Source organism: Amblyomma mixtum, chromosome 6, assembly GCF_055824585.1.
Source record: "Amblyomma mixtum isolate Tamu chromosome 6, ASM5582458v1, whole genome shotgun sequence".
Classification (NCBI taxonomy): Eukaryota; Metazoa; Arthropoda; class Arachnida; order Ixodida; family Ixodidae; genus Amblyomma; species Amblyomma mixtum.
In genome coordinates, this window is record NC_143017.1 from 83,309,830 (window position 1) to 83,381,918 (window position 72,089).

At 45.7% G+C, this 72,089-nt stretch overlaps 1 protein-coding gene across 1 annotated transcript; it reads left to right on the plus strand.

Moving 5' to 3' along the window:
* The first annotated feature begins 16,711 nt into the window (after window positions 1–16,711).
* Window positions 16,712–36,269, plus strand: LOC149339572 (uncharacterized). The gene is made up of 11 exons (XM_089550947.1): window positions 16,712–16,765; window positions 17,654–18,078; window positions 20,410–20,677; window positions 20,764–21,037; window positions 23,750–23,919; window positions 27,852–28,017; window positions 29,971–30,220; window positions 31,030–31,255; window positions 32,622–32,694; window positions 33,982–34,304; window positions 36,093–36,269. The coding sequence occupies exons 1-11, from the start codon at window positions 16,712–16,714 to the stop codon at window positions 36,267–36,269; spliced, it is 2,406 nt and encodes an 801-aa protein (XP_089407073.1).
* Window positions 36,270–72,089: the final 35,820 nt, after the last annotated feature.

Consider the following 72,089-nt stretch of genomic DNA (forward strand, 5'->3'; position numbering starts at 1 on the left):
CGCGCGAACAAGATTATGCGTCTGCAGAGCCAGCATTGCGTGCCATCTAAGCGCGCGATTTCAAGTGAAGACTTTTGTGTCCTCACCAGAGAGTTCTCAGTAGCAATCGTGGTCAAAGAGCCGTTTTGTTATTAAAGAGGACAGTTTCTCTCTTTTTGCACGCAAATTTCGCACAAAACCCCGTAGGCAACAGGTCAGGTTATTCATAATGTTACGTAATGGCTATACGCAGCAGAGGTAATCTGCTAGGCAGAGCAGCGATGGCCTGGGACAGTCGAACAGAACCCAAGCGCGCACCACAGCGTCGCTGTCGTTCTAGCCACTTCGTCGTCGTCCCAGTGTCCGCAGCAGTATCAATTAGGGTGAGCTTGCGGCTTGTTGGAGAAAGGGACTGACCCAGCGGATGAAGAAGACAGCAATTTTCACGAATTGCGAGGCCTTCAGGGAACATTCGGAGGGAAGTTGTTTCAGCCGTAGTGCCCCAAAGTGATTTGTGCGTGATCTGGAGATTTGTCGGCCTTTTCTAGGAAATAAATAAACCACATCTCTGATTCACCACATGTATATGAGGCCAAGGGCATGGCGGCATGAAAAAATGCTCGATTATGCCGATTTATGTTTGTCGTATTCCGTATTCATTAAGAGATAAAATAGTATGCCCAGGTTTACAATCTTTGTTCTTTGCATTCGTACTAAAAACTACTGCTATCAAGCTGCAGAAAAATAAATTCTTTTGAAAACTAGTTGCATTTTCCTATTACAAAGCTTTTGCGCAGTCTTCCAGACTGTAGCGCCAGTGAGATGCAGCTGAGAACTGATTTATTTTTGTGCACGTAAAAAGACGCTGTCCTGGCGACGTGACCATCAGAGCGGGAACATCCCTTATGGACAAACGTCTGTATCTTATGTAAGTCGGCTAAGGGAGAAAAGTTGGTCACCTTCCTGTGTCGTTCAGCTAGTGATCTGAAAAGAAGGACATTCGCTGTAATGTAATGCAGGCAAAGGACTCTGTTTTCGAAATGCGAACATGTTTATTAGACGGTGGAAGAAGCGTGACAAGGCCGAGATGAGTTATATCCGGCGCTTCCCACATTGGTTTCAGTAAACTTTTGCTGCGCCCTCTCTCCGTTCCGGCTGACCTAATTAACAACAAAAATACTAAGTTCTCTCGTGACGCTCAATAAATTGAGCAAAGATTACTATTCAATAGTCACAATTTATTCTCCTGTTGAGACAAATTAGCTTTCTATATATTCAAATTATTCAATCGTAATAAAAACGCACGATCGAACGTCGTACGCAGTAAGGAAATGGCCGCCGACCTATCTCAGCCAAACTACAGTCATAAAAGCTGCCATGCAGATTACCCATCCCTGCAGTAAATGTTCAACTTGAGCCTTCACAAAGAACAAAACGTTCACTGCCATCGATCAAAATAGACGCCTCACAGGATAGGGGAGAAGGAAGTCGCTGAAGACACAGCGATGCTATCTCTCGAACGACCCATTCACGCCTGAGCTAATTAGGGTGATCAATAACGCCGTGACTGCCCCCAGTGCGTTTGCGCGTGCTGTCCAGGAGGCGATCATGCTTAACATCGAACGACAACTTCTCAAGAGCACATCATCGACGACGGTGCAAAGGCGTCCTCGCGGAAAACCTAAGGGGGAACAAAAAGGCCTGCGTGTTTCGTGACAGCAATCGTGTGGTTGATCGTGTGGTTTCAGGCGTAAGGAAGAGGGGGGGGGGGGGGGGGAGTTTTTCACTGTTTCTATAACGAACAAGCCAACAGGCAGCAGTGAATGTGCGAACGTGAGCTATTTAATCTGTTTCGATATGTTGACCAAAATTTTAGAAGTCGATATTGATTCCGTCATTTTAGTTTGTTGAGGAGAGTTAGCGCTCAAGTGAGCGTGGTAAGGTTTTGCTTTTAGTAATGAATACTGAAAACCTGCTTCATTCTCTTTGTGCAGAAAGGCAGTTGTGGAGTTCCAATTCAGGCTCTATTCTCGCCCACCGCAGGAAAAAAAGCTCAATTAAACTTTGGGATTCATGGGAGCAGAAAGCGATAGTATATTCACGAAATGCTTCAAATCCAGATTTATTCAAGCCAGGGCTGTCAATCTTCCGCGTGTATTGTCATGAAGTCTAGCCATCAGGCGCTATAAGAATCCAAACAAAATTATATTTCGAAAAAGAGACATGCTTCAAACCCACTCGATTATATTGCCACAGCTTACAACACGTAAAGCAATTTTTCCACTTCTAAAAACTGTATGGTCGCAAACGTGCTCCTGGAGCGTCCAGTACGGATCCGCATATCGTTTAGATGCGTGTGCTATATGATCACAGGAAGGTGCGATACGGCATTCTGTCTTTATAACACTCATAGGACTTGTCACGCATGTTTGAAATTTCATAAACTTAACTCTCGCACTCAAGTGTGTACAGCCGATATTAACTTTCTCAGCAGAGTGAATAGGAGGTGCCCGTGGCTAAAGCATCGATGAACGGCAGCCCAAACCGTGCCCGGCACTCGAAAGTGTGATTCTTTATTTCTGTCTAAAGTGCTGCGATATAATAAATGATGAGTTGCACTTTTCTGCCGGAAGGTACTAGTTTTAGACAAGGAAACACCGTGTTTCGGCACCCAAGGGCCGACTTATCAGCTCCAGCAATGTTTCTCAGGACCAGCGATTTAAATAAACCCCTGGTGATTTCTCTATATATCTATTTCACCCTGTCTCCTATCTTCCTCTCCGTCTTTCTGCAATAACCCGCCTCCATTTTATGTTTGGACGCACTTCCGTAAGCCAGGGCTCATGCTGCTCATTAAAACTTCCTGATTCTACCCCCTCTTCTACACAAAAAACTGGCGTCAGGCACGCAAGATTTTTAATAAGCGCGGAAAACACTCATCTCAAACTTTGTGGAGTGACATTGTGTGTGCTTTATTAGAAGTGAGTGATGTTGATTATATTTCTGACGAATAAATGTACGAGATCCATTTATTTTATCTTGTCTACAAAGCACTGCCTTCCTCGCATCCTGTGGTTGTTTTCGTTACTTTAGATCTGTTTTTTTTTTCAGGTTTCCGCTTCAAGACTTTGTGCGTCGAAAGCATTTGAATAAGGCTCCTGCCATCTTTTTCTTATCTTTCTTTTTGCGTCTATTCGAACTTGTACGTTGTAATTGCGATGTTGGCAATTCAGCGTTTTGTTTTTGTTGTTCTCTCTGCTCCCTTCACTTATTACGCAAAATTATACGAGAAATAGCCGGTGCTAAACGTTTGTACTGTGCTCTAAACGAAAGAGCCGTGAGATCAATTACTTGCTTTCTAGAGAAGAGTATGGCTATCTTGCGCAACATTAACTCAAGCCATACATCCAGGGTGCAAGCGACAACCATGAATTCGAAGGCGAAGGAAGGAAAGATAACTATGTAAAAAAAATTTGAGAAGGAAGCAAAGAAGAAATAGTCTGTATAAAGAACAGGTGGCAGAAATGAAAATTTGGAATGCATTGAGGTGAAAGATTAAAGCGATGGAAAGGAACAGCTGGGCGGCAGGAACAAGCAGTGTTGAGCAATTTCAAACTTTCTTCACCTAACGTAACTTCCTGCATGGTTCAGGTCCTGAACCACAAAAATCGAAAATAGGATGAAAACAAAAACAATCAGAAGTGTTCTCTTCTTACACCACTACGGGCGCTCTTCTTCGACATTTTAAACACGGCAGTGCACCCTCCTGCTTGCACTCCATCTTCTATATTGCTCAAACACTATTCCAGGCGCACCAACTCCGCACAGAATTGTTCTCTTGCGTACAGTCTTCTCCCGCCTCGAGCAAGAATCTTGTCTTGTGCTTTGAAATAACCTCGGGTTAGATTGGACTAAGCTAGGGTTGTTTCGGAGCAGCGTCGCGCAAGCTGCATCCAATGGAAGGAAGCTCAGGTAAGTTCGGAGGAGTGTTGCTTCAGCTGTAGTTAATGGAAGGGGGTCGTCACGCAATTTAGTCACATAACCTTGTGGCGTCATAGCAACCTGCCCACTGGATTTTGTGCAAACTTACCACCATGACAGGTGGCAGTTAAATTAATGGCTGGACTCGAGAGGTTGCTCCGGAAGGGCGACATGGGTCGTACAAGCCCCACCAGTGGCTGTGATAGAAACAGCCACCTGCCAGTGCAGTGGCGCATCTCTTAACCGCTGCGCCACTGCACTGGCAGGTGGCTGTGGTAGTGGTATATGAGGACTCGCCGCTATCTATGAAAGTTCAGTAGAGAATGACCAATTCTGCATACGTTGGCAATAGTCTAGTAAAGCCCATAAGGCGGAACTTAAGTGTAACATCCTTTCTTCCTTGCACTCAGTTTAACTATATTAAACCCCTAGCCCCTTTCTGCGCCGCATTACAAGCTGAAACAGTGTTCCTTCACCACACACCATTAACTCAAGGAGGAGGAGGATGAAAAGAAAGGAAACTCAAGACGTCTGCCTAGCTGTGATAAGACCGAGAATTTATCAGGTGCCTGACGTTTTTTATTTAATCTGAACACCTCCTCTGCTTGGCTCGAAACAGTTGGTTCTACGAGGATGGCTGGCTGCGGAAGCGACCACTTCGTTGCTTCCCGGAGATTATATCATGGTTACCTTCAGCTTCGCTTTCGTTGCTGCAGTTACGCCTGTTGAGTTGTGTTTCCAAATCAGAGGAAAACGCGGAGCCCCCCCGTTCGCCTTTATACGCAATTTTTTTTAGCTTTTTGTCTTTTCCTCTCTTCAACCTGCTTTATTGCTATTGAAGCAGTGGCCTTTAATGCTATGTCCCCATCAAACAACTTTGTGACCACTTCTTTTTTTCTTCCCAGCACCTACTCTTCCTTCCTGTTCATCCTTGCATACCCTCCTCTGTGAGCCCATTAACAACGGATGAAAACTTAAACAGAACGACCTCGGTCGACGCTAAGAGCCCGTGAGCACTACGAGAGAGTAATTCCTTTACATTCATTAAATGCTATCGCCAGGAAGCCGTCGGAAGTGTCACTGAGGCAATAAAGCGGCAAAACGCAAACTTTTCTACAAAACGAAGTGCAGACGAAACCGACGGGGAGAGCAGAAACCCTTCGTACGCCGCAAGTCGCAAATTTTTCCGCTCTTTTCTGTTTACATTCTCCTATCCTAAGCCCGTTATGTGATAATGACCGCCTCTTAACCCTACCCGCTCACTCCTTGCATGAAACGGCTAGCGTTCTGTTGCTTTTCTATTGGTAACAGCATGACGAAGAAAGCTACTCGCCTGGGGACATTTATCAAAAGGGTAATAATTACGCGGTAGTAGTTTGGGCCTCATTACCGTTTACTTTTCCTCGTGTATAAATCATGCGGTGTGGTAACGATGAACGCAATGGCCGGGGAATGGTAAAGAAATAGAATGGTTTTGGACGTGAGCCCAGATAGTGAACCCTTTCAGGCCCCGATTTTTATTTTACTATGAACGCCATAACTCACTGTATGGTTAAACGAGACGAATGCAGATACGGACCAGTGCTCGCCTTTGTGAGGCTACTTCCTTTTGTCGGTTGTCTTGATTGCGCGGTCCCATACACAATGAGAGCAACTGAAGCATCGTTGGAATTGATTAGTTTTGGATCAAGTTTAACGAGCCATCAGGAAGCAGACATTATATGTAAATCCTCCACAGAATATAAGTAACTTTTATTCCCTTCCCCAGTGCAGGGATGCCAACCGGAAACCTTTCTGGTTAACATCCCTGCCTTTCACCCTCTCTGTGTCTTTCTCTCTTTATTTTTCTGTTTTATTTCAAGGTGCACCGAAGAAAGCCCGCGCCAGTCGGAAAACCTTTTATGCAATGTCGAGTAGAAATAGTTAAAAGTAATTTTATTACTATGGACCTTCAAGCAAAGGAACTGTGGCAGGATCATATGACAAGAGTCTGTATAAATTTTACCGTGTACAGATTGAGGTAAACCGGTCATTCCTCTTTGGCATTATTATTATCAGCTGTAGGGTGACGGCCATATTTTCTAGGTGTCGGGCGATACTACGCTAAGTTGGGAATATTTTCGTTTACAGGCGATGTACAAGGTGACGGCCGCGCCACTGGTGATGGGTATGTTACGTACGCGCAAGCGGGTAGCCAGCTGGTCTCTCTTGCCGGGAAAAAAGTTGCCCTTTCATAGCTCTTGTGAAAAAGATCAGTGAGCGAAACGGGATGCTCCAAGCGCTCTATACGTCGGCTCAGCGCTGTCTGATATTTGTTGAAAGTGTTTTCACGTGATGTTCTAAAACGTCTACCAAAGCAATTACGTTTTATCTGCCATAGAATATACTGGAGGCGAAGAAGTCCCACAACTGTCATTCGATTGTTTACGACAGTAAATGCTGACGAATATGTACCCGGCTCAAAGCATTGGTTGTATGCAGAAACGGCTGATTATGTCGTGAAATCTTTGCAGAACTATGAATTTTAAAAGAAAACCTAAGCTAATTCTTTTTATGAAGCTGTGCAAGCCCACGACATCTAGACAAACGCTTGTAGCTTGCACGGATACAAACGCGTGCCGCATGACGCTGAGCACTCGAAATCGCCGCTGGAAGTTTGAATTTACGGTACATCCCATTGGTTTTATACGGCCATCAAGGAAGGAAGGGAAAACTTTACTCTAGTGCTTCTTTTTTCTGCGGTTTTGGGACATCTTCAGAGATGTTCTCTCCTTGGTTGTATCTCCAGGGGTCTTCTCTGTCGACGTCGTTCACTTGTAAACAACGGTCGGTTGCCGTTAATCCAGCCATCCGCTGGCCTCTGCCACCCGTTGAGCTCGCTGTACCGTACCTTGTTGGTCTTTTCAGTGGTCGCTTGACAGCAGACTGTCCCATTTTTCTGCTCTAGCGTTTTGTATTTTGTGGACCGCGTCTATGTTTGACAGGCCTATGTGATGTGATATAGAGTGGGTTTTTGTCGCACCAGGGAAATTTGTCCGCGTAAATCGTACGGTGCATTTTGTTTAGCATCTGCAGGTTTCGGTAGAAGTCTGTCTGTTATTGTCTCCAAGTGACAACTTCCTCTCTGTTGAGAGATTTGTGCTGCGGGGGATATCGCATTCTTCTGCCTCTATGGTTTTCTAGTTTGGCCGAATATTCCTTGGGCGATGGCGCGAGTAATGCGGCCTCGTAGGATGCTCGGAAAATGATGTATCCTCGAGCAATCCTCTCGGCTTGTTTCTTCCCTGCCACCCCCGTGTGTCCCGGTACCCACACAGTTTTGCGTGTGGTCTTGTCGTTTTCTTCTTCGTGCTTTTTAATTCTGTCGCTCGCTGCGAGGAGTATACGGAGCGCGTGACAACCTATCCTGCCATTCATGAAATTTGGGCAGACTGTCTGAGAGTCCGTGAGTATTGTTAGCAACTACCATAGTTTCTTGGTTTCATGCAGAGCACCACAGTATTCGGTGCTCCGTATTTATGCAAAAGAACATGAGCAGCCGAATATATACGTATTTTTATAATGAATTGACCATTAATTATTAACCAGTTTTAGGATACTGGCTGGTAGGCCAGCCGGGCCCAGCTAATCAGAACGAGAATAAAGCACGGACTTATGGACAGCCCACATCCCACGTGCATCAAGCGGCACTGCATGAAACAGTGACTGGATCAATTAACTCCAATTCGTTTTTCATTGCGCGGTAGCAACAAGAAAATTTTACCTTGATCAAAGTACTTTTACTTAATGCCGCGTTGTGACATCTGTAAAGGCCCATTCAATGAAGGCGAGGCTTTAAAAAGATACGTTCGCCTAAACGTCCATTTTTCGTAAACGACTGTATGGAGGTGTTCCAATCAATATGCTCGACTAATGTCCTTTTGCTCGCCCCCTGGCTAGCAAGAGGGTGGCACAAAAACCAACCAAGGAACCGATGAAATGAAATAAAGAATGAAGCGAAAGACCCCAGAAAAGATTATATAGGACCTTTCCGGATGACCCAATCTTTAGTACCTGTCATTTAGGATCACTGGTGAACATCGAAAACCACAGGACATTCTTGTGCTTTCATCTCTTACCAAGCGATTGATTCAACCTTGTTCGCTTTTACCTTGCTTGAAGGAAAAATCGGATATGGAGCTTTCTCTGAACTTTCGAAGCTTACAACTGCCGACACAGCGCAGCTGTGTCGGCAGTCACTCGCCCCTACATACACTAACGCACAGACGAACGCAGCTACGTAAGCACACTGATTCGCGCCGTCTCAAAAAGACCGGCGTAAAAGAAGGTTCCGAGAGCTGCTGATGGCATAGTCAATAGAGCTAACACACGAGCTAGAGCACGAGCTAGAGCAAGCACCAGGCTTGGACGACAAATTTCAAGCACTCCGAAGCTTTCCCTCCTCCACTCAGTGTTTGCCACAGTTAGAATGGTGCGTCAACGGCCCCTATGTGGGCTCTGCAGCGCCAATGCACAGGCAGTGGCCGGTGAAGGCCCAGAGAAGTGCAACTACATGGTTTAAGTCGTTAAGAAGGATCCGCGGATTGCGTCTTCGTTGTCGCCAAGGCACAGGTCACAGAAAGGGATCAAAACGTCAGCGTACCGCTTTCCCAAGAGGGAAACTGAATGCAGACGGTGAAACAAGGAGAGGTTGAGAGGGTGGTTCCAAAAAAAAAAAAGAAGTTTCTATAGGACGTCTTTGGGGACCACCAATTTCATACGAGCTTCACCGCCAATTCTCTTCAAGGCTCCCGAAACAAATTTTGGGGCGCGTTTCAGAAAATGAACAGCTTGAGCCCCTTTTTCGAACTGGTACGACAGAAGCACTATGTTCTAAGCTCGTGGCAAAGACACGTGTTAGGTGCGGGCTTGAAAATTATGACAAACAGCGAGCAAAACAACAAAACTAAATAAAATCGAAACACAGCCTTCACACAGGGCTAAATGCCGATAAGGTTAGGGTTATTCACCTCAGGCAAATAACATTCGGGAGAAACAATACAGTGAACAAAAGTCGGGCAGGCAAGACTTCAAAGGGACATAGTGGGGAGTTCTCCCTTTGTATAAGGAGACTTCCTCGGCGGCCCTTTAGGCTTTTGTTTTGCTCCTGCGGAGTGGCCTATTTTTTCGCTCTTCCGTATTTTCATTCCTGTCTTATTTTTCGATTGCTGCCGTACGGGATCCCACCCACAAAGACGGATGCACTTCGCTCGTCGTCTATGATGGCTCAGCGCAAGTGGCAAGGCGTGCTTTCATCTCAGCATCGGCCTGTCTAGCCCACGGAGCTTGTCGTAACTCGGTTACGCCTGATCCGGAGCTGGCATTCCCGGAGCCGCCAAGTGCTCTTATGTCGCCTTAGTTCGCGGGCCCAGAATCACGGGCCCACATGGCTGAAACAAAATGATCCCATCTTTCCTTTACGGCTATAAAATATAAACGCACTCCGCGTCACTAATGGGTGACCTCTCTCATCCACACGACAAAAATTCTGCTTTTGCTTGCCAGTAAGGCCGCTCAGGTTCTGACTGAATTAAAAAAGATGGAAGTAGCGATGTCCCGCTTTCCACGAAAGAGAGCACCGACGTTAATAAGTTTGATTTGTCCTTTTTGATTGTTTTTTTTTCTAGATTGGACTTTGTTTTAGGCTTTGGGACGAAAAGTATCGCAGAGAAGCGACGCGGTCGCTAGAGATGATATACGAGGTCATGCGGCGGGTGCTCGTAGGTGTCAGGTCAATAACCCCAACTTGTTTAATAGAAGATCACGATCTATTCATGGACCACGATATTTATTACACATAGTGCAGAGGCAGTGTGAATATCAGTTTGTAATTCCCAAGAAGGGGTAGAAACTGGCGAGCGAAACCGTTTTCGCGCATAAGCGTTCTTAGCTTTCTTTATATAACACGCCAGCATTATGCTTACAAAGTTACCGGTTATTAGATGTTTTTGAACCTAAATTGCTATATATTTCAATTGCTTCAGCATTTCTGCAGCCAAAATATTGTCACGTAGTCGTGACAGCTGTAACAATGATATTGGAAAGGGCTTCTGAAAGAAACTTTATTCGGCAGCCCTGCGCCAACAAAGAACTGAATGACATGGCGGTGGTGTAGCAACAAGCGCGCTCGGCAGTCCTCGAACAGATTACATGCTGTTCCTGGCCGTGCTCAATTTAGAGCAGGCAAAGAACCTTCGAGATCAGGAACCGAAGTCAACTAGAGGAAAAATGTGGACGCGTTGTGTGTGGCCGCCACCAATCTACATAAGCCTGGTCATAACTCGCGTCACAAACAAAATAATAAAGCAGCTTGCCTGCGGCTTTCAACAGAAACGAACAAACAGTACACAGATTGGCGGCAATATGAGAGCGAACAAAGACACAGAAAAAAGACCACTGTACAGGCGCCGCCTTTCTGTGTCCTTTCTGTGCCTTCGTAACGTTTGCTCACACTTATTAATCATAATCAGCATCGAACTAGCCCAACATTGCATTCTGCGTGTGACAACGAATAAACGAAATTCACGAATATTTAATTAAGAGTGCACATTCCATGGTTGTCGTTCTACACGAAATGACATACGATATGACATACGTATACGTATGTACGAAATGACATAGGTGTAAAGCGGGTGTTAGGCCTCGTCAGGAGACACTATAGTCTCCTTTAGCCTCTCCCCGCGTTCACCCTGTATTGTTGTCCGAAATAAAATGAATTGAAAAATTGAATTGAAAAAAATATGAGGCGTTCAGTACAGCTGTTAAGTCATGTGCTCGAATGTGAGCAGTAAAAACGCCTCGTATGAAAAGAAAGAATCGTGATGTAAAGTGGATATTGCACCCCGTGGGGCCTGCAGTGCACGCTGAGGAAAACGCGTTTTTGCTATTTACTAAGCCAAAAGCCTTTAATGCCTCATACTGTCGTAGCAGCCGTGTCGGCAGCCGTGTTCGCGTTTCGGTTATGTTCCTTATATGAGCATATGCCGATCATAACTTAATCGATACTTAATTGATGGTATTGGAATGATATCGAAACGCAATTTAAGGCATTCTATGATAATTGCATGATAATTAATAACTAACTGGGTAATAGTAGCTAAGCAATTAGCCTAATTAACCTTTCAAGACAGACCAGATAAGTAAATGAAACCGAGTAGGAAATTGGTCTAGTTGGGTAATCGAACCAGGGTCTCCGGAGTGCGAGACGAGCCCTAACCACATCGCCATGCAAGCTCGGCGCTTTGGAATGAACAAAAGCGCTAGTGAATACGGTGTCTTCGTTCGCTCCCATCTTCCCCCCTTCGCATTACGGCGAGATTCAGGCATCCACTGAGATATGCGAGGCAGATACATTTCCTTTCCTCAAAAACCAATACACCGACGAGCAAGGCGTACAGCCGAACGACCGTTGGCGTTCTGTGGACTCCCTGGCAGCGTTGCAAGACGCTGTCGCGTTCCACTCTTAGCGGCGAAGCTTAACATCTTAACCACACACCAGTGACACAAGCAGCAGCACCGCTCTTAAGGCTTTCGCCTCACCGCACTTTAGGTCATCAAGATGCCCCCCGGAATTTTTTATTTTCTCGGCAGAGCGATGACATGAAAATTGCGAGAGTGGGGGCAGGGGGGGGGGGGGGATGTGTCTGGGCCCCTGCGTTCGCACCCCAACCCTTTGACTGCATGGTGGCACGCCTGCCTGCCATGCCTGCCAAAGAGTTAAAGCTTATCGCTGCACCTTACAGGCATATAAGAGGCCCACACACTACAGGTAACCACTCTTCGAGGTGGCGCAGTGGCTAAGGCGTTACGCGACTGCGTTGGGCAGGTGCACGGGCTAGTAACCCGGCCTCGGAGACTGCACCCAGGTTGGAGAAATGGGTGCGAAAACGCCCGTGTACTATACGGGTACACGTACAAAGGGAAGTCTTCCGTAGATCTCCACTACGGAAATAGAACATTTGGCAACAAAAGAATAAAATAATATAATTAGGAACAACAAAACTTTAAGAAAACATATCTAATTGAAAATAAAAATTAATAGTGCTGCAACTGTAAAATAAAATATGTAATGTAAAATAAAAATTAATAATACTGAAACTGTGAAATAAAATATATAATGTAATTAATAATTTCAGATTAGGGTACAATTGGGATCGCTTACCGCGGCCGCTAGTGCGCATGCGCAGATGTGCGCGTGCGCATTGGCGGCTGGCGGCCGCGGTAAGCTGAGGGTGTCGGGCGGGTGGGGGTGGAAGCTCGCAGGTGTTATATAAATTTTTATCGGCGGCTCTCCGGAGGTGATCCTATATGTAGAGCGTCAGCACTATACTACCTTTATCAGCATAGCCACCTGGTACTGCTTAAACCGCTGTAAAGGGCCAAGGAAACCGCGGATCAAATATCCCGTGGACTTTCACATAATATGGAAACAGTCTGCGGGAGCAAAAGGAGCCGCTGCCGGGACCCATTAACGCTATGGCGTCACATCCTTAAAGGCGGAGCTTAAGTGTGCCCTAAATATGTGCTTCGTTTTGTTTCTATTACTGCGATAGTTAGTGCGTAGTAGGGCCATTTCACAAAATCACAGTGTCGGTGTATGAGACTAAAGGCTTCACGCCTCCGCCATCAGGCGCGTTTCCAAATGGAGGAGGGGAAGGGATGGGTCAGAGGGCCCTGCCCCGTAATCAAGCTCACCACGCCCTTTCCCACTTCTGTTATCTAGGCAAGCACTCTTTTCGTTTTTTTTTTGTTCTTGCCCAAATAAAGCAATTTCAAAAGATTTCCATCTGGAAGCCAAGGTATAGACAAACTACAGAGACTAACTAATCATTGCACATTCTGTCGGCGAGAAACAGCCCACACGGGAGTTCTGGACTTGAGTTTTTCTTTATTAGTATTCTTATTAGCCCTGGACATTAACGCAGAGTTAAAGGGACCCTGAAATGGTTTCTTCAATCATATTTTATTGCAACAACTCTGTAGAAGTGGTCTCTGAGTGTATTCTAGTCTGTATGGTCGCAAACATGCTCCTCGAGCGTCCAGCACGGATCCGCAAATCTTTTATACGTGCGTGGTATATGGTCACCGGAAGGTGCGATACGGCATTCTGTCTTTATAAAAATCATCGGACTTGTCACCCATATGTCAATTTCATAAACTTAACTCTCGTACTTAAGCGTAAGGAGCCGAAATTAGCTTGCTCAGCAGACTAAATAGGAGGGGGGGCGTGGATAAAGCATTGATGAACGGCAGCCGAAAACGTGCCCGGCACTCCAACGGGCAATTCATTTAGTTCTGGCTAAAGTGCACGATATAATAAATATTGTACTGCACTTTTCTGCCTGACGGCATCAGTTTCGGACGCGGAAACACAGTGTTTCGACGCCCAAGGGCCGACTTATTGGCTCCAGCTATATTCTTCAGGACCAGCGATTTCAATAATAACCCGGTGATTTCTCTATATATCTATTTCACTCTCTCTCCCACGGTTGTCGTTCTTCACGAAATGACTTACGATATGAGGCGTTCAGTAAAGCTGTTAAGTCATGTGCTTGAATGTGAGCAGTAAAAACGCCTGTTATGAAAAGAAAGCATCGTGATGTGAAGTGGATATTGCACCCGTGGGGACTGCAGTGCACGCTGTTGAAATAGCGTTTTTGCTGTTTATTAAGGCGAAAACCTTTAACGCCTCATACTGTCCTTAGCAGCCGTGTCGGCAGATGTGTCCGCGTTTCGGTTCTGTGCCTTATATGGGCATATGCCAATCATTACTTCATCGATATTCAATCGATGGCATTCTAATGATATCGGAATGCGATTTAAGGCATTCCATGATAATTGCATGAAAATTATTGACTAATTGAGTAATAATAATTAAGCAATTAGTCTAATTAACCTTTCAAGTCAGACCGAGTAATAAAACCGAGTAGGACATTGGTTGACTTGGGGAATCGAACTAGGGTATCCGGAGTGCGAGACGAGCACGCTAAATACTCCTCCATGCCAGCTCGGTGGTTTGGAATGAACAAAGGCGCGTCTCGTGAATATGGTGTCTTCGTTCACTCCCATCTTCCTGCCTTCCCGTTACGGCAAGATTCTGGTGTCCACCGAGATATGCGAGACGGATACATTTCCTTTCCTCAAAAACCAATTTACCGACGAGCAAGGCGTAGAACCGAACGGGCGATGGCGTTCTGTGGACTCCCTGGCAGTGTTGCAAGATGCTGTCGCGCACTCTTGGAGGCGAAGTTTAACATCTTAACCACACATCAGTGACACAAGCAGAGACACCGCGCTTATTAAGGGGGGGGGGGGGGGGGGGGAGGATGATGCATCTGGGCCCCTACGTACTTACCCCCACCGTTTGGCTACATGGAACCACGCCTGCCTGCTATGCCTGCCAAAGAGCTAAAGGAGCTTATCGCTGCACCTCACAGGCATATAAGGCACCCTCACACTACAGGTAACCACTCTTCGAGGTGGCGCAGTGGCTAAGGCGTTACGCGACTGCGTTGGGCAGGTGCACGGGCTAGTAACCCGGCTTCGGAGACTGCACCCAGGTTGGAGAAATGGGTGCGAAAACACCCGTGTACTATACAGGTACACGTACAAAGGGAAGGCTTCCGTAGGTCTCCACTACGGAAATAGAACATTTGGGAACAAAACAATAAAATAATATAATTAGAAACAACAAAACCTTAAGAAAATATATCTAATTGAAAATAAAAATAATAGTGCTGCAACTGTGAAATAAAATATGTAATGTAAAATAAAAATTAATAATACTGCACCTGTGAAATAAAATATATAATGTAATTAATAATTTCAGATTAGTTTATAATTCGGATCGCTTACCGCGGCCGCTAGTGCGCATTGGCGGCTGGCGGCCGCGGTAAGCTGAGGGTGGCGGGCGGGTGGGGGTGGAAGCTCGCAGGTGTTATATAAATTTTTATCGGCGGGTCCCCGGAGGTGATCCTATTTTTGGTGCGTCAGCAGTACACTCCCTTTATCATGCAGTATAGCCACCTGGTACAGCTGAAACTGCTGTGAAGCACAAAGGAAACCGTGGATCAAATATCCCAATGACTTTCACATAATATGGAAACTGTCTGCGGGAGCAAAAGGAGCCGCTGCCGAGACCCATTAACGCTATGGCGTCACACCCTTAAAGGCGGAGCTTAAGTGTTCCCCAAATAAATGCCTCGTTTTGTTTCTTTTGCTGCGATAGTTGTTGCGTAGTACGGCCATTTGACAAAATCCCGGCATGTGTATATGAGACCAAAGGCACCTCCGCCATCAGGCGCGTTTCCAAATGGAGGAGGGGAAGGTAGGGGCGAGAGGGCCCTGCCCCGTAATCAAGCTCACCACGCCCTTTCGCACTTCAGTTATCTTGGGAAGCATTCTTTTCGTTTTTTTTTGTGCTTACCAAAATAAAGCAATTTCAAAAGATTTCCATCTGGATGCCAAGGTATGGACAAACTACAGAGACTACCTATTCATTTCACATTCTGTCGGCGAGAAAACCCACACGCGAGTTCTTGACTGGAGTTTTTCTTTATTGGTATTTTTATTAGCCCTGGACATTAACGCACAGCTAAATGTAACGAGACACTAGCCTTCGTGCAGCTAGCTCGTTTCATCACTAAAGAACTCTCTTATTAGAGGACAGTCGAGCAGCTCCACAAAGCTCGAAGTAATTATTAGCGTTCGCGCGCAATTAGCGGTTTCTGGAAGGTTGCACAGACCGACTTCCTGCCACCTTTTGATTATGAAATCAGTGCCGCGATGAAATCGGCAAGAAAGACCTGAAATCAGTGCCGACATGAAAGGCAGTGCTGACGTGAAATCAGTGCCGACAGTTATTGAGAATTTTGATCATATCTGGTGGCTTTATGGGAGAATTACTGGAATTTAATCTATTGCAATTCTTGAAAATGAGAGGAGAGACCCAGGTGTCACATGTTTTTCATTGAATCCTTTTGTGAAATTTAAGGCGGTGTTTTGTTATTGAAGTGCTGAACAGAATGAGAATACCGTATGGTATTAACGCAAACAGCTTGAACTCAAAAAGAGCAATGTTTCCATTTTTCTGTTTTGATACAAATGTTTTCATGTGTAGCGTTTTTGCATTGATCTAATAGTTCGTTACTATCTGCCGGCACTCTTATTTCAATGTCCTGATGTGATGAGACCTGAAGAAGAGAGTATTAGGTATTAGCCAAGGCAGTGATAAAAAAGAGCTCATATTATTTTGCCGTGTTTTTCAAGAGGACACCATATGCACTGTGCACTTCGCATTCCTTCGTACTTAATGTCACTGTAGAAGCATTAATACGATCTGCAATACTTATCTATAAGAGAAATCTTCTTCGACGTTTTTCCCATGATCCATGAAATTAATATTTTGGACAAAAACACAGGATATTGTTTCCACTATTATAAATGTTTAGTTAATCACAGTGTACGATTTCAGCGACGACATGAAGTGATTTGTTCCTCGTTTGCACTCAACGTGCTCAGTGGCAGTGTTTAACCTTTCTTCCTTATATTTATCGGCCGATCATGCGAAGGAAAAGAATAAGAAGAAGAGGATCCTGCCTACTCGCGCGCACGTGCCACGGGGTAAAGCTCGAAGTGGAAGCCCTGCCTTCAAAGCAGATCTTCGGGCACTGTTGAAAAAACATCTACGAAGAGTCGGCAATACTGCACAGCAATGCGCCCGATTCTACCAGCATACGACGGTTCAGTGAACCGCGACGCCCACGCGGTGAGTATTGCAATGGCGCTCTATAGGTGCAGTTCTCTGACCACCGAATTGTCACTGTATTGCGCTTTTCCAGTGCCGAGGTAGGCCTAAGAACGCGATGTCCTTTTTCCGAGATTTTCCTTTTGTCGATTTCCGCGCTAGCCGAGAGCTCCAGTGCGGTAGTTGAAATTCTTGCGTTTCTGATGTTCCAGTAATGAACCGATATAAAGTGCACGAACGCTGACTACCCAAGGGTACCCGCGTAGTGAGAGCGTAGGCCAATGGGTAGGCAGACGTTGCAAACTAATATGCTTGAATCATGCGTATAAAATTTCTTCACGCTTTGTCTGCGCCCTCATTGAATGTGGTTGGTTTGGTTTGGTTTACTGGTGTTTAAGGTCTCAAAGCGAGTAAGGCTATGAGAGACGCCGTAGTAGAGGGCACCGGAAATTTCGACCACCTGGGGTCGTACTTATGCCTTCTGGATTCGCACCACCTGAGCAAATGAGAAGGACGCAGTAAGCTCAGTAGAGGTATTATAGTAGAAGCAGGCCTTCTCTGAAATGCCTCCGTGTACTCATCTACCCAAATTAAGGAGAAAACCCGCCGCGGTGGCTTCGGCTTTCGGCTTCTGAGCCCAAGTTCGCTGGATCAAATCCCGTTCGTGGCGGTCACTTTTCGTTGAAGACAATGCACAGAGCACCATTTTCTGTGGGATACGCAAGCACGTTAAAGAACCCTAGTTGGTTAAGATAAATCCACTAACCTCTACTATGAAGTCTCTTAAACCGTATGCGCATCTTCGGGATGTTCAACCTCACATACAATGCCAAGTTAAGAGGTGAGGGTGTCGTATAACCAGCGTCTGCAAAGTGGTTTTTATTTCCCGAGCATACGCGCTTTACGCAGCCCAACGTCCCAGTAGCTGGCGCTGACAGGCCGGACGGCGGCACGGACCACGCTGGCGGTGGCGTCCAGGGCGCTCCGGATGACGATGTCGTTGACGATGTCGAGATTGACCGGCTAGCCAGCTGTGTCAGCCTCTTCCGCATGCTCGTCATCTTCCTGCCTCTGTTCGCGCTGTGCTTGCCCACCTTGCTTGCCGACTGGGAGCGCGATCGTCGCAACGAAAGTATGACTAGGTCCAGGAGGCTCGTCGGCCAAGTCACCCCCCGTGGTTCCTCATTGCGTCACCAGGCTAGCCGCACCACCTGCCTCAGTGAGGCGTGTGTGGCGGCAGCCGCCAACGTCAGCCTCGATCCAGCGGCTAACCCCTGCGACGACCTGTTCGGATATGTCTGCAACAACTGGATCAAGAACCACCACGTCGATGAGTGCGTAGACTTCTAGCATATGCATCCTAAATTTAGTTACGCGAACTCAAATGAAAACTTGTTCTGACAGATGTAGAATAAATCCGATTTGGCACCGCTGACCGAAAGGGATAGTGAACAAACGCATGTGCCTTGACTGTGCCTTCTGAACGCAAATTCCGAAGGCTCCTACCAGAGAACTTGCAAGAACTAGAAGGAAAAGGCCGCCTTCCAGGGCACACGATAGCTTATGACAAACCCTAGCGAGTTAAGAGGAACCCATCTATTGAGAGACAAGTGTTAGTGCAGAGGAATCCATCTATTGAGAGTGAAGTGTTAGTGCCAGCATATATTTTCAGATATAATGAAATGACAGCATGTTTGAGATGCTTGACACGGAATTTTGGTTCGTTGGCCTAAAATAAAATGGGCAATACCCACTACGGGGAAGTGGCCAAGACACAGGTTGTGAACTGCTGAAAAGAGGACCATCTACAGAGGAAAGGGAGTAGTAATAGGGTTTAGGCTGACAGATTGGACGACGCAATGACAGGGGTCCTGTTAGCTGGGAGATCGAAGACGGGACGATGGCTTTATAGAATTTCCCCGAACATCGTTATCACTAAGAAGATAATCGTCTGCCTGCGCCCCTTCAGAGACAAACATGTATGTGAAATTCTCCTCAGTTCCCGAAACGTCAGCCCAGCCCCATTATAAGGGCGAAGCTGGCGCTTGCTTTTGTGAGTTCCAGAGTAGATATTTTGGCACTGGAATGGTTCGGAAGAGATTCCTTTTTCTGTAGGATTGGAATAGAATGAATTATGTGATGTCTATAGCTGGTAAATTTAACCTGGCGAGAAGGTCAAATAATTCTGGCTGGCCAAGGTAACTGAACTGGCTCGCAGATATGACAATAATATTTGCGGGCGTACCCTAAAGCTGGAATGGTAATCATGGAAACGTGATCAACGCAGATAGTTTTAACGTAATTGGGCATTGTGGGTTAGGGTACTTGTTTTCCCACACGTGGCGCATGATAAGCGACCTAGGCGCTGTACTTCGTTTCGTAGAAAAAAAAAATTGCTGCGAGAAATTGCACAATGGCAGAAAAAGCTTTGCCATATAGCCACCTCTTCTTCTGTGCGGTGTAGTGCTTGGCCACTCGGCTACGGCACATCGTATAGGTGTGTGTGTGTGTGCGTGTGAACGCATTGGCTTATATCCATGCAACTTGCGACGGGGTAACCGAGTTTTGAACATGTAAATTTAGTGAAATGTTTCTCTCTGTTTCAGCAGCAATTTATAATATTAGAAGCCCTAGTTCCTGTTCTACTGCAAGCTGCTCGAAAATAGCATTTAGAGTTGAGATTCTTCAAAAACCATATTTCTGTTACCCAAAAGGGCTTCACATTTTTGTTGCTTCCATAGAATGCCTTTGAGATCTATAAAAAAAGATTGGTAAAAAACGACACAAAAAGAGACTTAGACACGACGAGAGCTCAACCTGCCAAAGCGTCTTTCTTGCGCCGTTTTTCAGCCTAAATTCTCTTGGATTTAAAAGACAAAAACGAAGTGAGCCCAACAGCAACTATTAGCATTGGCTGCTATGGTTTCAACCTCTCATGTATTAACGCGATAGCTCTAAAGACGCCATTATTCAGAAAATCCAGCGTCGGCATTGCCGTTGCCGGCGTTCTGAGGGAAAAATCATGAGCATGATTGGGAGGTGGTGCCAAAAGGAAAGGGGGCCACCTAGGATACGTGACATTGCGGCATATGTTCAGTTAATGATTGGTCGCGCGGGAAGAACAATCTGGGTCGCACGGCTGAGAGCCCCTGCCATTGCAGGGCAGTGGCGCATTCCTTAACCGCTGCACCACTGCGCAAGGAGGGGTATGAGGACTCCCAGGGATCTATGAATGTAAAGTAGAGAATTACCTTTTTCATGTATAGAAATTTACCCGTTACGCTATCGCGTCATACCCTTAAGGCTATCGCCTGTCTCATCTATTTTTTAGCAAGAAAGATCAAACAAGGCATCGACGTGACCCTGAATTTCATGTGTGCAGAAGACCATCTATAACCTAAATCCCACGGGAAAATGAGATTTGTTATCTGTACATTTAGTACCATCAAAGAACGCGACTTAAAAGAGGCATGGGCCGCTAGTTTCAGAGTGTCATCTAACAGCTGTCCCAAGTTGCTGATAACTTGCCTTAGTCAGTGCGTTTAACCTGCATTATATCAGTCGGGTACGCATAAACTCATCTACTGGAGTCCTTCATGAGCTAAACCTTGTGGCCTTGAGTTTACCCAGATTCACTGAAAACGCAGTGCGCAATCGATTACTAGCAGGGCAGAGCCGTGGGAGGCGCGACGCGACCGTCGTACGGTGGACCACAAGCACCAGGCAGCGCTGTCTAGCGCCCTGCATAAGCTCTTGGCTGGCAGCGCCGGTAAACAGTGGTTGCCAGCGGCGATGCGGCGGCTCTACCGCAACTGCCTCAAGCCGGGCCCAAACGACGGTGCCAAGCTGCGCTCCAAGCTCTTGGACAGTGCCGGCATCTCGCCCTGGCCGTACGAGGCTTCGAACACGACCCAGACTGGAGACCTCTCCAAGGTACCCATACATCAGTACAAGACGGATTGTGATGCGCCACATAACAAAGACTGTAAACACGCATCTTCTCGCTTGACTATGCACAGGTACTGGGCAACGCGTACTACTTCACCAACGAGCCGGCTCTTCTAAGAATGGGCGTCGACTCCAACGGGCGCGTGTTCTTGGCCGAACCTTCACTGCTCCTCGACGCGCTCACGGTCGGCCCTTCCGAACTTGCGCAAGCAGCCGCGGCGGTCTTTGCATCGGCAGGAGGGAACCTTCCGCCGCCCGTCGACGTGAACTGGGTCGAAGGGCTACTAGACAAAGCACGAAGAGGTGACGACCCGCCGCCCTGGAATGCCACGCTGCTCCTGCCCGGTGAGCTGTGGTCACATGAAACTTAGGTGATTGCTCTTCATGCATCCGAAAGAGCGCGAACGAACCTGTGAATTCAGTGGCTACGTGGCCATCGGTTCTAAATTCGCTTTGAATTCATGATTCAGAAACGGCTACCTGATTTCTGAGCCTTGTATACCCAACAATTCTGGACTAAAGGACTTTATAACTGGAAAGCGATTATTAAAGCAAGTTTTCATAAATTGAAAGATTTCACTATAACAATTATCATATCCCCTGATCACTCCTCGGTAAGCATGCATTTTTTTTCCGATTAACGTTTTTGCTATCCTGAAATATGTTTAGTATTGATTTTCTATGGGAGTCTGAACTACTCGCGAGAGCGAAGGAACTACTTAAAAAAAAAGAAAGATTTTGCCGCGAGTCGAAAGAATGGATCTTTATTTTCAATACTGCCATAACAGTAACTCACGATATTCATGTATTCAAAATTTTTGTCCAGGAAGGTTGGACATGGAGGGATCGAAATCCGAACCCCAAAACTGTAGCTTTTAGTTTACTGTCACTGACTGCGATATCCAGCCAGGGGTGAGTTGTATCGCAGCGCTCTGTCAACAGCAGGCGACCGGAGCGGACCAGTAGTTATTGTTTGCTGCGAGATGTAGCCAATGATGACGTGTGATCACCAACTACACAATGGGTGGTTCACTTCCCGCAGACGCTTGAAAAACGCGGGTTTATTTTAGTGACCAATGTAAAAAACCAAATGGACCGGAAAGTGACAATGGAAATCGGACAGCTTATAGAATACGGCTCCAGTGTCGCTACACCTCCAAAGCTAAGGTGTAATCAGTCAGCGGCTTGGAGGGAGCCTTTTTAGCCGACGATCCAGATAGAAGACGGCTTGAACAGCGAAAAAACTCGTAGCATGCTGTTGAAAAGGATGGCTCGCCAGATGCAGTGATAGACCAGATTGTGGTTGCAGGTGATTTGATGGCGGTTGCTGCTTCTTGGTAGTATTAGGATGGCATGGATTCGGTTAACCTCTGGCCGTTCTTTCTAGATGAATTTGATTAAGCTAGGGTACCCTGCAAAGTTGCGTGACTTGAGCTTGAGGTAAGGTCATGAGTCCAAACATACCCAGCAATTCTGTAAAAAGCATTTGATAGCGGGAAACTGTTTGTGAAAGTAAGTTTTTCGTATAATGTAAGATTTCACTATAAAGATCAGTATATCCACAGATCACTCAACGGCAGTTTTGCATTTTTTTTCTGTTGGTGTTTTCGCTATCGTCAAAAGCGTACACCATCTGTTCTCTATGGTGGTCTTAACTCTTCGATGAGATCGATAGAAACATTTTAAAAGAAAGATTTTGTAACCTATCTAAAGAATAGATCATTACCCCCAATATTTCCAAATAGTATCTTACAATTTTCTAGTTCTCAAAGTTTTTGTCCGAAGATGTTGCACCTGTGGTGGCACGAAGTTTATCAGGACTGTGATGTTGTTCATGTGAGCGCCCGAATGGGACACGTATGTCTATGTTTCGACTTGCTAAGGGTCAAAATGCTCATGTAAATACATTATTTGGGAATCACCTAGGACTACGGCGGTAGCGGCAGCACTGGGAAACTTCAGGCCGATGTACTGCACAAAGGTCTTTTCGGAGCCCATCGTAACAGCATGTAGGAAAGTCTTACTTGGGCTCCATTAACGATATACACAAGAGCATGCATTGCATAAATTGTTCTGAACATTTTACAATGCGTCAACGGGCAATTACCACCAAAGTCTGAGATCACTTTCTTCTCTGATTGCACCCTAAATCCACTTGATACCGATATTACCACGCATATATATGACACTGCGAGCCCTTTCTCACTTTTTTCTGAGGAAGACAGGTCCCTTGCCCCAATTGTCGATTAAACTATTTTCGAACTTCTGAAGCATTGTTGTTGTATATATCGCTAACCAAGCCCAAGAAAGACTTTTGTTGCTTTACTTGAGGAAAACAAGGGGCTATATACGAAGGAAGTCAACAGTTAGCAAAACTACAGAGGGAAGGAAAACCACAGGGAAATGTTTTTAACTTTTTGTTTTTAATTTGAGGTGTTGATCAATGATAAATTTAGTTGACTTGATTATCGCTGACAGATAATTGATAAGAAAGCAGAAGAAAAAACAACCACATGCTACCGATGAGATCCGAACTCTCGACCTCCGTGTTTCGCGTCGGGGCTCTATCAACCCAGCTACCGTGAAGGCTGTTGAATCTTCTATTTTCGGGGGTATTTATGTTGCGTGTAGCTTAACCTTGAGAGTTCTCACGAACGCTACCCTCGTCCATATCGGCAGACGAAGTACGTCCTGTATTACCGCGAGCGTCACAGGGGACGTTATCAAACAGGGAGGGGTGAATCTGTTTGAGAAGCCTCTTATGCCACCTGTGATATTAAGACTGCTTACGTCTGTGTCTATTTGTCATAAGTGTTATTATTATGTCAGTTTTCTGTTTTTCGTCTTCTGTCATTTCCGCACTTATGCAGTAGACATCTTTGCGCTTAACATCTCACCGGTAGGAAAGCTGGCACATCTGTTGTGAACTACTTAATTTAAGCGCATCTCTTGGTGTCACGTACTTAAGGTTACACAGCAAATAAGATCCAAACTTTAAAGTGCCAGTTTTGGTGGAGCTTGCTAGATGACAACATATTCTGCTCACTTGCGTTTCAGAGGCGGAGAACAACACAGTGCCACAGAACGCCTCGGACGTTGCGCAGGATGCGTGGGCTTCCTGGAACCTTCGCAAGATCATCGAGGAAGCGTTCGAATCTCGGCAGGAACTCGACGAAGTCCATATTCGGGCACCCAGCTACATGAACGCGCTGCCGGACGTGCTTAAGGTGTGCGCTTATGCAGTAAAATTTAGAGCTAGGGAAAGAAAACTTCAGCCAAGTGCAGAAACGTTCAGTACTCGGAATGAAACCGAACGGTTCGAAATAAGCTCGACCTCAAGGTGTGGCAACTAGATGCGGGCCACGTTTAAAATGCGAGAAAAATGGCACTCTTTAATAGCCAATTACTCGTCTTAAATCCGGAGGGTGCATACTAAAAGAATAAATGACCGTCCGAGTTGATTTATTAGGTTTGCCAGGAATCAGAGTAGTCTGCTGTCGGTGTTCAGCTCAATGTCAAACACAGTTATCCCGCCTTTGAGCTGGGTTCTTTTCTGGCATTTTTGATTTGGTTTCTGGTTCTCTTCGTTTTTCCCTTTATTCAATTCAAACCATTCAGGAAGTTGCTGCGGAGTAGCGCGCAGCGACGACAGACGAGAAAGGAGAGGACACACAAAGCGCTTTGTTATGTGTCCTCTCCTTTCTTGTCTACAGTCATTGTGCGCTGCTCCATAGCAATGAATCGACACCGCGACTTGCCCAATAAGCCGTTATATTCAGGAGGATTCCCGTATAAAGCATTATTTTGAAATCTGGACTTAACAGCGATCTTTCAACAGCTTCCTATACCCTTATTCCCTCTACAGGCAAGGTGGCTGAGAAGAAACGAATGGTTTATTTATCCCTTATGCAAGAAGAACATGCATTGGCCGATTAGCAGTTTCTCGTAACTGTGATTACAGGGATTTGTGGGGTCATTAGCTCTGCTACTGCAATTTCTTTCTTTGTTAGCCGATCAGCTAAGAAGAAATGGAAGTGGCGAGATTTTTCAGCAACAAACTTGCTTCACTTTCTCGACTTCTGTGACTGCCCTCCCCTTTTTCATAGTTTGTTATGAAATGTACTACACTGAGTTGTAAATCATGTCCCAGATATTGTGCACGTCTGTTTATTGTACGGAATATGCTGGACTACATTTATAAATAACAGACACGATTGCAGCAAGTGCACTCATAACAATAAGTATTAGAGAAAAGAACATTACTTATGACTTCTTTTCACTGCAACATTATGCACGTTACTTCCCAAAATAAGAACCTTCACCTACCTGTTTTTAGTGACGGAAAATATACCATTTAAACTAATTAAGCCTTAAATTGAGCCTAAACTAATTAAGCATTGAAAGCTAATTAAGCCAGCCATATTATAACTATGTCACTGTTGGGATGCACGGTAGCTGACGCTTACAGAGTCACGAACTTGCATTGGTCTGGACAAGATGCAGCCTCTACAAACATTTTTAGGCAGCCCTTAGATTGACCATATACTTTTGTCTCTGAGGTTTATAGACATATTGTAAAAAAATCCTGTAGACTAGCCTATTGCCAATCTGTAAATTTTTGGCCATTAAATTTAGTAGACTTTTGTCTATAGGCAGTCAATACACAAACCTCCGCTGAAAGGAGGCTTATAAAAAACAAATTGGAAGGCAAGCTAAACTTTGAATGCAAATTAAAAGCATTTAAATGCCAACTTAGGGAGCTAATTTTATGTTGTCAAATTAAGTATAGTCATAATTGAACACTGTTTTTCATGTTTTCCTGTCGTCTGATAAAATAAACACAAAATTCGGTATAACTCCAAATGACTTTATCGATTTCTTTTATCTTGCTTTTGTGTCGTTTCAAACCGTATTATGAAGTTTTCGCTGACAATTTAAAAAGTGCATTATGTATTTCTGTATTATTTTGTACAGCAGCTATTTGTGCTAATTTATTCATGTTATTTGTGTAACGTCCTATTATATGTGACTTGTTCTTTGTGTGTACACCTGTATATTCAATACGTTTATGTACAGGTGTCAAATGTTGCGCTTTTTTTAACTTTTGTGATTACAGCTGGGAGGCACAATTTATTCTTTTGTTTCTAAGATGCGTGTTGTATCTGTACCGCTGTGAGCTGTGTAGGGTCAGAGGCCTCGTCAGGCACCATTAGCCTTTAGCTTCTGTCCCTGCATCAGGCTCTGTGTTTCGTCCGATGCTGAAATAAAGTCTGTAAAGTCTGAAAAAAAAGAGCCTGATTGATAACGGTCAATAGACAGTATATCAAGAATCTTTTTTTCTTAAAAAAAGCACCGCAAAAAAAAAACACTGACCAAAAGAAAACACGGCGCTGTCTCGCAAGTGAAAGGTTTAACAGATGACAGTAGCAGATTGGCAAAATCAAGCAATGCGCATGCGGGCAAAGGGGGCGTAAACCAAAGGTTACATCCGAACCGACGGTCATCACGTAACTCAGTTTTCCATGCTAAGTGATTTCCAACAACCAAAGATTTAGGGCCAAAAATTGTTGTAGACCACACTGCTTAGAAAGTATATAGACAGAAGTTTACCGGGCTAGCCCATGCAGCTCTGTAGACTGGCTGTAGGCATTCCACAGATTTATGTAATGCCTCAACAGAGGCCTTTAAAGGTAAAATAATTGATGATGATGATGATGCCACTGCATGCATAGCAGACTTTCGAGGCGGACTTGACTACGGGATTTCACTACGGGACTTCACACTTGCTTCACTACAGGACGTCATGCTTCGATCGCCGGGGGCCTAGTTTTGAACTTCAGCTCAGTTAGAGGTCAAACCATGGAAAAGAGAAAAAGAAATTGAATCAATATCCATGACTGGGAGCCGAGCCCGCGGCTGCGCAACACATCTTCCGTAAGGGCCGCTCAGCGAGACTACTAGGCTATCGCTACTGGTGTTGGTTGGTTGGTTGGTTGACCTCAAATAAAATGGCACATACCCACTACAGGGGAGTGGCGAAGACACAGACGGTGAACTGCTGTAAACAGGAGCGTTTATAGAGGAGGAAAAGTACAGATAACGACTGGTTAGCGCCCGATGTTAAACTGCACCACACTCTCGCGCTGAGCATTCGAGAGCGTCGTCTTCATTAACTTCCATCTGCCTCGTCCCGCGGCACTGCCTGCTCAACGTCGTCTTCTACGTAGCAAAAATCCGTGCTTTTGCTCCGATTAGAATGTAGTAAACGTTATCTGTACTTTTTGTCTATAGACTGTTGAGACCTCTGCCCACTAGACCATCAGCAGACGATTGTCTATAGACTGCCAATAGAAACTGTGTTTGACCATTCAAAAATGTCATTCCATAGCATCTAAAATGTTACATGATGACCAGTGTACTTACAAATGTAGTTTATTTGTAACGTCGTCGCGTGAAATGCCTACCGGGGCCATCGCATTCTAATTTAAGCGAATGCAGACATACTCTTGTGGGGTTCGACGATAGTGCGTGTTGAAGAACGTCCAGATTGTCGAAATGAATTCGGGGCCCTCCGCTGCAGTGTCTCTTAAAGCTCATGTGCAGCTTTGGAGTGTTTAGTCAACTAGCCATCGAACCAGCAATTCAACTGAACCTTTGGATCGATGGCTTCGGTGTCCGGTTGCTGATCTAAGGTCGGGGGTTCCATCTCACCGGTGACAGCCATATTTTCACGTAGGCCAAAAAAGAAACACCCACTTGGAGCAAATGACAGCGCAAGTTAAAGAATCTCAGGTAGTCAACATTATTCCCGAGTCCTACAATCCGGAAGACAGGGTTAATTAGAGAGACATGGGAGAGGCCTTTGCTCTGCAGTGGGTGTAGTCAGGCTGATGATGTTGGTGACGATGACACTACGGCGTTCCTGATAGGCCATCTGTCACTTCAAAATTTTTACACCTTACAATATACAGTTTTTGTTTTCCCAAAGACTAACAAATTTGGTGTTCTCAACAGCAGAATCCAGGAAAAGGCGGTTCCAGTTGAGAGAACTACCACGTGTCGCTGCTCTCTTGACACACAGTTGAGAAAACTGCATTTGCGCAGAATAAAGCAGTGTTCCGACTTTCCATCTAACTGGAACGTCATTTAACCAATGCAGCAAGTGAAGGAACACGAGTTGCTCAACTACGTGGGCCTGCGTACCGCACTTCTGGCGTCAAGGCTCCTGCCTGCCGGCGCGGAGAAACAGCTTCTGTGCCGGCTACTGGACGTCGACGACGTAACGCCCGCCCGAACTGCTGCTGAACACTGCGTCCGCATGATAGGTGAACGCGGAGTGCAATAAGACAACGCGGGGTGTTATTCCAGAATACGTGACCCCTATGAGTGCATGTCGTTTTTATTTATATTTCACAGAATTTAGGATATGAATGGGAGAAAGGCAAGGTGGAACTTTTTGTGAACCAGAAGTGCTGTTAGTCATATATGGAGGGAGGCAAATCACATAGATAGGATTCCTGCTCAGATTACTGCGTTGTGTCAATGTGCTAACATCAGTATTTTATACATTGCATATACTCGTACTGTATACATACACCACTTACGACCACCGCCGTCCGCCAGTTCGCATACACAGCTGCCACCAAGAGGCCAGGCGTGGGGGCTGCTGGTGTACCTGGCGTTTCGTGGCCATTTGCGCATGCACACTGGCAGTAAGGTGGCGGCTATGCTGACACTGCCTTGAAATGACAGACCTGCAGCTGCCGCGAAACGTGTGCTTGGCGGTCGATCGCTGTCATGCAGGGAGTTTTATTCGAATAATGGGAGACAAGGTGATAGAGGCGTCGTCATGACGATGAGGTGGAAACTATTATTTGACGCCGCCGAATCTGGGGCCCAGCCATCGAACCTGTTCACGCTTTAGAACTGTGCCATGTCGACATGTTTGCCGAACTCACGGACGCATTCTGTTCGCAAGCGGTTCTTTAATGCTTGAGCTAAGTTAGCATATTTTAGGTTCTGACTTTCTGGTACTAGTTAGAGCTCACCCTTCGATGTCGAAAAACTGCAAAATATGATTTGGTTTGTTTCGTTTGTTGGGGTTTTACGTGCCAAAGCAACTGAGGCTATGAGAGACGCCGTAGTGAAGGGCTCCGGAAATTTCGACCACCTGTGGTTCTTTAACGTGCACTGACATCGCACAGTACACGGGCCTCTAGAATTTCGCCTTCATCGAAATTCGGCCGCCGCGGCCGGGATCGAACCCGCGTCTTTCGGGTCAGCAGCCGAGCGCCGTAACCACTGAGCCACCGCGCCGGGGTGAAAACTGCAAAATAAATGTATCGTTATTATTCATAGAAATAACTGAACTGAAGTAAGCTGAATTGATAAACTGCAGCTCGTGCACCTATAGAGTAAACAGAAAACGCAGTTGAGTACAGTATACAATTACAGCGACGGGATTCAAAAGTTTGCAGGTATGCACAGCTAAAAATACTAAAAAAGGTATCTCATACTGAAAATAAAACTTAAATTGATGCCTCAGCACATCTGCAAGGAAATAATTTGCTTTATTCCTATGTACTCTTTGATGAATACGTAATGTCGTATAGGTTCAAATACATCTAAAAATGACGTGGTTGTTAAATTTTATGTCAAAACAGGAGGAACTGTAATCAGCTGCGTTTTCTGTTTTCTCTATAGCTGCAAGGTGCTCCATTTATCAATTCAGCTTATTTTCCTTCAGTGCTCTGTGTGAATGCCGCGATCATGAACGCAAAAATCAACTCGTCGTGGTGGCTGAATAGTTAAGCCTCGCTTCTATCGAGCCGGAGTTCCCGGGTTCGAATCCCATTACGGCGGCCACATTGAATTCAATCGAGGCGAAATGCAAAAGGCGGTCATGTGCTGTGCGATGTCAGTGCACTTTTAAGATCCCTAGGAGGTCGAAATTATTCCGAAAATCTCTACGACACCCCTTTCTTGCTTTCTTCTTTCAGTCCCTTTTTCCCCTTCTTATGGCGTGGTTCGGGTGTCCACCGAGATATGTGAGACAGTGCGTCACTTTCTGTCCTAAAAAAAAATTCATTTTTTTTTTCAGCTTTAAATGCTAAAAATTGTCTGTTATAGCGCTGTGCATTCACTCCGCTTACAATAAAACCTAAAGAATCGAAAACTTTTAGTAAAGACTCAGCTAGGTGTCCCTACCAAGGCTGCTTGTTATAGACTAATAAAGGACATAGAGTGATGCATCAAGCATTGTGCCTTCTACCAATCAGGGAAGTACGAGCCGGCACTGGCGCTCTACGCGCTTGCAACGAGAACTCCGCTGGTGAAAGGCCTGGACGTCGAGGAACTGCTCAGCTTCCTCAAGGGCCAGCTATCGAGTCTGGTGCGTGGAGGGGCCTTGGACACCAGCGATGAGTCGCTCGCTGCCCAGATGGGTGACCTCGTGGACACCCTGCCCTGGGTTGGACCCGCGCCTCACTGGCTGAGCAACGCCACACTCAGAGAGGCATACGTCAATAGGTGTGTCAAATTTACCCACAATAAATATTTTTCGCTCGGGTTCTTTACAAAATCAGTTTCAGATCGTTTGTCGTTTTCTGTAGATTCCATCATTCCATAAAGATATTTTATATTTAAGGGATGCTCAACGAATTGTATGTGTCACCATCACCGCTTGATTTCGCTAGAAACTAAAGTGCGTCAAGATGATACCATCATCCCGTAAAGACATTGTACATTTAAGGGGCACTCAACGAATTGTATGTGTCGCCATCACCGACTGATTTCGCTAGAAAATAAGGTGCGTCAAAGTATTTTGCGCACAGATACCAAGGATAAGGCCATACCATAGCTCACCTCAAAACATCTATAAGGTTTTCATTATCATTGTTCAGGTCAGGAGTTTCAATCGATCGGCGTGAAAAGTATTAATCCTCTTTTCATATCAACAAATGCCTCTTTTGCTGACGCACAAATGTGAATACAAACATAAACAGCCATATAATAAATTTTTAATCTGCACATATATCCAGTAGGGATCTCCACCATGCCCGTTTAAAGAGTGTGTTTGGAAGAGGAAGGCCACAGCCATTTTCCACGGGTGAACCTCCCTAGCTTCTCCGTAACGGCTGAACGTGTCATATTAAAAATATTTTATTTCAAAATTTTCTGTTCCTCTTCCTGCGCTAAATACATGGCATCGTGCGATGGTTACATACAAATCTCGTTATATTTTAGATTCGCTTTGCTCAAACTTTCACTGTACATGCAAACAAGATTAAATTCGTCAGCATAATACACAACTGCTACATCTATACTGTCTGGCGCAGATTCTACAACGGGAGCAAGGCGCCTGTATCCTCGCGGACGTCGCAGGCCGTTTTCGCATGGATGCAGGAGAAAATGGTGAACGAACACTTGGCCGTACACGACCCTGTGCAGACTGCGGAAGCGCGCTGGGCGCCGGGTCTGCTCTCGACACGCTGTCGGCTCGTACTGCGTGCGGAGGAGGGCACTGTCAGCGACGATGATTATCTCCCCGAAGCCACTCTCCAGGTTTGTACTTAGAAGCGAAGTGTTACCCTCAAATTGCGCGCAGGGGACCGGTGCGCATAAAAGAGAATAGAGATCCCTGCGCAGATAAAATCTACGGAGAAGTTTCTCGTGAAACAATGGTAGTGGCGACATCTAGGAGGGGTGGCAAGAACCACAGAGGTGAACATGTTGCAAAAAAAGTAATAAGAATTATGTCATGAAGTGAACGTTATTGGTGTTCGAAAGGAAGCAGGCGCAGTTTCAGAATCTAGCAGTGGAAATCAACATGTTTTAAATGGATGCAGTATTTGCCAAAAAATGTTGAGCACACAGCTTTTGCTGTTAGGTCAAGCAGTGTGACTAGTTTTCAGTTGGGGACTTTTAAGTCCCTCAAATGTGGAATTAACTCCGGTAGGCACCTCTCCGAAGCCTAGGACTACACTTATTATTCAAAAAGGTTGCACTGGAGTACATAGAAGCTGACCGTTTTGGCTGTGTAAGTTTGACAAAGGCTATGCGAGATCGTGGAGGCTTTAGATGGCGCTAGTTTAGGCAGGCGGTTAATGTAACGCTCTCGACGCTGAGACGGCATTCATTCGATCGGTCGCAAATGGTTGGAGGCTTTTGCGCTATGACTTAGCTCTCGCTTAGCTTTCTGTTTCAAAAATCTTCAGAGAGAGTACTTGAGAAACGCACCCATTCGAGAGAGGGAGAAAAGTAATTTGGTGTGGTTTAGTTGGTTCAAAGTCCGAGTGCTGCGTGACGAAGGGGAGCAGACCAGATGTATTGAGCTGGCAGTCAAAGCTGTTTTTCCTGCATTCTTTTGTATCATTGTTCCCGCCGCGCTCAAACTTTTTCGTTAAAAAGAGGCAGATAATGCAAAATGCTGGATGGCGAAAAAAATGGCGGATCCACTTTGTGCGAAATTCATGGCACATGACCGAGGTAGAAGCCACAGCGTCACCGCTTTGGGGATTGGTCGCTGCAAGCCATCCGACTATTTTCTAGTTTTTATCACGACGACTTTATGGAGCGTGCACACTGTTGAATTTCTTGTTAACAGAGAAGATACAGGAGCGCATTATCAAAGCTGACTAAAGTTTCAAGGTGCGAATCTGTTTAACTTGGACTGAACAACCTTTAGATGGGGATTCTGAAATAAGAACGGGCGTTGAGCCCGTCCCTCTTGTTCTTGTGCACTGTCACTGTGCTGTTTCCTGACATCTAACACGAATTGATTAGCCAAGCGATATGTTGTGATATATTGCATTGGCTTGTATAGGGCACCTGCGTCCGAGTTTCATGCATTTTTATCTAGTTCGGGACATTTTTGTACGAGCCGAGAGCGGAATAGAAAACCCGTTTCTGAATCTAACACATGGCACAGGTGCCACCGGCGGCTTTGGACCTGCTCTGGGGCGTCCATCCCTCGACGGCGATGTTGCAGGTGGCGCGTGTTGGTGAGTTTTTCTGGCTCTTAGCATCCCTTTCGCTTAGACTAAGGAGCCAGTCAAAGTGCGACGGTTTCTATCTGCACGCCAACTTAAGAAACACAAGCTCAATGACGTTGCTATATTTTTGGCTTCTGGGCTCTCCATCGAGGTTACACAAAAAAAAGGACAATCACGAAAGTCTTATGGGCTGCCCAGCCCATCCTAGCCTTTTAAAACACTTTTTTATCCTACATGGCGAATAGATAATCACACCTGCATGAAATTAAAGTAAGAAACACTTTAATTACTTAGCATGAGTAATATCTCAACATTTGCCGGGACGAACTCTTGATGCAATTTTGCTGAGTGCGCATTTAGCTTATGCACGGTGGCAAAGCTCTGCTTCCAATCCTCTCTTAGAGGATTGAACAGATGGTGGCAGTCATGATAGGTAGTATCTGGCGCCAGAATAGAATCTTGTAAGAACATTGTTGTCTGTCGCTCACTAGCCTCGGATATTATAAATATTCGTGATTTAGTGCATACGTAATTGATCAACGGCACGAGTTTTAAACAGCGCCAAAACTCAGCCTTCGAGCCTACTTTAACTAGCGTTCACGGTTTTCTAGTGTAAACGAGTTAGAAGAAACATTAAGATGTGTTCTAGGTTCATTTCGCATGCATGACACCCACGGCCGCAGAAACTAGACGACAAAGAGTCATTCCAGCTCTTTTTGCGTTAAAAGTGGCCTTTAATAACCTAGCTTCAGTACAAAAGAATCAGAAAAACAACACGACCGCTAAGACCGTGTGGGTTGATTACTTCGCCGAACAAAAGAAGCCACGCCCTCTGGTTTAGATCATGAAATACATCAAGAATGGTGGTCTCTTCTTATTTGCGAGAGCAAGAGTTACGAAGCTCTAAGCTGTAGGCTGCAACTAAGAAAAATAAGGGAGTAATTTTCACTGGCATCCACCCGAGCGCAGCCATATGGTTGCAAAAAAAAGCTACATAGCTTTCTCAGAAACTTCGTAATCTAACAAAATTCGTACTGGTATGAGCAGCTCATGATCATGCTTAGTTTTAGGACGCTACTACGTGCTATCTCAGATCTTTGTGACGCCGCTTTTTTTCCAGTGAGGGTTTATTCCCATAGCAATAACATATTCTAACAAGACATTGTGAATGTATCGCGCACGTTCAAAAGAGAGCTGCCATGATCGTGTAGCCGTTGGTCGTATGTATGTGCTACAAATGGGTGTAAAGGATGATATCAAGGACCACGTTGAAATACGACGCTCGTCTGCTCGCAGGGATCCGCGCGTTCGAACCAGTACTACGGCACCTGTTCCGGTGGCAATTGGGGTTGCTGCAGCAAGCCGAAGCCACGAAACCATCGGGCTACAGCCGCTGCTCTTACTGGCGCGCTTCTCCCGACCACCTGGACGCGGCGCTGGAGACGCGGGCGCTATCACTGGCGTTGCGCGCCTATCTCGCATGGCCGGGAGCCCTCGAACTGTCACTGCCGGGCCTCGAGCACCTCGAGTCCGAGCAGCTCTTTTTCATTTTCTACGTGCTCAACCAGTGCGAGTCCAACGGTCCTGATGTGCAGAAGACCCTGGCCGCAAGGCGCAGGGTGGGTGCAAAATGCTGATATTGAGATGTGGCAGGCGTATACTAAGAACCGGGTGCGTTGTTTTGCTTTTGGTGCCCGAGCTCTAGAGTTCAAGCATCCGCCTTTTATGCTGGAGGTGCAAGGCTTGAAGCCCAGTACTAACGAGAACCAACCGCTTTTATTGTGGATGGTAGCCTGCCCCGACCTGATGCTCTCTTTCTCTGGGGTAAAGGGATAAGAGATAAGGGGCTGCCTGGCCTCTTAACCACCTGCTGGCCGAGCCACGCAAAAATTTGGTTGTTAGAAGAAAAAGAAAGCAATGGTTCCGCTTTAGAGTTTTTTTGCAGCATTGCACGCGTTCTGATTTCTTGAAGAGGGTAACGGCGCTTAGTGACAGCTGGTGGCGATGCGAATCCATTGTGATAGCGTGTGTATTAGTATAGTTAGAGACAAGAAGGTGCTTTCTGTACTGCATCTGAAGGAACCACTGTCAGCTTAGATGGTGACCCCTTTCCGACCGGTTTTTTCCGGATAGATAAAATAGCCTGCCTTATCGGCCTCGGCCTCGTAATTTCGCATGCATGTATCCACTCGTGGCTTCGTAAGCCTCATCCTCGGATAACGCATGTGCTAAAAAAAAGACGGCCTCGTACTAAAGGCGGCTTTGTAGCCCCTGTAATAAACGTTTGAAGGCAGGGATTAAGGTATAGGCGTGTTGACACGAGCTAATCGACAGCCGAAGTCAAACATTTACCGCTCTTCTACGTTATAAAATCCTTGTCGGAAATTCCTGGCCACTACAGCCTCGCTTGACAAGTGTCAAGGCTCTTGGAGGCTGTCATAGAAACTGGGATGCATTGCACACGGAGGGAGTTTTTCTGATGGCCACCACTAGGGTGCAGTCGGAGCAGCCAATTATTTACCCGGTATAGTTTCTCGAGACCGCGGATATTTTTGTATCTGTTAGCTATCCCAGCGTTTATAGAAAGTTAATTACCAGTAGGTGCTGTTGCTGCGCAAGAACACTTCAGTACGCGGCTTCTTTGTATTTGCAAATCACTACACAAGCTCTCCCAGCTGGTGTGAGCCAACGACTTCAAGAAACTACTGCAGTTTCCTGTAACTAAGTCATAATTTTTAGCAATTCTGAAGAGAGCAGGAATGCCAATTTAAGTTATGGTATTTTAATTCACAAATAATCAATGATTTAATATATTAGGAAGCCTCTGGTGGTGCCAGAAAAAAAAGCTTTCCTTGCAGTGGCTAATTGCCTTTGTTCTGAAAGTCATTTGGCACTCTGAAGAAAGCGCGTGAAGTGAAATGTTCGCTTCAACACATGTCATTCCATTCCATATGTGTGTGTGTGTGTGTTTTTGTTTGTGAACGCGGGCGTGGGTGCGCGCGCACGCGCGCGTGTGCGTGTGTGTGTGTGCACGCGCGCGTGCGTGCGTGCGTGCGTGCGTGCGTGTGTGCGTGTGTGTGCGTGTGTGTGTGCGTGTGTGTGTGCGTGTGTGTGTGTGTGTGTGTGTGCGCGCACGCACACATATGTGTTCACGTTCGCGAGTTCACATATGTGTTCACACATTAAGTCATCATACGAAAGTTCGAACATTGGTTTCGCTTTCAGTTTTCGTCACTGTGTGGCACCTGTAGATTTCTGTAATAGGGTAGCTCTATCTTCTGACAGCCTATCACAATTCGATTCATTCACAGACGAAATTCATAATTCACCGACCTGTTTATTGTTGCCCTGCATTGCATTTTCCTGCATGCTGACACCTGCTTGTGCGTTGACCTTGCCTCTTGGAGCAGCGCGACGATGGCGTCCGTCCGGACCGAGCCGGCTGGGTCAATCGAGTGACGTCGGCCAACGAGGACTTCGCCAGGGTATTCAGGTGCACTCCGCCACTCAGGTCACCGAACCCTTACCGCGACTGCACCATAGCCTCCACTGCTGCTGATGGTGATCGAACCGTAGACGACTAAGGAAGCGGGCGCTGCAGCGGCGGCGCTCCAAATTACGGGCTACCTTGCCTCTGCATAAATATTTCACACGTTCGTCAAGCAACTACTGCTCTCTGTCCTTTGCACATGAAGGTGGTACCTCAACAGTTACAATGTCCTGCTGCTGAGCACTAGGAAGCGAGTTCAAATCTTGGCCGCCGTGGTCATATTTCGATGCAGACGCAATAGAAAACACACCTTTACGTGTGTGCTGCGTCAGTTGCACATTAGTTAACACCAGCCGACCGAAATTCATCCGTTACCTTCTACTACGACTACCCTTTCTCTCTTGGTTCTTTCACCTCTTCTTTTATTACCTCACGGCAGGGTTCATGTGTCCACCGAAAATGACGTAGCTACTGCGCATTTATTTTCCTTATAAACCATTTCAGCTACATTTTCGCTAGATTTGCTCTTTCTTTCTTGAGGGATCACAAGTGACCGACAATGTTCAGTGTTTTCTGGGCTTTGGAGACACTATGCTAAACATCTTTGTGTTAACACATAAATCCGACGGCAAAAATTTTCGCTGGTTCGTTACAGTACTCAAGAACCTGTATGCTCTATTGCGGAAGTATGAATGATAAGCTATTGTCGCCTTTGTCCTTAAAAAATGTCAGGGCTTTTTGGGTACGCCACTAAATCGCAGTCAAATGCAGAAATAGTTCTGGCGATCAGGGGCCAGTTTTTGATATAGAAAGTGTGTCTCCGAACACGAAGAGCGAGATTAGAGCGTTTAATTTTTTAAACCACCTAACGACTAAGGCTATCAGATCTCTGGATGAAGTCCTCTTGTTGTCGCACATGTTCAGCTTTGGGGTGTAAATTTAGACGACGGGACTCCTGGTAAAAAGCCGCCGCGGTGGCTCAGCGGTTATGGTGCTCGGCTGCTGACCCAAAAGACGTGGGTTCGATCCCGGCCGCGGCGGCTAGAATTTCTTTGGAGGAGAAATTCCAGAGGCCCGTGTACTGTGCGATGTCAGTGCACGTTAAAGAACCCCAGGTGGTCGAAATTTCCGGAGCCCTCCACTACGGCGTCTCTCACAGCCTTAGTCGCTTTGGGACGTTAAACCCCATAAACCAAACCAAACCAAATCCTGGTAAAAAGAAAATCGGATCTTTGAAGGTTCGGAGGTCCTCATGAGTATAAATAAATGCGCAGGTTATTTCCAAAAGAGCATGGGGGCTATCACTGATGACGTTGATCCGCTGAGAGAGACAGTGTGCGCTTGACGTGCAACCAATATGTGAACTAGAATACGTGAATAAGTGTGAACGAGATCAAAGCACGTTCGACGGTGCACTGTGCCGCATGCAGACAAGTTCCTTAACTGCTAAAAAAGGGTGTTGTATAATGTTCTATTGTCACGCGGAAAGATATATTACGGTCAAACTGATGTATAAAGACAGGCTGAAACAGCAAAAAAATTTCCTTCACAGAGAAAAATCCCCTCCTTCTAATCTCGTGACGCACTGCTGCGAATGCAAAGGATATTAAGATAACCCCTGCCTGCCGGACTTGCATAACGTGACGATTGCATACAACAATAGTAACCAGATAGGCAAGGAAATTTTCAAAGCCTATTTGATTGCTAAGAACTTGGACACGTGTGTGGCAAAACCATTCGTTGCTTTACAGTGAAACGACTGAGCATTGTTCGATAAGTGCCTTTCTTTTGTAGTGTAATCCTTGATGTTTTTCTAAGTTTGGTAAGTTTCGCGCGTTTTCACCTTATGTTTCCTGGGTTTTTCATTAAACCTACATTTGTTAGACAGCACCCGTGTCGTCTTCTCTTTCGTTGCACTTCTGTCTGTTTTTCGCTGGTTCTCACCCTCGAGTTGAAAATAAAGGAATTGACAAATGAGTGAACTACTTCCAACTCGCCCAATACTCCGAGCTGTTAAATTATGTCACAGCGTTGACACCCCGCCATTTCGTCGATGAAATTCTTTTCGATTATTACTAGGGCCGTATTCCATAAGCTGTCCATTTTAAAATGGCCATTTCGCTACCATCTGGTGCTATGTCATTAGTCACTGAAATATACCCACGGCTTTCAAGTGTCTATGAAAAGCAACCCAGCCATTGGGTACAAGGGGACCGGAACTCGCCGCTGGCTGCATATTGCTGCCCATGGCCACCAGTGAGCAGGTGCGGTCACCTGCTGTTAACTGAGCCCTGCGATGCACCTCACCAGTGGCTGTATACCGCAGTCAACGTCGGCCAATGGTGAGGTCGGTCGCCAATCACGCATTGACCGGGTAGCATTCCACAGACGCTTGAAAGCCGCAGTTATATCTTAGGGACCAATAACAGATGACCAGAAGGACGCGACATGTTCATTTTAAAATGGACAGCTTTTAGAATACGGTCTCTGGTGAGCAAAGGATCGAAGACCTGCGGGTATTTCCCGGCGTGGTAGGGCCCTTTTCCTGTGTTATCAAGTTCTTACGCAGCATAGATAGTTTTGCGAAGTGCGGAATGTGAAGTGCTTTTGTCCTCGCCGGAGGTAACCCACCACGACGCATATTTAATTCAGTTTCTTCTCTTACATTGCCACTTGCTCGCATACTATGCAATACTGTCTTCACTAGTTGTGTAATATGCCTACTAACTGATCATTGCCAATCGGCTCCCCATGAGAGGTTAAACTCCAAAATATAGGAGGGGACTCAGAAAGGCACACGGCGCACTCATTCGTCGTTAACCACAAGCAAAGTGTCACTTAGACAAGACTTCCGACCCAGAAACATTGAATAAGGGAGCATGCGTGATTTTCACGTAAAAAACACGACAGCCTGACACTGCCAAACCGGTTTCATTGTAGGTTTAGGAGTTGCGATGTGCAGTTGAGGCTCGCGTCAGCCCCATGATTTTTGGCTTCTTTTTTGTCCGAGAACGAAAGTCACAGTATTTGCAGCACTTATCGGTAGCAGCCAAACCTCACCGTGAGGAGAAAAAAGGAAAAAGAGGGGCCAAGCGCAGGGCTCCGAAATAATATCGACAACCTGCGGTCTTTCACGTGCGCTCGAATCGCAGAGGACATGAACGTTTTGCATTTCCTGTAAAGAGGAATGCTGCCGCCACGGCCGGGTTTGAACCCGCGTCCTCTGGCCAAGTACACGCTACGTAAACGAATGCCCAGTGCTCACATGTGCGATCAGGCGCAAGGTGAGCAAGAGCCGTCGCGTCCACCTAAGTGCTCGCATCGGCAGTTATGGCCCGAGGCGAAACATAAGTCTCGTGTGAACCTCTAGTTTGGGGCACACGAGCCCCAAGCTACCCGTGAAAGACGGCACGGTCCTCGCCATAGCCCCAGCGGAAATCTTGCCAGCACGCATCATCTGTGTTACAACGAATGCATATATCGTGATATAATTTCTTGTTACACATTTTCGTCTCTGCATTCCAAGCACATTTCATGAGCGCGTAATGTCGCGCCTTTAGTCGATGCTGCGGCAGGCACCACCACAGCGCAGAGATCGGTCAATTATGTCCTGCTTCATAAATTGAATTCGGCAAACTTTTCTTTTGGAATCCGCATTTCTGCCGAAAAATGGTGTCCGAAACAGCAGCTTCGGCATATGACAAGACGCATTCATGTACAATGCGGTGCGCAATACGTGGAGTCGTTTTCGAATGATAGGCGGTAATGGTATTGATTGGTCTCACGTATAATCTATGCTTGACAAAGCGCAGTAGCTTGACAGACTACCAGAAATATTTAGTGAACACGCTCTGTCTACCAAGGTTGCCAAGAGCTCTGTTGGGAAATACAAGGTGTTCTGCTTTTCACTCATACTCTCAACGAGCGTCACATAGCACTTAGTAGCCGTATACCTTGCGCCAAGAGCCATACATGCTCCTTCGTTTCATTGACCCTTTTAACTTCCGCCGATATGGCACACTTTGACTCTTCAATAGACACTAATTAAAAGTGCCTCGGAAGGCGCAAAAAGACGGAGTATTGCACAACACAAGGCAAGTGACAGCAGCGGTACATACTAACCAACGAGGTTACTTACCAGCGCAAGTTCGCGTTACACCGAACGTGTGGCAATTAATGACGGCCCGATCACTGCTTCATTAGAAGTGTGGCATAAAAATAAAAAGCGGGAGATTAAAAGCGAAGTAGAATATCCAAATGTGATCAAATAGCGTTCCTCTTCATTGTTTCGGCCTAGGCGGGAATACCTGACATTGTCTCTGGTGCACTTAGTGAAATTGTGAACACCCAACTAGAAAATTTCGTCTGCGTGCAATGACATCAGATGTTGCTTATATTACGACGAAGTGGCTGAAAAAAAATATGAATTGCGATACCAGCGTTTAAACGTACGGCCAGTGGCTGGTGCGGCCGACTCCCATCCCGAGTGCTCTTAAGAAACTTGCCACCAGTGGTGCGGACGTCGCTCTGCAATCCCCATTAGACTCAGGTTTTATTAAATTTTCTGCCTCGTTCTTTTCCTAATTCGTTTTACCTCTTTTAGCTTAAGCTACTCACAGTTATCTGTCGCAATAACTTACTTCCGTCAAATTTCGATGGAGGCAAAATTCTAGAGGCCCGTGCACTGTGCGATGTTAGTGCACGTTAAAGAATCCCAGGTGGTCGAAATTTTCGGAGCTCGTCCCTGATAGCCTGAGTCTCTTAAGGACGTTAAAAGCCCGTAAACCATAAGCCATAGATTGCGAGCGCTAGTTAAATTCCACTTAAAAAAGCGGGCCAGGTCATCGGTGGGCTGTCCCGTATCTTCCCCACAGTGTACTGAAATTTCATTTTAGCTCTCTGTTTCAGAATAAAATATTGTACCCAAGAGCGAATGTCGTAATGACAAAGATCTTCGCTTCTACCCGGCGACTACCCGGGTCAGCAGTAATGGCAAGCACCATCCTTCCAGGGAGACCCACGCTTCCCGCAGCGCTGAAGTGGCAACTGCAGTGATGTTTTCTTAATGACCCGGTCCTCGGCTTGGCCCAGGCAACACTGGGAGCCAGATTGAAAACCACCGCCCCAGGAAATAACACTCCGAAATCATTGGTTCCGAATGCTTAGATAGCTGGCGGCTGCAAAGTAGCAGAGCAGTTTGCCGAGACGGGAGCCGAGAGTATCGGTGGGAAAGGTTGAGGGGGACAAACTTGAGACCAGTGGGGCTTTGCGGCATGGAGAGTAGGTCGTCCAAAGAAATGAAATAAAATACATCTGGGCTGGTTGGTATGGTGAGATAATGAATAAACAGCGCTAAAGACGAGCACGTAGAGCAGACGCGAAGAGCACTGACTCGCAACAAACGTTTATTGAGGAAAACGCAGAATATATCCAAGCGGAGCAGCACCAAAAGCACACAATCATCAAAAACCAAAAAACATGTCAAGACAGCCCCCTACACATTCACAGTTCAAGAAATCTAAGGTCATTATCTGTTAAAGCAACCGAAGGGTCAGTGACACATTCTTCCCCTAACGTCATGGCACGTCGGGCCTGAATGATTTTCCGGTTGGTCTTGGCCAAATGGGCATCTAGAATAACTGCCTGTGATAGAAAACGATGACAACCTTTACACCCCTTACAATGCGAAACCAGATTTGATCCCCTATAAATCTCTAGCGATCTCTCGTGTTCCCGTAATCGAACATTGATACATCTGCCGGTTTGACCCACATACGCTTTGTCACAAGATAACGGAATTCCGTATATCACACCCATTTTACAAGAAACATAAGCATACTCATGCTTCACCCGACAAAGGTGGTGCTGCTTGGCTAGTATATATTCTGTGTTTTCCTCAATAAACGTTAGTTTCGAGTCAGCGCTCGTCCGGTCTGCTCTTCGTCCTCGTCTTTAGCACTGTTTATTCATTATGCCAACAAATTAAAGGGGAGCCATCGCGTCAGGACCCGATGATTTTGAAGCACGCCGCCTGTCGTGACCGAGTTGGCTTCTCGGAGAGTGGAATGCATAATTACGATTTTAAGAACCCTAGAACGACAGCGCACGCAACGTTTCACGGCTGATGACTGCTACCTCTGTATCCAAGCGCCTAACTCTCCAGAGAGGCTCCTACTTGCGGTGAAGATACCCTTGTTTCACCCAGCGTCTTTTGACTCAACAAGAGAGACCGCGCTAGGATTCGTTTGCTCTACAGTCAGACAGCAACATGCCAGAGCAAAAAAAAGAGCGATGGGAGAGAATGTCGCAATCTATACAGTGCATCGGGGACAAGAGGTATTATGTAAATGTATGTCACTCCTCTCTAGCAGCACTCCCCATTACGTTACGTTTCTTGGTTGTCAATTCTCATTCTCTTGCCTCTGGACCTTCGCATAACATTGTTTCCGCCCAAGAACGCTGCGCACGTTCTTCAGCTCGCTGTTTTTTTAACTGTATGCGTTGGCTTCTCTGACGTACTCCTTTGACGTAAAAATAGTACCGTTTATGCAAAGCACAGGTAAGATATACAATGAAGCAAGCGATGGTCTGTGAGATAAAAAAAAAAAACTCCAACTGCTTGCCATGGCGTTATTGCGGAAATCATACTTCGGTCAGCCTGTATTTTGCGCATTTATCACACAATATATGATAACTCGCTGCATGCTATGAGTGCCTGGTGTATTTTCATTTTAATGCACAACGATCATGTGGAGAGAGCAAAAAATATTTTGCGCTGATTCGTACGCACCTCTTTTATAACAAGCTTACTCCGCAGATACGAGAGCTGACAGCTTTCTTCTTCTAGAGGGCTGACGGGGAGGAGTGAATATATTCTTAGGAAATTTTCTTTTTAGGGTTCAGTGCCACAAGAAAATGATTCTGCGTTGTGTTGCAACATGAGAAAACTAATTAACGTTCATAGTAATAAAAGAAAGCAAAAGAGAGAAGAGAGTGATGACTTGAAGTAATGTCAGTGCTCGGGAACAAAAGGAGTGCATAAATTTTGTGGAATATTCAAGTGTTGGGATGGTCTGGTTAAGAAAAATAATTCAGTAGAACAGGTACGAGAGTGGGCTGTGCGACTGAAGAACAAGGAGGAAATAATTAGAAATAGCAGGCACGTAAAATGCTCTATTTGGCTTTCCGTTACTAGTTTCCATTAGAGGTGTACATTTTATGTTTTCCTGCCATCAGATTTTTCATAAAGTGAATGTGTTCACATGGGTGCAGATGGAGAAGAAAAAATGCAATAATGAGTGTCTGTATACGCGAGGCAATACATGTGCGCCGTCCATAAACCCACGTCCCGCCCATGATGAGAACTGCGCAAACCATTTAAACTCACGCGATGCCACAGTAGCAGTTTTCTTGCTCACTGCCGAAATGAATAGTTTACAACTTTACTGTCCGATGCAGCATTGCGTGATATGAAGATACGCCACATGACGACTAACACAAAACAGCGCACCTCAGTAGTCTCTGAATGGTGCGCCTGGCACTCTCCCATTGAGAGTGTCTTTGTTTGCTGTATGCACTGGCGCTGACAACGACTAGGTAAAATAGAGGAGGTGCGTGTCGTATAATGCAAAAGTACGCTTCGCCGTTTTGTGGGAATAGTTTTTCTTTTCCACAAACACAAAAATATCATGACCACTGCTGCACAGAGGCTTTTACATAATAGCATACAAAAAAATGCTTTTATATTGACACTGAAAGATTGGAATAGCTTAGAAGTGAGATTTTTATTTTTTCCTCGAACAGAATAAAAAGAAAGAGAAAAAACCTGTTCGCTGCGCCTGTACTTAACCCGGAAACCTCTCATAAATCTTTCGGAAACTATCAAAACAAGGGATACGCCTGCCAATTATTCTCTCGTTGGGGTAATTGGTGGATGTTAAATCGGAGGGCGAATGGTCGAATAATATTGGTTTCGGCTGTAGTCGTAAAATAAAGCCCATGGAAATTAAGACCGGCAATGAAAAAATAGTAATGGGAACGGAAGCACCCAGCTCGAGATTGATGGTTCCACTCTCGTTGATTATGCCGCATCTTTTATGAGGAATTGGTGAATAGGTGCAGCCAATCATTAGGCGCTTCCAATCGAAAGTGCTGGCTTCTTTTCTTTTTTATTGTGCCGTAGAAAATGTGCCGAAAGGCGCATTTTGTAAGTGAGGATAAATTGTTGCGTTGGCTGACCCTCAGTTCTGCCGCTGTAGCCACACGCTAGTCGAGCACCCGAAAGAAAAGTAAGTTCTATGCAGGCTTTCCTATCCAATCGTCTTAGTCTAGCTCAGTAAGTGATAGCCCGCTGTGCAAGTGCTTGGCGCATGACTCCGCTTCATGTGTACTTGCAAGCCGTTAAACAAAGGGTGGTTGTGGGTATCCATCTCCTGGAAACCCCTCAACAAGTGTTCAGTAGACAAAAACAACAGCAGAAAAACAACAACAAAGATTAATAGACACAACTTCAAACGCACCAAAATATCATGATCTCCCGGTGTTGCTCATTGTCTCAGTTTATGCGTTGTCCGGCGAGTTAACAAATGTATTACCAGCTGAATTTTGTGCCGATACCACTGGAATAAAGTGATCTTTTTTTTTTTTGTAAAATGAAGCCGGGGTAACCATATACTCTAGCTGAGGGTATAAGCTGATTATTCCCTTTGGATAATGGTCTCCGCATTACCGTTCCTAGAAATGCAGTCTTGTTAGGGCATTTTACGATCGCAGTTTGAGAAAAAAATAGTCCGGTGTTGTTGGCAGGCTTGCAGGGCAGTTCGCGATTTGCTTCTCTAGTACGAGCTAGATATACATACTGTAAATGCACTGCACACCCTGTGTATTTGTTTGTATTGTTACTGAGAGCAAAAGTATCGTCCCGTGAGCGACTGCATGGAATTCCACTCCTCTTTTGATTGGAATTCCTCATTAGAAGAAAACCATTTTTTTTCTAGCCAAATTACAATCAACAAAAACTCGAATTTCAAAGGACAATGATAAACGAAAAAATGTTCCAGGACCCTCGACTAGCAGCCTGCTGTCAAGTAAGTTGCCGAAATTTTCATTCGAGAAAGAAAACTAGGCCTGACTGGACTGTCTTGATGATTGCGCCACTGGAATCCGCCAGTAAGTAACGTATAACTCATAAACGTGGTGTGTGCGTAGGGCCAGACAGTTTTCCCTAAAGACTCCGGAGATAAGAGAAGACTTCGCCTTGCGCAAACTGTTTGCGACACAACGAAATTCAATTAGCTTTCATTCAAAGTCCAGCAAGACTACTTAGGACTCCCGGAGAATGACCAGTGTAAGAAAGAGCGTTTGCTGAGCACATTAGCGCCACGGATAAGGACGGAGGAAGAAAGAGGGTAAGGGAGGAGGGGAGCGGAAGGGCTCTAAGAAAAGTTCTTTCGATAAAACTGTCTTTCATTCGTTATTCGGTTCGCGTTAGCCGGCTATAGCACCGATTTGTAAGCTCGGCGGGACGATCGAAAGCAAACAAAAAATAAAACGAAGACATTGCCGACGACATCGTTACGAAGTCTACCAAAAATATAAGAGAAACGGTGAGGGAAAACTTTACCAAAAACGAACCGTTCCAAGGAGGGAAACGCAAAGCAGACAGGACAGGAAGCACTGGTGTCGCAACCAAAGACAAATGGTCGCCAGCGGTGAAAGAGACGCATCCGACAGACGGACACCAACTTTCCCCTACCCTTCTCCTTCTCAACACGGTCTCTCTCTATCTTCCTCTCTCCTTCCGCAAAAGTCCTAATTTCTTCTAACCATGACAAAGACCTGACGTGAGGAGTTATCTACCACGACTGCGCAGCGTGGGTGCTCCGTTGAGCGTGCGAACGTGCTCTCTTTTCGCCTTCCCCTCCCTCGTGGACCACAGAGGCCGTTTAGCCACTTTTGGACAGTCGCAACCCTTCGCTGCCATCGCCTCCACACTGAAGCTCCCATCATGGTTGGTGTCACGGGCAAAATGGATGCGTTCTACACAACCTTTTGAGGAAACTTTTCATTTCGAAATAGTTGAAGAAAAAGAAACAAGTATGAGAATAAAACGGAGACAGATCTGTCTCCTTTCCCTCATCACCGCCTGACAGTGACCCGCGTTAAGCCCCTCAGTAGTTTAGGATCGGGGCGCTACCGCCACAGCGTGACTTAGAAAGACAAAGCCCTAAATGATGAAATGATGAGGGGCTGAAGAAAGAGAGGGGAAAAAGGGAGACCCTTGCTGCAAGGTGACGTTGTTTTCGAATGAGCCGTTTGCAGTTCAAAGCTCACGGAACGCGTTTGGGAGGCTTTTCAAACTGCAGAGGATACCATTTTCCTGTGCGGGCCGCTATGCCTACATTGTTACACCTAGTAATCAAGAACCCTTGTTCCGTTTAACTTATGCATTCCATTTCACTTACTTGCCGCGCGATTGCCTGTCGGTCTGGAGGTTGTCCACTTCCTTGGCTTCCGAGTCACGGTGAGAAAGTGAACCCTGAGTGCTCACGCCGCACCCGTTTGTTGATCATAGATCAATGGAAGCATCACTGCTCTCTCTTCTCATTACATCATCAGGGTCCGATCACTTGGAAAAGATTTTACCCTCTCGTCCCGACACCTTCGCATTCAAATAGAACGCACTGCTTCATTCAGACTACGCTTGATGCGCGTCTCTTCTCCAGGTTGAGTGACTGGTGAGTGCAGAATGGCACGTCAGTGAGTGTTATTGCAATCGCACCTCTAATGTTGTGGTGACAGTTTCATTGCTTTTGTACCTTAAAAACGAGCATAATTAAATTACAGTAACAGTACAATTTATGAAGATCATTAAAAATTCTCTTTTCAAAGTGTTTCATGTGTCCAACCTTCCTTTCCGCGCGAAAGCCATCCCTGTTACGTCCTCACCAAGTATGCGGCAGCCTAGGGTTCCTCCCAGCTATTCCCATTCAAGAGCCCAAAAATTGGCTCAATCAAAGAAGCAGTGAATGGCGTGGCCAGTATAGTTCAATAACCTTCGCACCCTTTCTCGCGGTGCATCTGGGTTTGATAATATCGTGCGTAGCTGCGTTTAAAATTTATGAAGCATGCTGATGCGTTGTCGATCTCGTAATGAAAGATAAGGCGGACCCTGCTCTCTAGAGCATTGCAATTTGCCTCTGAGGTCACGGAGATAAAATTTGCTTGTGAGGTCAGGGAGAATATTTGTGGATCAACATCTGCGCCACTTGTGATCTCGCAGGGTGAAAACTTTTTTCTATTGTGGCTTCATTGAACCAAAGCTGCTGCGGAGCCTTTTTTTTTTAAGTATCCGAAGTTTGTCTCACAACGGCCATGGCAATGAGTTTGCTGAAAGGGCTATATCGAAGGTCCTAATTCTTGGAAAAAAAAAAAACAGTGCTCTATTGGAGACTAACACGATTAAAAGAAAGACTACAGACAACACAAACGCGATTTTTGAGTAACTTTTCTCTGAACCTTAATTCGTTGTAATTGTTTACCACAAACATGCGCCGGAAATACTAGGTTCCTTGGTTCTGAAGTACAGACGCAGACCAATGAGTATACGGACCACTCATAGGCAGTCAAAGTTTTATTACGCATTGCCTAGCCAAAAAGGAATTTTCCATGCGTGTGCGAGTGATATTTACGTTTGCCTTTGCAAATCAAGGAAGAAAACAGTTCTATTTCCTTTAGGCAACGCGACGGAAGAGTTTGCACGCGAATGCGTGGTCCATGTTATTCTGAGCAAGAATGTACGTATTCTGGCTTCATTTCAGAAATTATTTACATATCTGCTTACAAGTTGGAATAACTGTTATGAGAGTTATTGATACTCTAAAAATTTTGGCAGTCGAACATCAGCCAAAAAAAAAAAGGTGTTTCCTATCCAGGAATAGCCCGTTTCTTGACGCATATTCTCGGTTGAGATTAATGCAGACTGTTTGGCCGAAATCAGCAACGGAAACTTCACCTGAATCCTAACGGGATAGGTTGACGTCTTTTTCCGCGGCTGTCACCGTTTAGTGTTTTTTTTTTATTCATTATCTACGATATTTATTTTTAATTCGGTATTTTTTTTACTTTCCCCGCGTTTACAGCCTCAGCACAAATAATTGTTAAAAACACAGGGCATGTTGTTTCAGGTGATCTTCAGCCATCCACTTCTCCTTGTAAGAGTTTTCTATCTAGCAAAGCACCTTTTACGTGCACCTAGGCCCGTGTAGTGCTGAAGACGGGGCTTCGCACGAAATTCTGTATTCGTAGCTTGATGGTGCGTGAAACCGTTCATAGTCCGAAAAAAATAAAACAATAATACATAAGGGCTGTGAAATATACTGTGGCTCATATTTATTACCGGTAAACTGAGCTAGCACATAAGAGACGCAATGATATGCACTGAAGAATTGCCAACAAAGTCGTGATGTTGAGACGTGATAGTTTTTTTCTCGACACTTTGTGGTGGCTGGTTTCCAACTGCTACGCAGATTTCAAGTGTAGCAAGAAAACGAGCGCATGAGTGTATCATAAACGCGTACAGAATGCACCCACATGTAACACTGATAAAATTTATTGTGACCAGCAGGAAAAACATGAGGACGCTTCAGTCACATTAAAAGTGGAATTCGATATCATTAGATTTCAGAAGTGTTTGTTCACGTTAATTCTTTCGAATTTTTGGTCCATCGACTGTCATAGTCGTACTGCTAGCTACAATAGGAGGTATCTGCTGTGCTTTGACTGTGCTGACGTTTCATATGTTCCTTTTTTCCCTTAATTTTTTATTTCGATTCCCTATCTAGGTTGCTGTCCGGAAACTAAGTTGCTCACGGCGGGCAGGAGGTATGACATCAAGAAGCCACGCAATTTCCCTCGACCAATCATTAGCATAACTACCACCAAGCACGGTGGGCAGATTGCTCTGCTCACAATCTGGTAACCAGGTTACGATCTGCTGTGGTAGGCAGGTTGTGATGAAGGAACAAGGCCGCGTGAGCTCTCTAACCAACTGACGAATTTCGTCTAGGATGCTGGCGGGGTTTGAATGTGACTAGAAACCTAATCCACCGCATTAATAAGTGGTCATTCACAACTCATTTACTAACAACTGCTGAGGAAGAACGCTTATAACCGCAGCAGTAGCCATGCGATTTTGGAGGTTCACTTTACTTTTTTGTTCGTTCGATCTTTCGCTTTTTCATTCTCCTTATTGCAGAGTAGCACGCCAGATACTTGTTACTCCAGTCGATCTTTCCTCCCGTCCAAGCAATAAAGATTTCACCCTATATCTCTCTGCGGCCGCTGCTGTTATTTCGATGCACTTCAATGGGGGCGCAAGGCAAGAGCGCTCTTCAATGGCATTAGAGTACACGCTATGGCAACTGTGCTCCGGGGTCGCTTTTTGCGCGTGTCCGCCCCGTTTGCTTGCAGCGGTTGCAATACATGTAATACTGAAGTACATTATCCATTATACCTCCAACATGCCCTCAATCTCGCTGGCTGTTTTTCCCTAACCTTCTAATCGCTTGCAAGGAATTCTTTGTTTTGTGTAATCGGGTCTAATGAGGACTCCATTGCAAAAGACGCGATTTCTGGAGACAGCAACAAAAATAATAGCCCTACAGCCCTACACGCCCGTTTTCAGGACATAATCCGAATGGGAGATAGACTATTCGATTACTCATGGCTTATACGTAGTAACTATCAGCCATACTTGTTTGCTATGTATAGACTGGTTTATTGGCTTATTGGGTTTAACGTCCCAAAGCGGTTCAGGCTATGAGAGACGCAGTAGTGAAGGGCTCCGAAAATTTTGACCACCTGGGGTTCCTTAACGTCCCCTTATATTCCACAAAACACGGTCCTCTAGAATTTCTCCTCGACTGAAATTCGACCACAGCTGCTATATATATATGAATATATAGGTTGCGAAAGCATGAAGTACTTGACTGCTTACAAGAGTATATAGCGAAGTATACGCTTCGTTAAAGGAAACACATTTATTCAACTCGACATTTCGATCGGAAGACCGATCTTCTTCAGGAACAAGGAAGAAGATCGGTCCTCCGATCGAAACGTCGAGTCGAATAAATATGTTTCTTTTAACGAAGCGTATACTTCGGTGTATATATATATATATATATATATATATATATATATATATATATATATATATATACAGGGGCACAGGGGATTTTTTTTATTTATTTTGTGCTGTTGTTCGATTTAGAATATTACTAAATAAGTTATCGCTTAAAGCTAATTGATTAAATTGATTAGAAAGGACGCGTAATTTGGAGATCGTGGGTTCGGATCCCACCGGCGGCATGTGTTTGTTTTTTCTTCTACTTTTCTAATCAATTAGCTTTAAGCGATAACTTATTCAGCAATATTCTAAATCGAACAACAGCACAAAATAAATAAATAAATAAATAAAAAACTCCCCTGTGCCCCTTGGTTTCTGTGGCTGTTGCTTCTCTCATAATTATAACGAGCCCCTCATTCCCCTTCCATTGTTCGCTTAATTGCTTAGCGAGGGCCTCGGTTCTGGCAGCCTTGACGCCATAGGAAGCATAAGAGGGTTCTCACACAGCTCCCACCATCGCCGTTCGATGACGTTCTACGTCACATCAGCGGTAACTCAGGACGTGCTACGTCCACCGCTTAAGAACGTGGGTGGCACTGATGAACAATCTAAAGGTTAGGTTATTTGTAAACATAAATACCCCCGAAAGCAGAAGATTTGACAGCCGTCGCCGTAGCTCAGCGGTAGAGCACCGGACGCGTAATTTGGGGGTTCGTCGGTTCAGATCCCACCGGCGGCATGTGGTTGTTTTTTCTTCTGATTTTCTAATCAATTAGCTTTAAGCGATAACTTATTCAGTAATATTCTAAATCTAACAACAGCACAAAATAAATAAATAAATTAAAACAATCCCCTGTGCCCCTTGGTTTCTGTGGCTGTTGGCTTCTCTCATAATTATAACGAGCCCCTAATTACTTTGGGCCATTCAAGTTTAATAAGTAGTTATGAATCCTGTGCCTGTTTTTCAAAAATCGTGAATAAGCCTAAACGGAGTAGGAACCTAAAAAGCAATTACACCCCGTGTAAAGCTTGTGATGGGCGCAAGCTTGTCCACAATACGTTTTTGCATGCGTTGAACTTGCATTGAATTCACCTATCACGTATGAGTGGAGTATGATTTCCTGTTTCTGCAAGAATGAGAACGAGTTTTACAAGGTGTATAAAATGGGTTGGCATTGACTTGAATCTACTGTTTTTCAGTGCGGTTGCGTCAAGCGTCCAAAAAGCGGTTGTCCTGGGTTCGAACCTGTGCAAGTTTGTGGCTCTGACAAGGTCCTCTTTGCCTCTAGCTGATATTAGTAACATTCACAGACGGTGTCACTGCCACGCGGACAGTGAAAAACAAAAAAAAAGCGAAACAGATCAAAAAGAAAGCGAAACCACAAACAAAGCAACGGTAAACCAAACATTCACCCGCAGGTAATGAGTAAAAGAACGAAAAAGGAGGAAAACCTGCACTAGAAACGAAAGGAGATGACGAGAAAGGAGGACGCTAGATGAACGTGCACGACGAAAGAAGGAGGAGGATATGAAAAAAAAAGCAACACAGCGAGAAAAAGTAGAATGGCAGAAGGATGAGCATCAGGATCGATGGCGTCGAGAGTATATTTCTCGGCTGGCCGAGCCCCCCTCCTTCGACTTGGCGAACAAGCCGGAGATTTCCGCGCTCGTTGAGGCGACCAACCAGTCCCTTCATTCCCCGGCCATCTTCTTCCACGAGGACTGGGTCGCCGGGCAACCCACGGGGAGAAAGGAGGGATGGAGAGATTGAGGCTCCAGAGAAACGAGCGATGCTGCAACGATGCAGCTCCCCGTTGCTGTTGCCCACACCTGACCATGATGTCACGCGCGTGCCCGCGAGGCTTGCTCACAACGAAGCTGACATTGGCCGTTTTCCAAGTAGCGCGTTTAGCTTCCCCCCAAAGTGTCCCCTTTGACACCTCCGGTGTCCCCCAGACCAAAGTGTACTGCGACAAAGAAGTAACAATCTGATCGACGAAGGCGACAGCAGCAACAAGAACGACATCTGCAAGAAATGTTTTTGGAAATAGAAATTGAAAACGAATTTCCTCTTTCTGAACATATCTGTTGTGTGCAGATCTCAGATAGAACAGATCGACTAAAAGTAAAGCGTAAATAAACGAATCGGGAAGTCTCTGTTTCTTTAAACGGGGTTTTGGTGGTGCATGGCGTGAACCGTTAGAATAACGTGAGAAGTGTAACAAAACTTCTGGGTCATTGATTGTGCGTGTGCTGAAAAAAGATTAAGAGAAGCCAGTATGACAGAAGGAAGAATGCAATCGCTAAAGAATGTAATGCTTCTGACCACTTACAGTCTGGTGGCCGGAAACTCTACTATTCGAACAAGTGTACTGTAATATTTTTGGCTTCAATCCTTGAAACGTTTAACGAGTAATGACTTATAACACCGACGCTTGCATTCACCGTATCCTCGTTTGCATGATCTGATTTAGTATTAGCTTAGGAAAGAAGTTACGTTTTTAACTAAATAGAAGCAGTGCATTCGTACAGAATACAACGGATCAGTGCACCATTTCTGCCGAGAATAAGTGAGCGAAGCAAAATGTTTCTGAGCTGTTGTAAGCAAAAGCACGCAAAGAGATGACCCATATGTTTTCCTGCGCTAAATACAGAAAGCAGCGCCCGCTCCAGAGTTACACTTAGCGGTAAGGCAGCGAGGTATGAAAATGGAAAGTGTGACATTCAAATGATTTTATTCACTGGCTTTAATTAAAGAAAAAATCAAAATGTCATGTCAAACCGCCATTACGGCGTTAAACAAAACAAGAAAGAGCACGCATTTCGCAATATGGTTTGACGTGAAAACATTCTGCTGGATTGAGACATTACGTACGCAAAGAACAAACGCTTTGTCAAAACCTTTGCCGGCAGTCAATATATATGGCTATAATCATAAAAGAGCAGTGGTGATGATAAACAGAATAAACGAGGATTAAATTTTTTAATTACAAATGTTTTAAAATGCGAAGCAAATTAATATTGAGTCTTGTCCAGCGGAGCGGTGTCGGGTTAAAGCGAATCAAAACAAGAAAAAATAAGCTAAGTGCTAAAAAGCTTACAACAAAAGCTGTTAAAAAAAAAACAAAAGAAATTGGCACAGAACATGCACCCATAGTTCAAATCGCCATGCCGTCGGTCTAGGTTGTAAGGAAAAAAAAAAAAGGACAAGATAGCGTTGAGAATAGAAAACACCACACAGGGTTGGTAGGTGACACGCACAAGACGATTGGAATGTTGCTTTTGAAAACTGAAAAAGAGAATAACAAATCGCACACACAGGAAGAAAAGAAGAGCGAGCAGAAAAAAAAAATGCCGACGATTACGTTACTTCCTTACGCGAAATTTGAACGTAGCTCATCAACTGTTTCAGCTTTTCGATAGATTGAGGCAAATAATTTCAGCAAGAAATGTATGCACAATTACAGACAGTTTGTTATTTTTTACAGATATTGCATTTTCAAGGAACACTCCACTAACAGTCCTTGATTGTCATGAAAGAAAATTTGAGGACTGAGAAATAGATGGATATAAGCTCGACTTGCAGCACCGATTCTTGGTTCTGAAAGACAAGGTCTGCGTAAGTATTTCGCGAGGTTGTCGCTTTTTCAGGTTTATAAAACAAAACTGCATGCTCGTGTAGTGGTGTAAGAATGTTTCAGTGTGCCGACCGATCACATATAAAACAGCACAGGTCTCCCTAAGCAGAGTGATGCCGCCGGCAATCGCTTTACTAGTCGCAGTTTGAGGGGCACACAGCAAGCCGGTCGCCTTCATCGAGCTTCTGCCATTTCAGACATATTCCCGTGAAGCTTCGTGCAACGAACGTGACGGAGCTATTTAATTTTTTTTATGTATCCTGAACGAAAAAGTTAGCATTCTTCAAGTTCTATAATGCAAAAGCAGGAAAGAAAAAGTGCAAGTGTTCTCATTATAAAAGGAGTTATCCGACAGACGGCATCATTGTATAGCTCGACACGTGCCGAGACTATAGCAGTAAGAGGAAATAAAAGCACAGCAGAAGATGATACATTCACGGGCCGCAGGCCATTGCCCTTGAGGATTTTAGGGCCGTGTTTGCAGTTCTAAAAGATAGGATGAGATGAACGATTTTGCGCTCGGATGAGTTTGTTGTTACTTTCGACCCCGTCCTCTTTTCATACATACCAATTTCTCTCCAAGGTCTTTCTCTCACCTTTTTCGCGAGAATCGCTCCATTTTCCGTTTACTCTTCTATTTTTCTTTATGTGAATTTTCGCTTGTGTTCTCTTATCGTGACGTTGTCAGCATCACTTCGCGCTCGGGCCGCTTTTCGTCGGTCACCCCGCCAACCCAATTTTCCGGTGCTACCAACTGTTCCCATTCCGGTGTACGGTTGTCCTCGGTAGTGTGAGCGGGGTACGAAGGGATAAAGAGGTCACGTGGGAAAATATGTTTGGAGCACGGCAACTGGCGGGAAGCGACCCGCTGACGTCGACCGAGGGTCGCTCGCTCGGCCGTCCGCACGAGTGCTAGCGCAGACGTCCTCCGCATCCGGATGCAGTGCTTCCGCATTGCCAGAACGCTGCACCACGATTCCATCACCAAACCGTCCGCCAAGCGCTTTTTTAATTTTCCGACGGCCCTCATTTCCAGGCCATGGTTCGCGCGCGGGATTGTCAAACAGCTATGTGCTGCGGCTGAAACGACGCAGGACAACGACGACGACGACGAAGAAGCGAGCCACGACAAAGTTTATGAGCGATCACTAAGTCGTCCTAAAACTATGCCCACTTTAAAAACCGTTACTGTCGCCGAGGTACTATGGTGCTGCCTCGGTGCGCACCTAAGCCTTTTGCGCTGAATGGGCACTGCGATAAAAAGGGATCCCCCCGCAACTTCCACTGACATCACGGCCCCTCTCCATGGCTCTTGTAGTTTCGTGCTTGTCTTCGTCGCCCCTGTTCCTCTTGCCCTTTCTTTTCGCCAAGTAAGGAGTCGTTGTCACCAAGCTATATCGCTCTGGCGCCTCTGCGCCGCTTTTCACGGCTTCGCATGGAAGGCACTTTTCAAAGCCGCGAAGAACTATAGCTTAGCAGTTTACTTCTCGGCGAGTCTCGCTTGGGGGTGAAACAGAGATAAGGCGAGTCCCCGCGGAAAACCCGCGTCTTAGCTTTATTCACTCACGGCTTCGTGCACGTTTTTAGAGTCACAGAATGTGCCTCTTTAACATCGCATCACGTTGTGCATTCTGCTTGCTTGTTTCCTTACTTGCCTGACGCTGACGGCAGTCGCGGCGACGGGGTTGGTAACGTCCGCAAAATGCCGGGGGGCAAGCATTTGCGCCTCTGAGGCAGTAGCGAGAAAGTATTCGAAGACATCGACAAGGACACGTGCGTGGCCTGCTGAAATAAATCTAGGTGAAACGCCTGCTATTGCACTCCGCCGGTGTATGCCATACATCAGGTAGCCAGAACGGTGTGAGGCAGCAGTGCCACGTGTGCAAGCCACCAAGAAATAAATGAGAAAAGTCTATCAAGATTCGCTTAAATCCGCAGAAATACGCTTTCGGTCCGAAAGAGCACAAGGGAAAAGCGGGAGGCCTTGCCTACCGTGTCTTGAAGGCGCGCTTCTCGTCTGTGGTGCGGCAAGCGAGAATCAAAGGAATCGTCCGACGACCAGTAGAAACCGTTAAGCGCCGCGCTCAGGATTAGAAAACACCTAATGAAGCTGGCAGCGGCGTATTAAGTGACTCCTGCATTAATGAAGGAGCCGAGGAAAGATTCAGCTTAAGCTCTACAATAAACGCCACCGGCAGAGGAAAGAGGACCTAGCGCGACGTGAGGAACAAATAAAATTATCTTAATCGAGCCAAAGTACGCGCTCTCCTGTAATCGCATAAAGGAAGAGGCTTCTTCTTATTATTAAGCATTAATGCCTGTCTGAGGGAGTTGAGGCAGCGGAATTAGAGACCTCAGCTTCTCTTCTTCTGCCACATTCATGTGGCATCTTTGTACCCGTAATGTTACTTCATGAGTCTCATCTCCGACAGCTGCCTTTCTAGCTTTGTCAATGCGGCGTGTAAGGCAAAAGCCTCCTCTATACTGCTTTTTTCTAACATACACAATTCGGAACAAACTACTGGATGCTTATATGGACTGGTTGTTTTCGTTATCATTCTTGCGTCCGCCGCCGCGGTGGCTCAGTGGTAATGGTGCTCGGCTGCTGACCCGAAAGATGCGGGTTCGATCCCGGCCGCGGCGGTTGAATTTTTTTGGAGGAGAAATTCTAGAGGCCCGTGTACTGTGCGATGTCAGTGCACGTTAAAGAACCCCAGGTGGTCGAAATTTCCGGAGCCCTCCACTACGGCGTCTCTCATAGCCTTAGTCGCTTTGGGACGTTAAACCCCATAAACCAAACCAAACCATTCTCGCCTCCAAAAGCATGGCACAGGCATGAACGGCAAATCTTTATCGAACGATATGTATTCTGGGCAAAAACCAAAGATGCTTACTGGGTGTCCTCTGTAAGCATGACAGGGACCAATTTGGTGAAGCTGCCTGGTGATGCTTTCTGGCATTCGAAAACGGACCCCACAACTCTTGTTCCTATAATCAGTGATACCAGCATCCACATCGGCATCCCGCGCTGGCATGCTTGAGCTGCAAATATCGTGTTATCGACCTGCCATTGTCAAAACAAATCAAGCCGTGTGTTTACTTTGGTCCTGCAGTGCCGAGGTAAAAGAAAAAAAGTAAGTTCTAAATACAGCACTGATTGCGACGCAAGGCAAGGTGTCCTGACATGGTAAGTTATATAGGATAAAAAAAAAATGGCTCCCTGAAAGTTTTATCGTCCATCCTTTTATTACTGCTTGAATGCTACCAGGATTTAACCTCGTTCCGCACAACCTTGAATTCATTCGAGCTCTCGTTTTCCACCTGATGGTGCCCAGTACCATTACAATTTCTTTGCGCTCCACTGTAGCAATACCAGTGAAATCTTTCTCGAAGCCAGACAACATCGTAAGATTTAATAGCGGCTATGAATACACGTTTAGGTGAGTTAAGGAAGGAACCAGCCGCCACGGATAATTAATGATTGGCAATTCTTTATAAGGCCAGGAGCGAATCTATCTGTATCAGGGTTTGCGGTTCTGAGGAGGGGGGGGGGGATGTTCCATTTCAAAAATTACTTTTTTAGACTTGTTTCACCGAAAAAATGGCATTGAGCACAATTTTAATGCGACTGCATGAAAAACTTCACGGAAAACACGCAGCCTGGTTAGTCATAAAAAAACATGGATTGGTCAAGCTAGAGATGAAGGCACAGGTCACGTTACTTGGCCGAGCGTTATTTGGTCGGCGGGACGTGTTACGGTATGATACCACGTGAGTTGCTTAGTTAGAAGGTGCGCTGGATGCGTGGTTAGTCATGAAATTTGCTGCTTGGTCGAGACAGTGATGTAGTCACGAGGTCACGTGAAATGGCAGAGCGCTGATTGTTCACCGGGGTGTGTGACGTCGTCAGACCTCGTGACAGGGCCGAGTTGACAGCTGAGCTGGTCACAAGGCATGGCCGAGTGGGGTGACGGGCTCGGCGGTAGTTCGCTGGTGCACTTGGCTGTTTGCAGACGTGTATAAAAAGCTGCGCGTAGCATATTGCAATGGAACCAGAATCAACGGCGCCTCTGTCTACTGTAGTGGAATATCGCCGCAAGCGGGGAAGACGACCACCGAACTGTGGCGCTGAAGTTAGGGTATCTGTGGCTCCACAGCCTCAGCAAATGCGGCGGGCAGCACTTTGGAGGAGAAGCAGGCGGAGCAGACTTCAGAATTTAAAGGGACACTGAGGAGAGCACTATTAATATTTTTTTTATAGTAAAATCCGATAGTTCGGCATGTCATGGCTTTGTTGCCACTTGGCCGGCAGCGAAAGATGCATTTATTTCTAAGAAATTTGGATTCGAAGTTGAAAAAGTTTTTCCCGCCGCTCTGATTCAAACTTGGGATTCGTCTATGACGACAGAGGACTAAGAGACGTGAAACATCACGTGCACATGACGTAACGCAGACTCCGTGATTTCTGACTGCCAGCAGTGCGGCCTAGCAGCAGCCGAAAAGAAAGCTACCGCCGGCCGCACGTTGAAGGCATCTATCGGCTATTGCGGCCGTCGCTACAGTCGCTTCGATTACGTTTGCACTGGCGTTTTGCCAGCGTTACGATGGATCTCGTTCTCGAAGTCGTCAACGAAGTTCTCGCAAATAGACACCTTTAGCATACCGTGTACCTTGTTACCGCTAGCGGATTACCGGGAGCCCGCCTACCGCCGGAAAACAGGCGCTGATTTGTTCCGATGCTTCAGGAGCGCGCGTAGCAGCCGGGCACGTGGCGCCATCTGGCGACGTCAAGGAGATTTGCGCATGCATTGGCTGCGCCTCAGTGATGCATGGTTTCTCGGTTCCTGGTGTTGCTAGAACCATTCGTTCAAGCAACACTGTTTTGTTCTATGATCTCATCACGCTTGTACTTGCGAGTTTGGCCTGTGGCGGCGATACCTGTATTTTGGTTCTTGCTCTTTTCTACGTTACAAGAGCTTTGTTGTCAGTATGAGTGGCGTTTTTGTAATCAGGAGCCGGTATTCTGTCGATACAAGCCAACTTCAATTTCTCCTCAGTGTCCCTTTAATGCTGTAGCATTGTCAACACCTAATTTTATTAGGTGTCGCTCATCTCTTGAAATTCCTAAATCTCTTAAATTGAAATGCAAAAAGTTACTTTATGAAAGGAAAAAAATTCTGGTTGCTATAGTATTCTTGAGGTGCAGTAGCAATGAGAGTTTCGCGTGTTAGACCGTAAAGGTGGCCGAAATCAAATAGTGCGTTAAATAACTGTGTGCTTTTTCACAGCTAATAAATAGAAGTTGGAAGCTTGCACTGAGGCGTATTTATTTAAAAATGCAGCTTCTAGTATCGCTGTATGGTGTTTATTCTAATATAGGGGTTTAAGGAAAAAGTTGTTCCTCGCTAGCTGCTGTAGTGCAAACGTCATTACCAACATTTCGGCCGATATCGACATCGTCCATGCCAAAATTGTGCGAGCTTGGGAATTACTCGAGTGCTCCAAATTTGCGAGAATATAGTAATGCCATCTGGTGCAAATCAACCCAACGCTGCGATTTCGGCACGAAAAAGAGTAATCAGATATTTCACAGATTCAGCCATTCTTGTACTTCCCACCCAGTTTCCCGTTTGCAAAGCGCCCTTAATGCCGACACCCGTAAACCCTCCAAGTACGATGTCATAAACGCGGCTGAATAACGCTCCGACTGCCCGGACGCTGCGCTTTAGAATCCTACGTGCCAGAAAAAAATAATGAAAGGAAAGGAAGCGAACGACATGCTAACAAACAACTCAAAGGTTAAAGCAGACGTATGACTCCTTCCTCGACTGGAACCAGGCCTCGCGCGATGCCGACCGTCTGCCGCCTTGCACTCTCCAAGTGCACGTAAAATATCGCTTCGATTCGATTATGAGCGCGCTTTCGTGAGGGAGCCTTGTAGTGGCGTTTCGAAAACAGGGGCGCGCGCGTGCTAAGACAGCATACTGAGCGAACAACGGTGCAATCGCAAGAAACAGGAAAATATCACTGGGGCGCAGACGACTGGGGGTCAGGCGGTGTTTGCTCATCCTCACCCACCAGCGCTGCTCCGTGGACTAGGGAGCGGATGTTCTTTGAACCTTCACAATACTGGGAGGCGCAGCAGTCCCTGTGGGCGTTTACGGTACATTGGAGGGCTTGTCGCCCGCACGAGCACTGATCCAATGTTCCTCCCTCTTCCTATAACGGTGCCAGGAAGGCGGAAGCAGGCGGTGCAGGCTCGTCACGAGCATAGAATGTATCTTTCTCTTCGTGGAAGGGCGAGTGGGCAGAGGACGGCAGAGTTATGAAACACCATAAAACTACACGCTCCCTGGAGTCATCGAGAGAGAGCGGGGCCAAAATTATGGCCGTAAAAGTCAGCGTACGTGATCACTAGGACACCGGGCGCATCGCTGTCGTCTCCGGGTCCCTGCTTACGGTGGTGCTTGCTCGGGAACGTAAAGCTGCTCCGGAACTTTGCCATTAGAGCCCGATGTCGGCAAGAGAGCGTGCGTGGCCGATCGAACGAAGGTTCCTGCGTCTGTTTATAGTTCGTGCCCGTTAACATGGCTTATTTTTTACATATATTCCTTCCGCGGCACAAAGAGGGGCCTATTAGCGAGGAGGCCTGTTAGAGCTGATGTGAAAGCGCTGAGAGAACAACTAAGTGAAATGTTGAAGCGTAATGAGCGCTTAAGAAGTGAAAAAATCTCCGTACGTAGAATGCCGGAGGGTTAGAGCAAAAAAAAAAAAAAAGCAGATGAACAATGTTGAAATAAAGGTAAAAAATCTATAACGAAATTTGGTGAAGCTATGAAAAAATTGCAAATTATCAATGAGCACCTACCTGGCACAGACGTTGACACGTGTCACCAGGTTTCGAGCCAAAATAATCAACCGCAGAACGTTACAGTTCACCTTCTTCGTCGAGATAACCAGAATGCTTTGCTATGGAGAGCACGAAAGCATAAGCTGTGGGATGAGATAGTGGGCACAGAAGCGCTGCCAGATATGTCATCAAACATCTCACGGCGCCCAACAAACGGGCTTTTAGAGCTGATATTACGCGGAGGAAGTAAGTGAAAGTGAAATTGGTGTATATACAAAGCGGAGATATTTTCAAAAGCAAGCGCTAGGCAACTGACGCCATCAAATTTCTTTCCCTAGAATCTTTCGGCTCACGAATCTTACGGCGCCCAACAACCGGGCTTTCAGAGCTGCTATTACGCGGAGGAAGTAAGTGAAAGTGAAATTGGTGTATATACAAAGCGGAGATATTTTCGAAAGCAAGCGCTAGACAACTGACGCCATCAAGTTTCTTTCCCTAGAATCTTTCGGCTCACGAATCTCACGGCGCCCAACAACCGGGCTTTCAGAGCTGCTATTACGCTGAGGAAATAAGTGAAAGTGAAATTGATGTATATACAAAGTGGAGATATTTTGAAAAGGAAGCACTAGACAACTGACGCCATCAAGTTCCTTTCCCTTGAATCTTTCGGCTGCCTTCACGACGACGCCACCGCATGTTTCGAGGGCTTCTATATTCACTACCTCAAATCACGCCAGCGTCGCACATTCCGCGAGATCCCTCAGAACCACTGCCTGCTATTAACGGGAAGCAACAACCTGAACAGCCAGATGCGACGTGCGAAGCGTAAGTACTTTCGATGCTTTCGGGGGTCTCTTTAATTCCCCATCTACTAGCGTGTCTTTCACGCATATGTGTTACTTGCTTGGCTTTTTCTTGTTTAACTGTATTCTCGCGCCGGGAAATCAGCGTGCGAACAAGCCACCAAAGAAACAATTGAGCAAGCTAGAGAGGAAGCAAGGAGAAAGAGACCAAAAGAAATAAAGCAAGTAAAGCCAGCTACTGTTTATTTTCCAGCATCCCTCAAGCTGTGTTGCACTAGGGCCGCCTTGTCAGGTCGAGAGACCTTTCATAGTATTCACGTTGCAGGAAGGAAAACCTTACCGTAAAGAGGCCGCGGTTCGCGAAAAGCGATGCGCAGTGAAGAAAATAGGCGCCAAATGAAAAGAATACAACCTATGTGCCAAAGAAACCTGGACGAACACCCACTACACGTCGCCCTCCCCCACTCTAGTCAGCATGGAGCGCCTACACGCATATGAGAATTTCCGCCAGGATGAGCCGCGTGGGTGCACTTAAGACACACACGAAGAGCGGCGCCGACTGCCTGTTCTACGGCAGCGCAAGCTAGCGGGGAGTTTACGCGCCAGCGAGTTCACTCCTGCCACTGTCAAATGTGCTCTGCCACTGCGTAGCCCACGACTTGCGCCGCCTCTAGCAGGTATGCACCCCCCACACTGCAAGAGCAGTGGGTATATGACGGGCCGCCAGCTCTAAGTCATTTTAGGCCTTTGTTTTTTTACATTGATTTTTAAGCTACCACCGTATGTATGCCGTTTTCCTTTTCCGGCTGCTTTCTCAAAGTAATCCCCGACACCTTGAAGAAGAGATGGAAAAGCCTCCTGGCAGCTGTCTCTTCTTTTTCTACCTTCGTGCTTGATGTTTTTTTTTTTTGTTTAACAAATCTAACAGCAGCAGTTGCAAGCACCTCAGCCCTATGCACTTCTCCGATTCAGGAATCACTCTTTTCTTTTTTAAACCCAATTTCCGGTGTCTCCTCTCGTGCCGAGCGCCGCCGCGGCAAGCAGGCGGGCGGTATCGCCTCCAATTGCCGCGGCCAAGTCTCGAGACAGAGGCCTCATTTCAGGTGGTTTTCCTTCGTCTACCAGTCTCGCGCGTCGAGGTCATGAAGAACAGGTGTCGGCCACATGGATGGACCACCAACTGGCAGCAGAAGATGACATGAAGACCTATCGCAGTCTGTGCTACTTCTACGGCATACCCCTCAACCTCAAGTTTAAATATGTGACGGGGAAGGGTCCACAGGCGAGAGTAGGTGTGATTGTGTGAAAAAGTGAACGTTTGAAGCCAATCCCTCCTAGGTGAGTCTTTCCTCTACCGAAGATTTTTAGGGAATGAGAGCCCTACAAAACTCGGCAGTGAGTATGACCTAGAGAGCCTCTCGTTTGTTCGTGACGTTTTACAATAAGAAAATAAACCCACTCGTAATCTTTCGCCCACCACTCAACTGTTTCATTTGGCGATACACCTTCCCTGTTGGGAACGGGCGTCGACTTGACCGAAGTTCAGGCAAGCTGCGACCCCGAAACCCCCCCCCCCCCATCATAATCCGGCAGTCATGCGAGGTATCGCGGCATTTCGGCGTCAGCAATATGTTTTAATTTTGTTCTCAAATACAATTTTAATACCTGCCTTTAAATTCCGTCTCGCCGATTTCGCGCACCGCTAAGGGAGGCTTTAGCTGGGTACAGTTCACAAGCGAAGTTTCGCCAGCTGCAGATTCAATAAACCACATTTCTCCAGATAGCAGGGAGGGGACGAAATCGTGAGAACAGCAGCACCTTCTCTACTACACTCACGCAGTCGCGTCCATATTCCGCTGGAAAGGGATCCGGCCCCAGAGTTCTGCCTCCCCTCGACGCCACGACTCGTGGTGCCTTCCGAGGTCTTCCATTTCTCCTCACCGACAGCGTGGATGTCATGCATGACTCGGGGTAGCAGGACGAGGTAGAGAGAGCAGGAGAATGGCAGATGAGCGAGAGGAGTCAGGAAGCGATCGGACGCGAAATTTTGGGGAATGGAGCTCGACAGTAGACAGAAACACGGTGTCGCCTAAATACAAATAGAAGAATAACCCATCGCCCGCCTAGGACAATCAAGAGCACCGCATGTGCGTACCAGAGCACGTGCTACTGGATATTCAATATTGAGGAGTTTTCGAACCCGCTTTGTAGGAGAGAAAATGTGAAACGACCTGCACTGCTTTGTTATTTCTCTCACACTCAGTGCACGTCCCTTCTACGTCAGCCCTTCACAGCAAAAGGGTGATGTTTATAGGAGATTGTTAACAGCACATGGTATCGTGGCTGAAGAACGAAAAGAGCCTGACCATAGATCGAAGAAGCAAAGCCGAACAAGAAAAAAAAAACACTCTGGATGTAGAGGGTAAATATAGCTTTCCTCTACAAACCCACGGAGGGCAGGCTTGATTATGTGACATTATGATTCATTCGAACCATCGTTTCCTTTCACTTGACTAAATGTTGTCACCACGGTCTCCAGGAAAATCACACTGAGGGGTCTTGAAATTGTATTTCCGAGGACTGCTTTTGGTGGAGCAAAATTAAAGTAGCAGATGGAACAAAAAGGGAAGCAAAGACATGTCGTCAAGGACGTGATGTACGATGCATACAAAAGTAATGCTGGCTTCCGTACACAGACAGGTTTGGATTTTTTTTTTTCATGTATTTAAAGAAGGAACTGGACTGCGGCGAAGACGTGCGGAATCGCTTCACCGCCAAGCTTGCAGAAAACCATGCCCTGAATTTCGAAATAACCAGTGAGTTTTCCCATTTAGTTTTAGAGGAAAACAGGGACCACTGGTCTATCCAGGGAACTGCACTGGAATAATCAGATTTTTGCGAAGTTGCCCAGATAGCGTTCATTTCCTGGGAACCGGTGCGCGCCGCTTTGGAATTCTGCGCATTGTCTGCGAATTCACTTGTGGTCGGCCGGTCTTCCTAGTGTCCTGGCAAACAACGCGGAATTCTTGATACAAACCAGATGTCCGAAACCAGGTTAGATATCTTTAAAGTTCTTAATATATAAATGAAAAACATTTCATAATGGAATCCAGGATTATGTATTTCATCCCTGTGCATCTCGTTTTCCCAACTAAAGAAAACGCAATGATAGGCGAGCCATTTATAGGCTGCCGGACACAGTACAAAACCACCGACTTGCCATTAACTAAGTTTTTGTTGACGCAATGTCGTTCCTTGCTGGTTCTCAACTGAAACAGAATAAGTTACCATGCTTGCAGAAATGCAATAGACACGAAGAAAGGCAATGCCGAAATAAGCTGAGCCACCAGAAACGACTCTGACACAATTTGTTACGTATGCAATAATTCATTGCTTTAGCAGAAATGTTCTAATCACTTTACGGCAGAGAGATTAAGGCTACTGTTTAAAGTCTTTGATTTTTAGAACACCACTGCACACTAACGCAATATATTTAGAGCTTGGCTTCGGCATTTTTTGCTTCGTGGACCGGGACTCATTCGCCTATCATCTCATCCAACGTGGTGGCCAGCATATCACCACCTTGCCACTTATGCTCTGTCCTTGAAGACCATCACCGTATCGTCCATCTCTTCATCGATGTCTTCTATTTACGATCGGGACGATCGCTCGGTGACCCCGGGTGATATTACGAAGAAGACGAAGCTGGCAGTGGCGCGGGACGGAGCGCTGGCGCTAGGCCAGCGGCCATTAAATCATATCTTGTCCATTGTTCATCATGCCTCATTCTTCGGCTGGCCGCCACGCAACAATACATTTAAAATGTGTGCTGTGTCTCCCGATACTGCTACAGCTCTATTACTAAGGCTAGCAGTAAGAACGTAAAAATAATAAAGAAATATTTTCCACGAATACCCGCTGTTTTTAGTACAAATCGAGAACAAACAAAACAGTTAACCTCCAGGGGGCGTGGTGGCCCACCTGCCATCACACCCTCTAGGTGGCAGGTAGGCCGCCTAGGTCGCGTGACCTTTGACATCGTGACAAGCTGCCCACCGAATTATGAGCAAAGTGCCCGTCGTGGCAGGTGGCAGTTCAGCTAATGATTGGTCGCGACAGGTTGCTCGCGAAATCAACCAGGTCTGACAAGCCCCATCGGTGGAATCACCTGCCATCGCAGTGCAGTGGCGCGACGCTTTGCAACTGTTGTACTGCGCCAGGATTGATATGGGGACGCCCATTGATCTATGAATATACAGGAGAGTCACCGTTTACGGACGTATGGGCATTAAGCTATTACCGCTACCACGTCATACCCTTTAGCGCAGCACTAGTGTCCCCTTCAGTGAAACCGCACCTAATTTGCAGTCGCCGTACCCCGCTAAACCATCTGTTACTTTTTTTTCCGCACGCAGAGGCGGCTGCATGTCTGACAAAATGGAAAATTCTCGTAACCTTTCCACAATTAAATCGCCCATTAAAAATGTGCACATTTACGTCATTTCTGTGACACATTTTCGACAGAGCTCTGTGACCAATGAGAGACACCAGTTTGAAAAATCGGAAACACTGTCGGAAAAGCAAGTAAACCACCGGCCAAGTCACCCGTCACGGCGGAGAGGTTGAAGGTGGGCAAATAGACGGAGATAAAAGGAGGTGATAAAAAGAGGTGCCACCTTTCTCATGCTCTCCTTAATTATAATCAGAACAACGTTATCAGCTCGTGTTTGATGGTCAAATGTTTAGGGGAATCCCCCAAGGTGTTGTAGATTTGTAATAAGGGAGTGATTACTCATTGACGTCTACCCAAGCGCTGCCATACGGCTTCAAAGGAAAGCTGTACAGCTTTTCTTTGTAGCCGCATGGCTGCGCTTGGGTGGTCGTCAATAAGTAATCACTCCCTTAATACGTGTCTGATGAGATGGACATCTCTGAAGTCCAGATAAAAATATACGCAACGCTTCCTTTGCAACTGCTGTCGAACAGTGATTGCCAGCAAGCGAAATTACTGTTGCAGCGACTAAGAAAAAAAAAGGGCAAGACATTGCTTCACTCTGCTTTACGAAACGGCTCAAGAGAGAATTTCTGGACGATTGCGCTGCTGGAGCTAGTCTCTCTTAAGGCGTCAACGTTCCACGTGCTTAACACGCGAAACAGCTTGCTACACGCCAAGCAGCTGCATATAAGCGCACCTCCCGTCATAAATAAACCACCGGTGAAGCATGGGCGCAGAAAGGGCGCACAGGATGACATAGACGGAGGGCTTATTAACTCAGTAGGGGATGCCGCCTAAGCGACCGGTTATGAGCCATTTATTAAGCGCTTAGTTCCAGAGCACGACATCTCGAGGTCAGTGGGCTCCCTTTCAGTGTTGGAGCTGCTTACTCCACGCGCCGCAAGGTGCGCAGCTTTCATATATTCGAGAAAAGTCACCTATAGAGCCGGGATAGCCTCTCCTCAAAAGCTAGAAAGAAATGGAATGGAACTATGTCGTCAGTGTTGCTCAACATGCTCAAGCCAGTGAGATATCCTATACTAATTAGTTTTATCTACTACTTTTTAGACAGCGCTAAATGTTGATGTTTTGGAGAGCAGTAGCACATTTTGCGCTGCGCGAGTAGTTTTAGGCCGGTGGCTCTACCGAGAAGTTAACGAAACGAGTGAACTTAATGAGAATAACATTAGTGACAGCCAGGAGCAGCTGCAATCGTGTTTCTCAAGATGCAACAGCGTGTTGGTGGGCTGGTGTCAAAGAGGAACGCCCGGCTCAGTGAGAGAAAAAAAACAGTGACATGACTACGTAAGGCTCTAGTGCTACTCTCACTCATGGTACATCGCGACGCAAGAAACCTTCACGGTTTCTCGTGTCATCCTCTCAAGCGCCAAAATTTATGCAGTCTGGCACCCGTACTCATCAGCAAGCGGTATTCTTAAAACAACGACGTTGATTGTTAGGGTCCGCTTTCGCAAATAAATGGTTCATGAGCATGCAACTTGAATTTTAGTGTTTGCTTGTCACTTGTAGTAGAGGAGGCAATGGTAGGAACTCATACGAAGGGCACGTTATGACGAAAGCTTGAAGGAAGCCAATAGGAGTCTAAGCCAAGTAACGCATAGCGTAAAGTTTGGTTTATGATATAGGTAGCTTAACGTCCCAGAGCGATTCAGGCTGTGAGAAACGCCGTACTGAAGGATTCTGGAAATTTCGACCACCTTGGGTTATTTAACCTGTACTGACTACGCACAATACACAGGCGTCTAGCATTTCGCTTTCTTGGAGATGCGATCACCACAACAGGGATCGAACATCAGAATCCACGAACTCTGTATATCGCGTACGGTGACAGTTATAGTAAAAAATAGGACTTCTTCTAGTGAAAGGACATAAGCCGCAAAGCCTGGCGGCGATAGCTAGGATCTGTCCCAAACATGATAACAATCTTTGCGTCCTTCCACGATCGTCTATAATACGCAAGAGCACCTAATGTTCCCAAAACTAACGAAGATTGTGCAGTAAAATATTTTCCTGCTTCCTCTAACGTGTTTAAAGTCTGTAACTATTCAGAGGAGTTATATTATTTTTCTTGAGTAAGACAGGTGTACACAAAATACCTTATGCTCGTTCTATTGTGTAACTCATGTAGCATGAGTAAAAACTATAGTAGTGCTTGGCTCAAACTGAATTAGCCACGCGTGATCCTTTATTGCTTTTTGTTGACCAATGCAGTTTTGGATTTAATTGAGTCAGAACATTCAAAGGTTTTTCGACGAATGCAATTCATTTTTTTGCAATAACTGCCACAGCGAAAATATCGCGCTTTATAATATGGTGATAGGCATAATTCGGATTTATTTGTGCTTGTTATTTTTTTCTACCTTAATACAGAATAGTGGGCGTTTGATAAGAAATACTGACGTTAAAGCAATCCTGTTCATATGAAGCGTAATGAAAGAACACGCTCCGTGCATTCATTCCTTTCATTTCTGTTGCGTGCATGTTTCTTGCTTTCTTTACCCCTATTAGGAGATTTTTTAGGTGTAATTTGACTGAAAGTATAATCTCGTTCGTATAATCAGAGGACATACACCCAGACAAGGTTAATGAGTTAAAGGACTCGTTGAGATAGCGTCCGCAGGAATCCAGCCAGAATGGAAAACAAGATTGTATTTAATTCCACCTTGACTCTTCCTCTAGCGATAACGTCGCACTAGAGTCTGTAAATCGCAAATAAAGAGTGTTGCTTAGAAAGCTGCTCACTTGTTTCCATCTATCAATGAGATACGTGCAAACAATCTCAAAGGATCTACGACATATTGCAGGTGTCCACCTGTAAAAACGAACATAACGATGCTCCAAACGTAGAGAATTCTTGAATTTGGGTTGTATTTAATAACGCTGGAATGTCTTTTTATCTGAGTAGCGTTACGAATCATCCAAACAACGTGGAAGAATTAGTCATACCGGCTGAGTTGAAGCCATCCTGACTCAATTTGCGGCGTCCTTGCGTTGTGGCATTTAATACGTATCGACTAGGAGAGTTTTTATCCCTTACATTGTTTATAACATTAACATTGTTTATAGCATTATTTATTGCAAGTGTTTTTTCTTGCATTTCACAGAGGTCGTTTGTTTGCACTTAGATGCTGTGCAAACAATCGGTGTGGCCCAAGTACTCGTATAGTTATACATGTATCTTACAGATGCCAGAAATTCTTTGTATATTGCTCGTGAAGAGATTAACAACAAGACCATTTTAACTTTCATCTGGATTATGATGAGTTCCTGTCAAGTGGAGCATTTTCTCGAATGTAATAGGCGTTCTTTCATTCGAATATTTTAGTTCCAACTACGTGGTCATTTAAAGGCTTTTCATCTGTACCCGATGTTGTCCCTGCCCTAAATAGTTTTTGGCCCACTCGCTAAAATTCCTATGCGCAACTTTTCCTTGCAGCTCCCTCTCTCCACAGGTAGCTTGCAATGACTGAATGAGCGGGAGGTGGCATGTGAACTGAGACCTCTCCAACCTTCTCGTCATTCCGCACGCGTTAAGAAATGCGCATATCACGCGTTATTAAGCTCATAACTAAAGACATTCCTCGTTGCCATACAGTGTTCACTCCGATAGTATATGTTCTGCCTCTTCATTTTATTACCTTTCCAGCATTTTAGGACACAGCTTGAATTAGGCGGTGAGCCACGGACAAAGAAAGCAGATATGGGCAGCATTTTATCTGAGGGTTGGCGCCGGGATCTTATATGGGGCAGTCGTCAGGATTCGTATTTATGGGCAGCAAAAGGTGGTAGTAAGGGGCTTCATTACTTTGAGCTTAGAGACCCATGATCTTTAAGGATACCAGCATTCCTGTGGGTGGGATCATAGGCTTTTATAGATCTATCCAGCTTTTCTCTCATCGAAAACACGAGTGGGCAATCCTCGGGTCGTTCCACTCTTCGTTTGTACTACGAGAGCAAGATTGTTGCATGCAAAGGCGAGAACCTGATATAGTGACTGCCCACTATGAATAAATTGTCGATAGAAGACATGCTGACTTCCAGATTAATGTAAGCTTGTAGGGTGTTCAGTCTTGTATGATTTTATTTTTCGGCATGACGGCTGCCTATCCGCAGCAAAAGTCGCCACGGTTCAATTCGCAAAAACTTGCCTGCACGAAGAATAAGTCACATTATTGGGTAAAAAACCGAAAGCAGCAAGTCGACATTACACACCAGAAGCAGCACTTACAGTGAATTGTACGAAAACTTATGGACTGCAACTCAAAACAAAATAAACAAAGGTCTCAATTCATTGGCGAACGTTTCAAGAGGGCTTGCTTTCGTCTGGGCGAAGACAAGTCCTCTCTCGAAACTTTTGCTGGCAGAATGAGGCGCCATTTCAGTACCTTAATCGTTTCGTATTGTGTTGTAAACAAGCCCATCTTGCTGCCTTCTCAGACTGCAGAACAATTAACTTTCCAATAAGGCAGAACGTATATAAATACAGCACAAACAAGCAAGCACAGGAGATTCAAATGATCAGAATGAAGCTCAGTGAGCCATACCACACGGTAGCCCGTTCAATTCGAAAAAAAGTTCGTGGACAACAAGTGAATATTCAAGTGGATGTCTTCGTTACAATTTAATCTTAAATATTATGCTGTGTTTATCTCGAGGCGATTAAGAGACATTTAACAGAATGTAAGTACCATAAAAAGTTTTTTTTAATATTAAAAAGAAAAGCTCGAATGGTTCGACAGTAAAGAAGCAAATAATAATTCCTGAAGTACAACTTGACTAAAGGGCGAAGCACGCCAACGGATGAACTAACAAGAAGCAGCACTGTCTCAATACTGCTTCTGTAAGTAGATTGAGTGGCCGCTCTGTTTGGAAGTATTTAACAATCTCCTGGTTTTCGCTTACTTATCGTAGTTAAGAAATTTTCCTCTGGTCAAGAAGCCATTTATTAGGTGAAGTTCTAAAATAATAATTAATTTCTGATGGTAAGCGAGCACATCATGCGAAGATGAGCACGCCTCCGAGTTGTGAAGATTCAGTTCATTTAATATAAGACCTATTAGAAGGCGAAATATCCGAAAGGGCCATATGAAGAAACACCGACCGAAAATAACCCGTTTCGTGGCACGAGCGTTGTCTTATCTTCAAATGAGAGCAAGGAGTGGTACATTAAGTAAACACAAGATGAAGCAGGAAGACATACGGGGACAGATTCGGCTTTAGCACATAACCAAACGCTGCGCTGAAAGGGCGCAATTATAGAAAGCACCGACGACAGGCGTGTCAAGAGGGAACAGTGTCGATGGAGCGCACAGTTCCTTTTTCTACGATCACTCCCGCCCAAGCAAGCACACCCAGACACCAAGCGACGCTATGTCACCAGACACCTGAAGGTAGAGCTCCGGCGTAATAGACATGCGGATACCAGCGGAGCGAAAACACAGAGCGAGGGGACACACACATTGCGGAATTGCCTTCTAATTAACATTCGTTATCGATCAGAGCATGATGTTTGTAACTCAGGATTTCTGATGTTTCTTTTTTTTTTCTTTCCTGCGTTCTAATCCATTCTCTATAAACAGCACAGTGCCACTACATTTCTTCATTCGCTCGCTTGTTCCATCCCGACGACGTATCGTGTTAGTTCATCCAGTGCCGTTTCCATTCGCGTGCCTCGTCCTACATTTGAGTTTCTTTTTTGCACATATTCACCTAATTCTTCCCATATATGCTCCCCGAGGACGAGGTTACTCCTTTTTATTTTGTTTGATGGCGGGACGCAGGCGCGTTTACCCTTCCCTTCTCCCCTGCCCTTCACTTCCTCGCTACCTTCTATATAACATCCCGTCGCTTCGGATATCGATTTCCGTGCTCAGTTCATTAAGTTTGCTCCCCTTACTCTGACTTCTGCGTGCTCTTCTTTGCTATTGTTTCCACCTTTGTGCAGTTTTTGTCGTAGGAGTCGAATCGTTACCGACGACTTGG

Bases quoted from the DNA above. Each gene is read 5' to 3' on its own strand.
- LOC149339572 (XM_089550947.1), top strand. From the start codon at position 16,712: ATGCGCCCGATTCTACCAGCATACGACGGTTCAGTGAACCGCGACGCC. The intron at 18,079-20,409 runs GTGCGTAGACTT...ATCGATTACTAG, and splicing joins AAGAACCACCACGTCGATGA to CAGGGCAGAGCCGTGGGAGG. The intron at 34,305-36,092 runs GTGGGTGCAAAA...TGCCTCTTGGAG, and splicing joins CCCTGGCCGCAAGGCGCAGG to CAGCGCGACGATGGCGTCCG.